Source organism: Gracilinanus agilis, chromosome 3, assembly GCF_016433145.1.
Source record: "Gracilinanus agilis isolate LMUSP501 chromosome 3, AgileGrace, whole genome shotgun sequence".
Taxonomy (NCBI): Eukaryota; Metazoa; Chordata; class Mammalia; order Didelphimorphia; family Didelphidae; genus Gracilinanus; species Gracilinanus agilis.
Genome location: NC_058132.1, coordinates 293,911,764 through 293,983,852, shown reverse-complemented (window position 1 = coordinate 293,983,852; position 72,089 = coordinate 293,911,764). Strand labels below are relative to the sequence as shown.

The window sequence follows — 72,089 nt, the reverse complement described above, 5'->3', positions numbered from 1 at the left end:
ACTTACCCAGAATGTATCACAACAATGAATTTTGTTATAACAACAATTCAGGCACTTTTATTTTACACCAATAGATGCTGTGTGGTTTGAATTTGGGCAGTCAGATAAAGCTTAAGGACCCCTTTACAAAATCAAAAATTTAAATGCATAAAATACATAAGAGTAAAAAGGAAACCTTTTATGTTGAAAGAATTCTCAAAATATTTGTAATGGTCCATAGACCACAAATTAAGAAATTCCTGGTTTAGAGAAAAGACTACTAGACCAGCTCCTTTCCTTAGCTCCATTAGACTATTAAATCATCTTTAAGAATACAACCTGCCTGAGAGTCTTCAAAGATCTAGTGGGCTTTAGTTGATTATATCCTGTGTCGGCTTAAGGAAGGGTTTATTTATATTTCTTTATCTTGTGATCAAATCCACAGTCGGAACAAAGTCGTTATCAAGTTCACTGGGCTTCAGCTGGGCAGAGTTAGCCTAATTCCTCTATCTCAGATTCTAGTTTGGCTGTTAACCCTGGGATACTGTAGTTATCTTGGGTTTGGAATAAGCAGATTCATCACATTCTCCTTTCACATCAACTGCTTGGGGGGGGGGGGGTTGACCTTTGGGTTCACTACCACATCTTGGTGTCCCATTTAGGATTCAACACCTTCAATTAAACCAGGCCCAAGAATATCCATAACAGTTCCTTCCTCACACAAGCCTTTGGTATATATTCTTTTTTGCTTGTGGATTCAAACTTGAAACTCAATATTTTTCTATGTTGTGCCTGTTCTCAAGCTGAAGGACAAAAGTTTCCATTAGAATACTGGAGGCTTTTCTCCTCTTCACTGTGAATACTGTTTGCTTCTACTGTATTTGAATGGGGTTCCCTCTGTATTATGGGACACAGCTCCATTTCTTGGGTTACATGTGTTGCTACTGTGTTATCTGCTACTGTGGATATTCTTGGGCCTGAATCAATTGAGGGTGTTGAATCCTAAAGGGACCCCACGATGTGGTAGTGAACCCAAAGATTAACCCCCCCAAGCAGCTGCTGTTAAAGGAGAATGTGATGAATCTGTTTATTCCAATCCCAAGATAACTACAGTATCCCAGGGTTAACAGCCAAGTTAGAATCTGCTAATAGAGGAATTCAGCTAACTCTGCCCAACTGAAGTGGTGAATTTGATATTGACTTTGTTCTGACTGCGAATTTGATCACAAGATGAAGGAATATAAATAAACCCTTTCTTAAACTGACACAGGATATAATCAACTAGATCTTTGAAGACTCTCAGGCAGGTTGTATTCTTAAAGATAATTTAATAATCTAATGGGTCTAGGGAAAGGAGTTGGGTAATGGCTGGGAGAGATTTAGAAATCCCTAAATATGAAGGTCATAGTAAAATTCAGTTTTTTAGAAATATTTAATATTAAGTGAAAGAATTCATTAGAAAATCTAATGCAGGCTCCCTTGTGGCTGCTCATTGGTATTTCATATTTTACTTTCCTTTTCTTCATCATTCAAGTTTTGCGATTTGGCTATACATCAGTTGAAAAGCTAAGTGTCTTGACTAATATCACTGAAGGCAACTGCGTTTTTCTATTTCTTCTCATAGATCATGGATAGGCCAAACTCTACCTTTTTTCTAAGATATCCTATAGAAGCAACAGTTGGCATGCATTACCTAATTAATAGTGATTTAAAAAGTTCGTAGGGAAGCAAGGGGCTACTTCATCTGGAAAGAAGTACATCCCACAGCTGTGCTATTGTTTCCATCAGAATAATTACATTCATCTTGGAGTTGTCATTCTGAATTCAAGTAACTTAACTAGGCAGGTGTTATTAGATAGTTTCAATTATCTACATTAAAAGGTAAAGAAACATTTCATTACCATTAGTGGAAAGCACATCCATGGCTAAAGAAAATTCAATAGACATAAAGTTTGTAAATGTAGGATAGAAGTATAATATTTGAGAGGATTTTTCTAAGACTATCAGCCCCAAATCCTCAGTAGATCCAATGATTACATAAAATAACCTGATAAACAAGATAAACTCTAAATTTTAAGTCAGATTGGTTAGATATTTCAGTTCTCCACTTGGTCACCTATTCTAATTACAAAGATCGCTAAAGCCAAACTATTGTAAGAAATAAGAAAAATTATACCAAAATTCATTGAGTATGCAGAAAATGGGGCATCGTATTGGCCAGTATTGATATCCCTATTACAAACCACCTGTTCAGTCTGTAAGAAAGTATTGGGCAAGGAGTCTTATGTTACATGACTAATAAAATGAAGAACTATACTTTTTTCCCCTGATCTTAACAACCTTTCAAACTTCCCCCAAATAGGAATTAGTACAAAATGTAAATCAATTTCATTGGTGTCCACAGTCTAAATAAAAACAAGGACCCAAAAGAGGTAACAATTCAGTGAACTGAAAGCAAAGGTTAATCCCTATCCTCCAACATATTCCATCAATTCCTCCTTTTGTGCCACCTGACATGCTTTGGTATCAGGGCTTGTACCCCCCCCCCCTTACTCATCCTAGAACCAAGGAAAATTAAAAGGCAGAAGTTTGCTCTAGTTGGGATAGCTGTGTAACAGTGCTTTGCACTACAACAGAATACAGCCAAAGAACTGAGAAACAAAGGGAAGTGAGATAGGACACATGTGGCTGTGTAGCACCTCACTAAGGCTTTGGGAAAGAAACCAGCATCCAGCTGGGGCCAGATCTGCTGCCCTAGAATTCACTTGAGGAAAAGACTGAAGCAGTGAAATAGTGAATTGACCACTATAACAGGAAGCTGAGGTAGCTTTGAGATCTTCCTCCAGGAAAATGATAACTAAAAGGGAAGAAGTTGGGAGGGGAGTGATAAAATATAAGGAAAACAATCTTCCCAACGTCTCAAGAAGTAGAAAATTCAGCTAAATAAAGATTTTGATGATAAGCTCGTAAGCTAATAGGGAAGATAATAATAACAGAAGGGAATATGGCTTGCAGATCAACTAAGCAAGTCAAGACACCTATGAATAAAATGTATTAGAGAAAGGAAAATGAAGGACCTTTTACTTCATCAGAAGGTCCTGTGAATCTCCAAGAAAACTTCAAACCACAATAGGATATTCCTGAAGAGTATAAAAAGAAAAATAAGAATTGTGATTGTAAAATTCAGGGCTTTCTCAACAAAAATAATTGGAAAAATAGAAAAACTTGAAACTATGGTGGCAAGACTCACCAAAGAAATGAGTGAATAACTGATTAGGATTGCAAATGCATTGAAGTTAAAGACAATCATGAAGAAAAGAAACAAAAGCAATGATATTAAAAGAAACATCATCTCCATACAATCAAAATATTGGTCTAAAAGGTAGAACATATAGAGGCAACTTCAGGATTATGACTCTTCCAAAAGAATACAAAAGATTAAAAAAATACCACAATGCAAGAAATAATACAAGAAAAGTGTCCAGAATTTCTGAACACAGAAGACAAAGTAAAAATTGAAGGGATTCTCAGATTGCTTTCAGAGTGGGAGAAATGGTTTCCAGAGTAAAAAATGGCATTAAAGAAGAAAGTGATGTAAGGCCACTAGTGAGGGACTAAAGTTTGTTGAATTTATGGGCAACAGTCACAAATGTACCCGGAAGACAAGGTCCTTCCACCAAATATACACATCAAGAGTTACTGAAATAATGAGTACCCTTTCTTCTTGCAGAAGAAATAGAAATAGAAAGCTACTAAAGTAACAGGTTTGACCATAAAGTTGTCTGAATTCCTAGGAATGATAGAGTAGCAGTGATCTCAGGTCCCTAATGGAGCAATCTTTGCTCTTGGCTTCTATGACACCCTTCTGTCTTAATACTTTTCTTTCTTTCCCACCCTCTCCTCCTGACTCCTTTGTTTTCTTCCTGCCCTAAGCTGCTTTTGTTGTTGTTATGTTGTTATCATTGCTACTGTTTGTCTCTGTTTTGTTGATGATCAGTGATTTAATCAGTATAGGGAACTCATGGTGTAGGTACTGCCTCCATTAATGAAGATCCACAAATTACCCATAATTTTGACTCTAAAATTTGCTTGGGATTTATAGGCCTTCCCCAAATTGATAGAGCTTCAATGTCTTTTATTTCCACTTTTTCAACTGACATTTCTGTATAGATGATATCTAAATCTCTATAGCCCTGGCCTTGATTCACCTCCAGAACTTTAGACTCATCTCCAACCACCTAAAGCCATCTGTACCTAGATGTCCAGCTGTCATCTCAAACTCAAGGGAACCAAAATCTGTTCCTCTTCCTAAATTCATTACTTCTGATATCAAAGATAATTCACCTATTTTCACAAACCTAGGTATTATCTTTGATTATGTTCTTTTTTTCTCATATCCATACTAAGTTCTATCATTTACACTTCCATAATAGTTTTCTCATTGAGCATCTCCTGTCTCTTTACATTGTTAGCATCCTAATTTACTCTACCACCAGCCAGCTGTACTATTTCAAGGACTAGCTTAATCATGGGTCTTCATACCTCCATTCTCTTTGCATGCATCCCCTCCTTCCCACCATGCATCTTTCACATCTTTAATGCCAGATTAATCTTCCTTTTTTCATAGCTCTTCCAGATGATTTCAGTATCAAAAGGAAAAATATCAAAGGCCTGGAAAGAAACTCAGATCCTACTATTAAATAAAAATAACAAATGTAAGATATTGCTATGTAACTACTCGTATTACTCTTTTGTAATTTTTGTTAGATTATTTACTTCATGGGGTCAGAGATTATAGGTTCTATAAACTTATTTCCCTCTAGCATCTAATACAGTGTTCTTCATGGTATAAAATAAATAAATTTTTGTTGAATTCAGTGAACTTTCTGGGAGCTATCCCTATTCCTGCTCCCACTCTGTTTCAAACCTACTCTTGATCCATGTTGATTCTTTGTGTTTTCTATCTTTCTTTTCATTCTAAGGCAGAAGAGCAATATGGGCTAGGCAATGGGGTTAAGTGACTTGCCCAAGACTTTCATCTTGCATTTTACTTAGCTAGTTCCTTCCTATAACCGTGCCCCATCTTCATTCCTGTTCTTTTTATTAAATCCTACCTACAGGTAATATCATCTGCTGGCATTCAATCAAGCTTCTTACTGCCACAATAGGCAACTTTTGAACATTCATGAATTATTTGATGATCATACAAATTCACTATTGCTTCACTCAGTATGAAATAGCTAGACAACTTTGAAAAGATCACTTTGCTTCTTTTCAGTTAAATTATTAGTAGAGAAAAAGTTCTCCAATAATAGCTGTAATGTTTACTCCAGAGAGTCCCCCCTCTACTTCCTATGGTTCCTAGAATAATTGAGATTCTCTGGCATCACTGTATCAAAGATGAAGAATTTATTCAAATAAATAGAAGTTAGGAGGAGAACCCTTCCTACTAGAAACCAACAGAAACCCCGGGGCCATGACTCATCTTTATAGAATTACCTTTGATCCAGATATAAATCTGATCAATTTATTCTGAATATATTCACATTTTGCCATATTCTAAGATAGCCCATTTCATTAAGTGAAATCAAAGGAAATAAAAAAAGAATTTCATCAACAGATATTAATGAAAAACCAATAGAAGATTTTTCTCTTTCAAATCTTCTTTTTTTCTCTTTCACATTACCAAAGGGTAATCAGTAGCAGCAAGAAATGCCACCATGTAGAACCCACAATATTGGGAAAGACAATGGCAATTACTGATACTGTAGGGATAGTTCCTGGCAAGAGCAAATCCAAAGCCATTATCTGGGGACTTCAGATCAGCAGCTGTTATCCCCTTGGATAAGGCAGTCTGAATCCCCTACAAGAGATTTATTCAGTCTACTCATAATTGTTTCATGATAACTAGCCTCCCAGCTTGCTCTCTTGTAGATAGGTAACCGCAGTATCCTACTGTGAGTGTGTACAATATTGGAAGGTGCATCATTCTGCTTTACTTCTCCAATTGGGATCCTTTCTTTCAGATATAAATGTCTGCATCTCACTTGGGGCTGACTACATTAGTTAATGGCTCCAGATAGATTCATATTATCAGTTAGCTTTTCAAAAGAGGCCAAGGAATAAAGAAAGAAAGAAAGAAAGAAAGAAAGAAAGAAAGAAAGAAAGAAAGAAAGAAAGAAAGAAAAACAAAGAGGGCTGTTTTCTGAATTCATGTCTGCCTCTCTCTTCTGGAAAGAATTAATAGATCCATTGAGTAATTCTGGCAGCCAATACAGGCAGGCATGAAAGCTATAAAAAGGCTGATGGTCAGTTGGCTGCTGTGTGAGACCGTCATTGGGTATATCAGAAAAAGTATCAGATAGGTTCTTTATAGAATCATGTACTATGTGACAGAGTGAAAGTGATAGCCATGATTGGCATACCAACTTAAAATGCAAGAAGGGTGGCCAAGATGTTGTAAATACCATCCCATAGTATTTTGACATCCATTCTCATTTATTTCCTGTCTTCTCTTTTGGAAAGTGAATGATTTATTGCTATTACCATAAAGACCTCCCAAGCAGATGCCACAATGCTGAGAAGAGCAGGAACATGCCATAATCACAGAGAGTAGCAGTTGGGAGTCATCCAGTGAATAAAAATGGTCTCTTTCCCACACATGTAAGTAGATCTGCCATGCTCCTCCCCAGACTTTAAAGTACGTGATGGGATAAGATTGTGAATTCTTACATTTCAGTTTATTATATTTGAAAAGAAGTCTAAAAAGGAGTAGAAACTTTCTAGTAGAGACTAATGCATCTCCAATACTTAGAATGATTTAAAGAATGAGAATATCTTAAACATAATTGCATTTAAAAGAATGGGATGTTTTAAAAATTTTGAACAAGAAAAGTGATACCACTGGTAATTCCATTCCTAGCATACACATCTCCCCACAAAAACATGGCTGTTTTATGAAGAAAAAATGGATCCTTTTCTAGAAAAAAGGAGTAATTTCCATTTAAAGTACATATGTGATCTCAACTATTTTTAGTGATACAAAATTTTTACAACCTTTGACTCAGTACCTCCTACTAAATACATCCTTTCAAAAGCATGAAGGGTTGAAGGTCTGTCTATATTATTCAAACCAGCAATTAGAACCAGATGTTACTGCACTTTATATTTAGACACTAAATTTCAATATCTAAAAAAGAAAGACTACACATGAAGGACAGAACGAATAATTTATAAATGCAATTATAGCATATTGTTTAGATTCTATCTCACTAATTTACCTGATTGCAAAGTAAAATTAAATGAATTCATATTTAAATTTAAAATTGGGCCAATGAGTAATGAAATGTCTTTTTTCCCCCTCGAACTGTGTATCAAGAAATGCGTTTACCAGATACACTATTGTTGTATATCTGGTACAACATTTTCTTACCAGTTTTATGCCATTTTCATAAAGACTTCACCTTGTTTATGAGGTAAATATAGATTGTAGAAAGTATGCAGTTCACCTGATAATAGGTAAGAAAACCTATATATACTACAACAAAAATAACATGAGAAAGCTGTCAGTTCGTTGTTCATGCAGTAGCATAATTTAATGGAGATCTTTATAGCAGGCCAAAATCAATTATTTCTCCTAAATTCTGCGATATACTTCACATAAGAGAATAATAGAAGAGAAATCAAGTATCTCAAAAGTCAGTACTTGAAAATATTTGCATGAATGCATGTGGAAATGTATAGGTGCAATTATAACATGCAAAGTAAAATATGCCCAAGAACTACTGAAATGATGGTCAGCTCTCATTATTGGAGCTAATACCGGAAAGAGCAATGTGGTGAATAAATTAAACTAGAAATAATTCTTAAAGATTCTAATTTTTACTGAAGAAAAGTATTGTGGTTTTTCCTTGTTTGGAAATTTTCTTCCTTTTTATGCTTTGTTTTGGTTGTTGTTTTGTTGATGCCTTTTGTTTTTATCACAGTTATACATCATAAGCCAAAATATACCCTCCTATAACAAAGTAACAAGTTTATTAGAACTACTTAATACAATTGTTCAACATCATATGCAACATTTCATGCCAGTAGTTATGCACCTTCCTATCAAAAGAAGATATTTTCAGAACCAAAAATGGTTATTAAAATTACTTGTGTTTGGTTTTATTTTTAGTAGTCTTTTCATTTACATTATTTTAGTTACTGTGCATAGTGCAATTCTGATTCTATTTCCTTTGCTCTACATAAATTCATATGAGTCTTCTCTTGTTTCTTTTTATCACTCATTTGTTTCTTATGAGGTAGTAAACTTCCCTTTGTGAAAAGGGAATTAACACTCCTTTTGTTTTTTTAACTTAATCAGGAACTTGGAATTCCCCTCCCTTTTAACTTAATCAGTCAGGAACTTGAAAACCCTTCATCATTGATAGCAAGGAAGTTCACAACCTCAGAGGCAGGAAATTAATCCTATAGGCACTGCCCCCTAGGGGGCAGTGCCATACAAATTAAGGAAACTATGATTGGTTCCTGAGGTGTGACATAGGAGAACTAGTGGGTGGAAAAAAGTGTTTATAAGGTGAGACCCAGCACAAAGGGGGGGGGTGGGTCTATGATTTGCACTCACTCTCTGGGATTCACTCTCTTGTACTGGCAGCCCTTGGATTCGGATTCCTGTGTTGGTGACTCGGCTTGAAAGGAGACACTCTGGGACACTCTTGCTCTGAAGGCTGAGATTCTCCCACTCTTCTAGCTGGACACCAGACCCCTGTGGGGGTGGGGGAGCTGAGCTGGATTTCAGCAGATCAGCACTTAGAGTAGGCTAGGAAACTCCTTACCTCTCTCCTACATTTCCCTCTCCTTACTATCTCAACTTTGATTAAACTAAATTGTTAAAGCTACTAACAGACTCATACTTTTAATTGTAATTATTACAATTGACGACCACCCTTTTTAACTATTACACATTTACATTTCATACAAAATTCATTCTCCCATGAATAAAAATCCATTTTCCCCATTATTTTACTACATCAAAAAAGCATTCTTATGCATATTTTATATTTTTTTACTTCCTTTGCCTTATTTTTCGGAATGGAATAGCACAGAAACATCTAACCTTGTAATCAAGAACATTTGAGTTTTGGTCTTGGCTCTGACAGATGTTGGCTACATGAGCATGGACAAGTCATTTAACTTCTTAATTGCCCAGGAAGGACACTAGATTTTAAAAGTTGCATCTTTCAATAATAGTAGGTGGGGAGGTGGGCAGTAATTATTTTCTATTCCCTAAATAGAAAATGTCAACTGCATAGTGATATGAAGGAAGGAAGGAAATAAGCATTTATTTGGTAAAATTTTAATATATGCCAAGAACTGTGCTGGGCACGAGTTATACAAACTATTAGCAAAAAGAAAAAACAAAAACTAGTTCCTATCCTCAAAGAGCTTATGTATTTATAAGTGAAAAGAACACACAAAAAAGTGAAAAGTGATAGGGGCAACATGGAAGTGGGGCCAGAGGAAGGTAACAGGTACAAAAGAATTATAGACAAGAGAAAGTCAGAAATGGGATTGAATGGAGAATGAAGAAAATATCTTGGGAATAGTATTCATTCAACCCACCAATCACCATTAATTAAAAACCTACTGCACAGAAGGATACACTCAACTAGTCAAAGAAAGAGATACTAAGATAATTTAGAGTTGGCCCCTGACCTGAGTCTTCAGTTTTGTATGGGTGATGTAATACATATAAATATATCATTTTATAATAACCATAATGCTAAATAAAACATATGAGTGTGAAGAAGGCACAAAATGTAAAAGGTTCCATGAAGGAATTAATAGCCAACTGGCATAATTGAAAAAAGACTTCTAGTTTTTGAGCTGAGTCTTGATCTGATGCAGAGGGAAGAAAACAGAGAAGGAAAACAAGGCCCTAAAAGATGAGAAAAAATATAGCAGGGGATGTTGGAGAAGAGAGATTAGGGAGAAGGCAAAGATACTCAAGAAATAGGAAAAATTATGATCATAGACACTGCTGAGCAATGGCAAGTAATCCAGTTTTACTGAGGAGTAGCTCATGTGGTAGGCAGGATTATAAAATGGAGCTAGACAGATGGAGAGGCATTGAGAAGTGGAAAGACTGTGAAAGCCTCGATGTTCAATACACAACATGAAACGACTAACAGGTTTTAAAAGAGGAGCGATCCGACCAAAGCCAAAACTGGCACAGGATTAAAAATCGCCAGCAAACATTCACACAGATATTTGAGAGCTTACTAAACTAGCCAAATAAATTTGTAAGCAGTATCTGGTGCTTTTTGTAGCAGCAAGAAACTGGGAACAAAATATGAACCTGTTGACTAGGGAATGGTTGAACAAATTGGGGTATATAAATATCACAGACTCTTACTGTGCTTTAAGAATTTGCAAATATGACAAATTCTGGAAACATAGGGAGATCTGATGCAGAGGAAAGAGAGCAGAACCAGGAGAACAAAATCACAATAATGTACATAACATGAGTCAATCAAACTCAAAATAATAGTAATGACCAATACCAAATCCAGAGATCAGGTTTTAAAAAAAATTTTTTTTAAACCCTTAACTTCTGTGTATTGGCTCCTAGGTAGAAGAGTGGTAAGGGTGGGCAATGGGGGTCAAATGACTTGCCCAGGGTCACACAGCAGCCAGATTTGAACCTAGGACCTCCCATCTCTAGGCCTGACTCTCAATCCACTGAGCTACCCAGCTGCCCCCAAGATCAGTTTTTGATGAACTCTGAATATATTGGATACGGTCAGTTTCTGAATTATTTGGCTTAACTTTTCTTTTAATTCTACAAGGAAATTAAAGGGAAGAGAATATAAAAAATTATAATATAAAAATATAGTCAGTAATTTTTTAAGTCAACTTGATAAGTTTTAGCATTGGTGGATCTGAGGTGAATATGATATGAAACCTTATATAGAGAGTTCAAAGGTCCTCAAAGATTTATAGTCCAACCCCTTCATTTTACAGATAAGGAAACAGAGACCCAAGAAGAATAAATGATTTGCCCAAGGTCACACAGGTAGTAAGCCTCAGAAACAAGAAATGAATCTAAGTCTTCTGACTCCATAGCTATTATTCCTTCCCTGTTCAAGATGTATTTACGTTATCTTTGTTAAATCAAACTTGAGATTTCATTGGTATAGGGAAATCTCAGGAAATTCCCTCCACCATTGCCTTCTCTGTAACATATAGTCTCAGAGAGTTACCTGGGGTACTAAAAGTGATTTTCCAAGGATCCAAAAGATAGATTGTATTAAAAAAAAAAAAGAACTTAAAAACTTCAGGTTTCCCAATATAAGACTTAACTATTACAAAATGGTTTTTATAAATTATCTGATTTGATCCTCATAATGAAACTGAAATATGGCAAATAGTATTATCCTCTATTTACAGATGAAGAAACTGAGTCTCAGCATTTTCAGGGACTTGCTTTATGGCATACAGTTTATTAAGCTGCAGAAGAAACACTTGAACACAGGGCTTCTGACTGCAAATCCAGCATATCTTGCTGCTTTGTTCCATGGTGGTCCAGGGTCTTTTTAAAGTTCAGACCATCAGTGCCACCTTCACTTTCCAGAGGCCAGGAGCCATTCCTTCTAAGTGACCTCTCCTACTGCTGAAGCCAATGCAGATGCTCCTCCTCTATCTCAGCACTTTTAATTATTGTGCTGATGATCCAAGTGGTTAATATATATTGCCCCAATGTTTTATCTGTGCATCAGGTGCTGGCATGCCTGCCAAAGTGATGATACAGAAGCAGTTTGGAGAATAATAGCTTAAATATCAGCCCTAGCAACCAACCGTTCATTTATATATTTTTAAAATTTTGCCTGCTTTTATTCCTCTTTGACCTTGCTCTCTTAATCAGCTCCTTTTATAGAAACAAAGCTAAGATACTTTTTGGACTCACCAGCAGGCTTTTTTTATTTGTTTGTTTAGCTGGGGCCCCCATCCTAATTGTTTAATAAGCAGCAACACCTGTGTGTTGACAATAACTGCAATCTAGAAAAGAGGAGTGTTTCACAAAGCTCCAGGAAATCTGGGTTCCCTTTTCTCCTCTTTGCTGCTTTAGCAAAAACCCAAGTGCATGACCAGAAAAGGGCAAATTTTGATCCTAAAGGAAAAAAAGATGGGGTGATTTGTTTTGCTTTTCAGGTCCTCCACAAAATTCTTTCTCCAGTGCCTCATCAGGGACTGGAGTTAACCATTCATTTTTGAAGGCTAAGCCAGGAGAGTTCAGCCTCTGGCAGGGAGCCTACCAAGCTGGAAAGGCTTGGAAGGCCAGATTGGTGGGAGACTATTTCTGTCTTTGGAGATCTCACCTAGCTAACTTTAGAGAATTTTTCACCAATAGTTCATATGATAGTGTGTGTATGTTTAAATACATAGATATGTAAATAGGTAGATTGATGGATAGACTGTGTGTGTGTGTGTGTGTGTGTGTGACACAGCAATTTATAAAGATGGTCTATTGATATGGAGATTTTGTGTTCAATTTAGACCCTTCAATGTTGAAATCACAGATTGGATTGGATTGGATTTTCTGGGATAGTAAGGGAAAAAACCTGAACACTGGCAATAATAGCCAAGTGCAGAAACAAAAAGAAATAACTAGGGAGGGCTGTGCTGGAGCCAGATCAAATTGTTATTTTTTTGGTGTGAGCCTTTATAGCACTAGATTCAACAAATACTAAAAACCAGAATGTGACTGACTGTTTTGGTGATTGCCTAAACTAAATAAAATGATGGGGAAAATGTTAATAATTCAGATTAAACTTTAAAGTAAGTCATGCATACATATTTTTTTCTAGACAATTGGTTGTTATAAACATTAACCCAAAAAAGGAGCAAGGGGGAGGAGGGGAGGAGCAACTAAGAAACACAGTGAAAGAGTGCCAGGCCTGGAGTCAGGAGGTTTCAAATCGTTCCTCCAACTCTTCCTAGCAGTGTGCCCCTGGACAAGTCATTTAACCCCAATTGCTTGCCCTTGCTACTCTTCTACCTTAGAATCAATATTCTACAGCAGCAGATAGAGTTTTAAAAAAAATTTAACAACATTCCCTCTATTCTGCACTCCACAACATAAATGCATGTACACATACATACACATTCATGATTGTGTGACTTTCTCTAATGGTGATCAGCATCTCTGGAATAGGATCAGAAATGACAGATAGTAACAGATTGGAAATTCATGAGCAATATAAGGACAATGGAGCAAGAGTGCGGGGAGTAGCAGAATGCCAGGTTAACTATAGGATTAACACTGAGAAGGCAGGAAAATTAGATCAAAAGAGGAGTGTTAGACTGGCAGAATAGTGGGGAAATAGGGGAGCTCAAGGTGAACACAAGGAATAGATTTTAGGAGTAAGGCAAAGAAGAGTGAAGATTATTTTACAGATTACAAAACTGAAACCCATAAAGGTTAAGTGAATTGAACAGGGTCACACACCTAGGAAGCATCTGAGGCAAGACTGGAAATAATCTTCCAGACTCAAGTCCAGGATGCTATGATATAGCAGTCAAAAAAAAAAAAAAAGTAACAAAGCGTGGACTACATTGAAAATATAGCTTCTAGAAATAAAGAGGTTAGATGACCCTACTGTACTCTATCCTGGGGTGACATGTTTAACTCAGGGAAGCACAGTTCAAGAAGGTTTTTAATAAGCTGGACAATGTCCAGAGGAGAGCAACAGAAATGAGGAGGATGTTGGGTTTCATTATAATATGAGGATCATTTAAAATAAGTGAGTATGTTTGGCCTGAAGAAGAGAAGATTCAAAGGTAACATAATAGCCATCTTCAAATATTTTAAATTATATCACAGGGAAAAGGAATTAGACTTGTCTCAGAGTCTTAGAAAAATGTATATAATAACTTTGGACCCCATAAAAACACTATTAGGTTTAATTCTTAAGATGATCAAGGAAAAAAAGGAAAGAAACCATATGTTCTAAAAATATTTATAGCAGTTCCTTTTTTTTAAACCCTTAACTTCTGTGTATTGGCTCCTAGGTGGAAGAGTGGTAAGGGCAGGCAATGGGGGTCAAGTGACTTGCCCAGGGTCACACAGCTGGGAAGTGTCTGCAGCCAGATTTGAACCTAGGACCTCACATCTCTAGGCCTGGCTCTCAATCCACTGAGCTACCCAGCTTCCCCCTAAGTTCCTTTTTAAAATGATGAAGTGGAAACTGAAGGGATGTCTATCATTTGGGGAATGGCTGAACAAGTCATGTTACATTATTGTAATAGAATACTATTGTGCCATAGCAAAATGATAACAAAAAAGCCTGGAAAGACTTGTATGAAGTGATGCAAAGTGAAGTGAGTAGCACCAAGAGAACATTATACACAGAAACAACAGTAATGTAGGATAATAAACTGTGAATGGCTTAACTATTATATTATCAACAAGGCAAGAAACCAGGACAATTCCAAGACACTCATGAACAACAAAAAAAAGAAAACAAAAGAAAAAGAAAAAAGAAATACATCACCAAAGAAGGAACAAAGAGTCTGAATTCAAATTAAAACATAACATTCTTTTCTTAATTTCCTCCATAAATTTTTCTCCAGTATAAGTGTCTCATGTGTTTTTCTCACTACATGACAAACATGGAATTATCTATTATTTGATAATATACGTTGTAATGGGGATAATTTGAGGAAAGGTGTGTGGTAAAGGAGATTTTGAAGGGAGGTTGTCAGGGACTTACTAGGAAAGTAATATGGGTTACAGATAGGCTGGAATAGGGAGATTCAGGATATAATATGGGGCTGAAGTCAGGGAGTATAGCACTGAAGGGAACAAAGAGCTTCAGGGAGAGGATGAATTAATCTAAACAGGCAAAGACAGCAGGGCTTATAGACTAGGACTTAGACTAAAGACAAACTGAGGGAAATAGACTGAACTGAAATTAACTACAGGCTTTAGTTAATTTCACAGGAAGGGACTTGTTTTGAAGTTACACCTTCCTTCAAGATGGATACCCTGGCTTCCCTTCAAGCCCAGAGTATGTTGGTTCTTTCCCTCTTCTTCCCTCTCTTACTAATTAACTGACAAAGTAACTAACAGGTCTGTTGAAACAAAAGGGTTTATTGTCTTCTCAGGTTGATTTGTCAGGAAAGTGGATTAAGGAAGCCCTAACAGTTGTTTACAGAAACCTCAGGTTGGGGAAGGGAGGCAGAGATGGGGTTTGAGCTGCCTTAACTCAGCTCTCAAGGTGATCTTTGAAATCTAAAGGGAATAAGATGATGACTAACTAACTTCTCTAAATAAAATACTGCCAAATTATAGTTAAACCCTCACGGATTTGAACTACTCTCTGATTCACTCTCCTTATTCAATCCACTGACATTTAAGGTAAGGGAAAGGAAGGTAGGAAATGAGGTAGGGTATGGAGATACAAAGGGTTTATCTAAACTAATAATTCTTAAATAAATATTCCAAAGCTAGGCTAAATTTCAATTCTTCAGATAGGCAAGGAAGCAGCTCAGCTGGTCTGACTCTCTCTCCATGAGATCCCCAAACCAACTGAAACTCTCCTTCAAGATTCTAAACTCCTAAATGATTTCAGAACTCAGCCAAAGCTTGAAAAAACTGTCATGACCCCCCTCTCTCTGCACTACAAATATACATACAACCTATATAATATTGCCTGACTACTTTTGTTTTGTTTTAAGATATTTTATCTTACCAATTACACATAATAATAATTTCCAGTATACATTTTCTGAAGTTATAAGATTCAAATTGTCTCCCTTCTTCCCTACCCTCCCCACTCCAAGAAATGGTAAACAATTTGATCTGGGTTATATATGTATTATAATGCAAAACATATTTCTATATTATTCATTGTTGTAAGAGAATGCTCACATAAAACCAAAAACAGAAAATAAAAACACAAATAAACTAACGTGTAAAATAGTATGATTTGATATGCATTTTAACTCCAAGAATTCTTTCTCTGAAAGTGGATAACATTCTTTGTCATAAGTCTTTTAGAGTTGTTGTATATCATTGTTTTGCTGAGAGTAGTTAAGTCTTTCACAGTTGATCATCACATATTATTGCTGTTACTGTGCACAATGTTCTCCTGGTTCTTTTTGTCTCACTTTGCATCAATTCATGTGGTCTTTTTAGTTCTTTCTGAAATCATCTTATTCATCATTTCTTAGAGCACAGCAGTGTTCCATCACCATCATATACCATAATTTGTTCAGCCATTCCCAAATTAATGGACATCCTCCCAATTTTCAATTCTTTGCCACCACAAAAAGAGCAGTTATAAATATTTTTGTAAAAGTAGGTCCTTTCACCTTTCCCTTTGGGATACAGACCTCGTAGTGGTATTACTCGATCAAAGGTTATTCACAGTTTTATAGCCTTTTGGACATAGTTCCAAATTGCACTCAAGAACAATTGGATAAGTTCATTAAGTCCACCAACAATTCATTAGTGTCCCAATTTTGCCATATCTCTTCCAACATTTATGACTTTCCTTTAGTGTCATATTGGCCAATCTGACAGGTGTGAAGTGGTACCTCAGAGTTGTTTTAATGTTCATTTCTCTAATCAAGAGTGATTTAGAAAATTTTTTCATGTTTATTGATAGCTTTGATTGCTTCATCTGAAAACTGCTTATTCATTTCCTTTGACCATTTGTCAGCTGGGAAATGGCATGTAGTCTTATAAATTTGACTTAGTTCTCCATATATCAGAGAAATGTATTACGAAAAATTTTCCGCAGTTTGTTGTTTCCCTTCTAATTTTGGTTACATTGGTTTTGTTCTGTACAAACTCTTTTTAATTTATATTACCCACCTTCTAGGGGAATAAGAAAAGAATGGGAATGAAAGAAAGAATATAGATTGCAAAATATCAGAAAATGAAATTTTTAAATTGTATTGATATGGAATCTGGACAAAATAAAAATTTATTATAATAAAAAATAAGAATTTAGATGACCATTAATCAGTGTTATAGTCCTATAAAATATATATTAAGCTAGTTATTCACTGAAATCCCAACTCTCAAATTCTATGATTCTTTGATTTTTCTAGTTTATGTTAAAAACCACTTGATCTTAATTTGAGTCCTGGTTTTCATCATTTACTAAATGAACGACCTTGGAAAAATTATTTCCCTTCTTTGAATTTTGATTTTCTCATCTATCAAATTGGGCATGGGGAAGGGGCATAAAGTCACAGAATTTTAAAGTTGAGAAAGATTTTGGAGAGTATCCAATCAAAGTCATAGCTATTGAAAATTCCCCCTACAACATCCCTGACAGTGCTGTCTGACTACACTTAAAAGACCTCCTATGGCATTCCATTCCATTTCTTGACATCTGGATTGTTAGCAAGCTTATTTTCTTCCTTGCATGATACCTAAATCTTGTTCTACAATACTTCCAACCAATGAGCAATAATTTCTGTCCTGCCAGCCTGACAAGTTTGCTAGCTTTAAATACAAATTTCCAGCAAAATGTACACTCCTTGAGGGCAAAAGCTGTTGTTCTTTTTTTCTTTATGTCCCCCCAGTCATCTAGCATAAGATTTTACATGCTAAGTGTATGGCAAATGCTTGTTGAATTGAATCTAATTAGAATGAGTTAAAGTATGAAAAGCACTTGGTGATAGTAAAGAATTACATATAAATATGACTTACTATGGTTTCTAACTTCTCTTTTCTGCATCTTCCCCACAATTACTGTCTGCTTCCTCTTTTCCTCTCAAAGGCACCCCTATTGCTCCCATCAGAAGGAACACTTTCTACAGGTCATTAACACCTTAGTGTGAATTAGTTTGATGCATCATCCTACCTTAAAACACTCAAAATAAGACCTCAGGGGGAAAACCTAGGGGAATGGATGATAGACTATGCTAATAATAAAATGTCAGAACTGTAGCAATCATTTAGAAGAGATATTAGGAGAAAACAAATCTTCCTAGGTCCCTTTAAATCACATCTCATACGTGACAGTGTACTTTGCCTGAGCACAGAGCAGGCCCTGGTAGAGAAATCATTTCAGTGGTGGTACATGGTTTAGATTTCACATAAAATGTGAATTACTATTCAGGAATTCTTTACTTGAGCTGTTGTTTACACCTTAATGCAGTAAATACCTTTTATCAACTGTTCAAAGAAAAAGAACTTTCAAGTAAGCAAAATTCTTTTTTTCCTGCAACATTTTGCAAGGCTACTTGAAATACAAAATGATGGCCTTGAGACACCGCTACATTTTTAGATGCCTTTGAAATCATCAAAAGAAAACTAAATTCTGTGCCACAAAGTTTGGAGGATACATGTATCTCACAGAGTTCTAGTTATGTGAAAATAGGCAATTTTCTATATGAAATAATGTCTATGGATCATATATGAACTAGAGCAGTGATAGTGAACCTTTTAGAGACAGAGTTCCCAAACTGCAACTTGTGAGCTCCCACCTTATCCCAGACAAGGGAGGGAGGAAGAATTCCCATTGGACTGCTGGACAGAGGAGCAGGTGAAGTGAGAAATGTCCTCAGGCGTGCATGGGGAGGTGGTAGTTCCCTCTGGCACTAGTGTCATAGGTTCACTAACACGGAACTAGAGCATCTCTTTCAACAGAAAAAGGCCAAGAGTCAAAATCTTCTCTATAGGACTAAACAAAATAGTTTCATTTCTTTAATTGTTTATTGTCCAATTAATTCATTGCTCTACCTTTGATAACATCAATCTGTAACTCCATTCAAGATTAGTAAGAAGGTTTTTCTGTTTGTTTGTTTTTTAAGTTAGCACCAGAACCAAGTGGTATGGCACTTTTATAACTAAAGGGGAAAAAAACTGAAGTGTTAAACACACAACTGATTACTTTCATTGCACTGAGTGAAGTGTTGTAAGTGTCCAGAGAGTGGAGATATAAAGAGCTTCAGTTTAATCATTTTTTTTTCCTCGTTGCAATTTACACATTGTACTTGAAGAGACATGCCTCTTTGCTTGTGAACTTTCAGCATATACTGTGAAAGGGGATGTACTGCTGACTTTACGTGAGAGCCAAGAAGTACTGGCATCAGACAATCAAAGAATCATGAATTTAACTTTTATAGGATTTGGAACAGGGTGGTGCAGTAGATAGAATGCTGCTGGGAGTTCAAATTTGGCCCTAGACATTTACTAGCTTTGTGTCTAACTCTAGACAAGTCAACTTAACCCTGTTGGCCTTAGTTCCTCATCTACCCAATGAGTTGGAGAAGGAAATGGCCAACCACTCCCAGGATCTTTGCCAAGAAAAACCCAAAGGGGATCAAAAGGAGTAAGACACAACTATAAACATCTGCACAACAATAACCACAAAATAAACATCATTCCTAAGACTCCTGATCAGATTTCTTAATGCAGTGGGCAAGAACTAACCTTAAGACTTTATTTCCCACAATGCATAGAGCTTAGGGATTACTAATTATGGGAGAAATTCTCTAGGTTTTCTAAAATATAATTCAATTGTAACTCCTTTACACATTTAGGAAATTCTCTTACTACTAATACTGAGTATATGGGTGAAAATAATTTTTAAATGCTAGATTCTCTTTATTTTGTTTCATATCTTAGTTAAATGCTTTTGCTTCTAGGTTTTGATTTCTCTGGCATAGTTCAGCAATAGAAGATGTGTTGGATGAACACAGGACTTCTGAATATTTGATTACCTCCACACAGCTACAATTGACTTATGGGCATCAAGAAATTCCATATTACTAAACGAAGAGTGTAAATAAAACCCTACATTAAAAAAGTAGGGTGGGAGAAGGGAGGGAGCAACAGGCTTATACTATACTTTGATTTAATACTGTATGTGAATTGTACAGGTCCTGGAGGTCTTGTCTTACAAACAGATTCTCTGTGCGCATAAATTGTTCCCTGGGAAGAAGGCAGGTCCCTCTGGACTATGCACTAACTTTCTTAGTTTAAGAGTAACAGTTTTCAACAACTGTGTCCCATGCCTGAAATTTTCTCTTTTTAAAAAATGTTTTACTTATTTATTTGCTACACTAAAGTACCCAGTCGACTCCATTCCTTCTTCTCCTCCACCCCCACCCCACATTACAGAAGGCAATTCTCAAATTCCTTTTCTTGATTTTATCCAAGTTGTGCCTAGTATTCATGGGGTCACTTTGTGTTACATTCTAGACCTTCTCTTCTCCTTCTATACTATTTCAAATTACAATCTCATCAGATACCAAGGATTTGATTATCATCCTTATGAAGATGATTTTCAGATCTTTTGATTCATCCCTAACATCTCTCCTAACATCCAGTCTCACTTTTTAAATTGACAGATGTCTTAAACTGGATGTCCCTGACACATCTCAAACTCAACAGGTCCAAAACTGAACTCATCTTTCCTCCCTTTTCTTTACTTTCAGATTAATGTGGATACCACCATTCTCCCAATCTCTAAGGTTCTCAACCTAGATATTATCCTCTACTCTCGAATCTCATAGCCTATATCCATTCAGTTGCCTAATTCTTCTTATTCTATCTTCAGAAAATCTTTAACAGATACCTCCTTCTCTCCTCTGACAGTGCCATATCCTGATGCAGGCCTTTCTTACCTCATACATATTCAAGTCTAATATCTTATGGTTGGTATCCCCATTTCAAGTCTCTCCTCACTCCAGTTAATCCTCCACTCAGCTGCCAAAGTGATCTTCCTAAAGCATAGATCTGATCATGTCACTCCACTATTAATAAACTCCAGAGACTCATTATTGCCTTCAGGACCAAATAAAAAAATCTTCTATTTAACTTTCTTTATTAAAAAAATAACTCTTACTTCCTGTCTTAGAATCAATACAATGTATTGAATCTAAGGCAGAAGGGTGGTAAGGACTAGGCAATGGGGATTAAGTGACTTGCCAAGGGTCACATAGCTAGGAAGTGTATGAGGTCAGATTTGAACCCAGGACTGCCTATCTCTGGGTCTGACTCTCAATCCACTGAACTATCTAGCTGTCTCCTTCTGTTTAACTTTTAAAGTCCATTTTAACCTACCTTTCCCTACTTTTCAAGTCTTCTTATATCTTCTTGCCTAATCATATTCTTTGCAATATGGTAACGATGACTTCTTGTTTCCTGCAAAAGGCACCCATCTCCTAAAACTGCATTTTCAGTGATTGTCTCCCATGCCTTAATTTCTCTCTCTTTTAAAAAAATTTTTACTTACTTGTTTGTTTATTATATTAAAATTTCCAATTAATTCCCACCCTTCTCCTACCCACCATTAGAGACGGCATGATTTCACAAAAAGATATATATAGATATAGATATATAAAACCATATCTTACTCATTTCTATTTATCACTTTTTTCTCTGGAAGTGGACACACACAAATGATTCTTCAAACAATATTTTTGTTGAGATATATAATGTTCTCTTGGTTCTGCTTATTTCATTCTTCATAATTTCATGTCTTTCCATATTTTTCCAAAATTAATCTGTTCATTTTTTTCATTTTATTATATACTTAGTTGCCATCAACAATAACAACAGAAATTTAAATAAACAAATGGAGAAAAAAAATCATATGCAAAACCACAAACTCCAAATTGTTTACCATTTATTTAAATATATGTGAATTATACATGTATAATATAAACATTCTCTGCTTTGAGTTCCCTTTGGATTTGTTTTATTTTGATACCTTTTTCTCTTGATTTTGAGGCTGTCTGTTCATCATTTCTTATAGCACTGTAGTATTTTGTCACATTTATATGCTACAAATTAACTCTCTTTAACTTTTCTTCCAGAATTACTTCAAGTTCCAACTTATGCTACTGTGTACTGGAAGACTTTTATGATCTCCTTTAATGATAGTGTTTTTCTGGTGATTATCTCCAGTTTATTCTGAACGTATCTTATTCATGGATGGTTTTTAGTATGTTATATTTGTTATTAAATTGTAAATTCCTTTGGACCATGAGCTGTTTTGTCTTTTTTTTTATTCCCAGGGGTTAGCACAGTATCTAGTACATAGTATATACGTTAAATAAATGTTTGCTGACTAAATGAAATTTGACAATTATTTATCTTAAGGGAAAATGTTTGTCATGTTCCCTTTGGGAACTATGTTTCCCAGAACCGTATGTGGAACTCAGAAACTCAGCAAGCCCAGTTAAAAGCTCTGGTGAGGAATTCTCATGAGAAAAGTAGTGAACAAATGGATTGAAAGAGAACCATAAGAAAGAGAAAAGAAAATGAGTTACTTCTAGCTCATGTCAGTGTTTATTCCCAAGATCTTTTTCATTTTGTTTGTTTGTTTGTTGCATGCTGATGCTAGTAGTAAGAGGTATTTCCTCCCAGGGTGTAACAATAATATGAATGAAGATTTTCATTTATTAATCAACATAAATATCTTATAATGAAGGTATAACTTGATCGCTAAAGAATAAATAAATAATTTACTTGGGAAACCTAAGAAAATAATTCATGAGTTTGTTAATTTCTCTTCTCTCCTTTGTTTATTAGCTGACTTGGAATGTTATACAATATATACAAACACGAGCATGAATTTTAAAAAAAGATTATACTGTTATGTCCATATGACATATAGAATATTTGGGAATTAAGGAATTTTGCCCTTTGGAAAAAGGCTAGTAAATTTCTATAACAACATCTAAACAATGCCAGTAATAGCACTTCAAGTAGAAATAGTATCAAAAGACATCATTCCTTCTAGGCCCCATGAAGAAATAAGTCACTTTACAGGGCTCCAAAGTTCACATACTAAACCATAGCTATTTCTAGGCATCAAAGATAGAGTATTAGTCTGATGAGAAAGTTTGTAGTGCACTATGACCTGAAGGTAGAAGTGGGAAAGCAGCATTGAAAGTAGAAATAAGTAGACACATAGCTTGAAGTTCCTAAAGACTCTGGAGGTAGTAGTTTAGAATGGGGGCAGGAGAAGAATGCTTACTATTTGGTTTAATTCCCTTGTCATTCAACTTGCTCTCTATTTGAAGTAAATTTCATGTGTTTTACTATTACTTTTTATTTATTTTTGATTTGTTCAGGGAAATGTCAATAGAAACAGGGTTGCATGAACTGTGGATTAAGAAAAAAAAATCATTGAACACCCAGTTAACTCAAATGGATTACTACCTCCTGGACCTCTTAGGGAACCTGGGTGCAATGTATGAGATATATTGCCTATTAAACAGAATATTTTATTCAAAAGGAAAAACTAAAAGAGAAAAAAGAAAAAAGGACATGAGTTATAGACATATCAGACTTAAATGACCTTCAAGTATAATGAATAGAACAAAGAGAAAGTTTTATATGATAACAATAATATTGTAAAGACAATAAACTCTGAAAAACTTAATAACTTTTCAACCCAATGACTAACCATGATTCCAAAGGATTCATGATGAAACATGTTATTCATTTCCAGATAGATAGATGCATCCATCACTTGATGGATGGACTCAGTGCAGATTGAAATATAATTTTTCTTTTTTTTTCAAACATGTAATGTGAGGATTTGCTTCATGTTACTATAAATATTTGTATTGGCCTTTTTTTCTTGACTTATCAATGGGTGGAATGGAAAATATACTTAATTATAAAAAAGAAAAAAGAGAGAGAAAGTCAGTACTCTGACCATCTGAGAATAGAGCCAAAGACATACTATCTATAGACCATTTCTCCTGGCTATATATGAGAGGATTATGTCAGATCCCGCTATTAAGTTGTAGAAACTAGATATCACAGAAGATGCCAAAGTTGTTGCCCTAAATTAATTAGTTTTCAGTTCTAGTATTAAGTCTTCATATTTAAAAGTTGGAATTCAGAAACATTCTACCTCAGTTTCCCACAAACCCTTTGGTAGGAATCAAAGCTTAATGGGAATGATGACTGTATTTGCTGGCCTTTACCTCACCTTTCTTATGTCATTTCGAGACTTCTTAATAGGCTAATCTGATGATCCAGCAATATTTGAGGTGAAAATAATTTTTTGTGTTTTGCTATGTTCATATAGGAAAATTCCAAGATCACATTCATGTTTCTGACATATCAATCAATAAAATATCTTATTATTGTCTGTGTGCCATGCATGCATATATAAAATGAAATAGTCTCTGAATACCAAATAATAGTGTTGAAATTCCATTGCCCACAATTTCTTTTCCATCTCCTAATATGGCTGAATTCCTTTATGCTTTATGTCAGTGGTTCTCACACTTTTTTGGCCTACTAGTCCCTTTCCAGAAAAAAATATTACTTAGTCCCCTGGAAATTAATTTTTTTAAAATTTTAATAGCAATTAATAGGAAAGATAAATGCACCTGTGGCTATCACCGCTCCTCTGAATCCCTGCAGTACTTGTGGTAGTGCTCACTTTGGGAATCACTGCTTTATGTTGACTTTTTTTGAATAATTGCCTATAACCTTCACTATTATCTTCATGGAATTTAGCCTTTATCCAAAGGTCAAATGTTTCTAAATCACAAATATTTTGCATGTCATATAGGCATAATAGTAAAACATTTTTTCTAAATTTATAAATGTATCCTTGAATATTTGTGTTTCTATATTTTTAAGTTCCAAGTCAGCTAAAAATCAAAGGAGAGAAGAGAAATTAGCAAACTCATGAATAATTTTCCTAGTAAATTGTTAATTTCTTTACCTAATGGGTTATATCTTCATTATAAGGTATTAATTATGTTTAGTAAATGAAATTCTTCATTCACATTCCTTGAAAATATATTCGAATTTTTTACTAGTCTTGAATTTCACATTAGCAAGGTAAAGGTCAATCAACGTTTTCATATAAAAATCTTTCTAATTAAGGCACCAAGTATTTGCTGAATGCCGTGGATATGCCAGTATCTTGTTTACCAATAATAAACATTTACAAATGCTGTCACTTGTGAGTAAAAATGTTACCATTCCAGAAGAAAGATTCATATGCTGTTGATTCCCTATTAAAGAATATTGAGATGATCCTATCTAGACATAACATGACTAATTGGAAGATCAAAGAATCATAGTATATAGAGCTAGAAATGATCTAATGTATCATTTACTACAAACTACTTGTTTTACAAACAAGAAAACTAAGGGAAGATATACTCTGCTTCAGTCAATTAGAACTACCACACTCTGATGCTTAATCTATATCAGTGGTTCCCAAACTTTTTTGGCCTACCGCCCCCTTTCTGGAAAAAATATTACTCAGTACCCCCTGTCACATACTATCACCGCCCCCTTACAATTATCCACCGCCCCCAAATGCACCTGTGGCCATCACCACTCCCCTGGATTGCTGCAGCACCCACCAGTGGGTGGTGGCACCCACTTTGGGTATCACTGATCTATATGAACCTGGCAAATTGTTTCGCTTCTATAGACTATAATTCCTTGACTTAAAAATGCTGTGATGGGGCGAGGAAGCGGGAGAAGAATACTAGATATTATGTAACTTCTAGGTCTTAATATATGATTCTATATGTTCTTTCCTTTTCTATGATCCAACCTTACCCTCTCTTATCTCTGGACATCATGTAGGCCATCTCCCATGCTTGAAATAATCTTTTTTCCACTTCTTTCATTGAAATGAAAAAAGTTTAGAATAGAGGTTACTTTTATTCTAAAGTTTAGAATAGAGGCTACCTTCTCTATTAGGTCTCCCCTAATCTTCAGCCAAAAATCTCTTGCTTTTAATTAATTAATTTAAAGCATTCCTTTGCACTCACATTTTATATTTTACAATATAGTTATTCTATAATACTTATTTTGAAAACAATGAATTTGTTCCAATGTAATTGATATACTAGGGAACAAATTTTGAGTCTGATTCTATGGAATGTCATCTAGCAGAAATGAGAATGCAGAAAAGTGTATGATTTCACATTTACTCACAAGTTATAGTTCTTCCCACTCCTATTTCCATGAGCAAACTTGGGGTCTTTTTCAAGATAAAAGCAGAGGACTATATATAAAAGGGAGTAGAGCAAAACTTAGCAAAAAAAAAAAAAAAGACTGGAAAAGGTAGGCTACAACAAGACCGTTGAGGACATTAATAGCCAGATTCTGGAGTTTATAATTTGACCAAGGAAGATCATTTGAGTGGTGATGTAGAGAAGATGCTGGAGAGGAGAAAAACTAGTAGAATAAAGAACAATTACTTTCTATGATAATCTAAGACATAAATGGATAGGTCCTGAAATAGGGTCTCAGATAGTCTAAGTTGTCAAAGATAAGTACACAAATGCAACTGAATAAAGGAGGGGGACATGACTAAAATACTCCTGCCATAAAAAGCTATTACTTTAGACTGATTTTTCATATGACAAATATGCCAATACATTATGGTCCTTTTTCTTCATTATACATGAAATAATGTATACAAAAATATTGTGAAATAATAAAGAGCACTCAACTGGAAACCAGAGGACCTGGATTTATAACACAGCTCTTCTACTTACTATATGTGTTACCTGGACAAGTAAGATGATATCTGTAGGCTTCCTTTCCTATCCTTGGATTTTTTTATCTCAGATTTTGTTCATTATTCCTTTCTAGTTCTTTATGTTAATTGCTTCAGTGAAATCATTTTGTTATAAGCCTAGTTTTGGAAGAGGATTGTTTGGAAAGCACTGTTTCAGAAGAGTGGTGGAGAAAGAAATACAAGTTACAAGTAGCTTAAGAAACAAGTTGATGGTGGGAAAGTATAGTCAATGAGTGTAGATATGTTCTTGGAATTTTAGCAATAGCAAGAAAAGTAGAGTTAGTGCTCTAAATAAACTAAGCATTGCCTTAATAATACTAAGGACAATAGAAGAACTCCTCCCTCCACCCACCCTCCCACACACTCTCACATTTACACACTCATACGAATACTCAGACTCACATTAAAAAAAATCATATATACTTTATATTCAGAGAAATAGCAATAATGCATGGATAGATTCATTGCTTGAAGTAGACTATGTAACATGAAGAGATGTGGGGAAAATTGCTAAATTATTCAACTCCTACTTTGCTTCTATTTTCTTTATTAAGAAGAATGATCTGATCCAGACAAATCAGATGGCATGATATTAAAAGAATCTGGAAATCTGACTTTATAATTATACCAGTAATTTGGGAGAAATCATTGAGAACTGTATAATAGTCAAAAAGACTTGGTAAATATTGACTAATTTTCAAAGAAAGGAAAAGATGAGATCAAGAAAATGCATATCAGTGAGTTTGATATAAATCTTTGGCATGTTCTAGAATGAACTATGAAATTGCTTTGTGGACACAGAAAAAAATGAACAATAAGAAACAAGATGGACTCACAAAAAATAAAGTAATGCAAATCTAACCCTGTTACCATTTTTAACAGGGCTGATAAATCAGAGGAATGATGTAGACATAATATCTAGATATTAGAAAGGCCTTTGTCTCCTCCACATCACTAATAACAAGAAAGATGCAAATCAAAATAATCCTGAGGTTTCATCTTGTATAGGCAAATTGGGAATGATTTTTTTTTATTTTTATTTTGAATATTTTCCCATAGTTACATGTTTCATGTTCTTTCCCCCTCTCCAAACCCCACCTAATTCCCCTTAGCCAATGCACAATTCCACTGGGTTTTACATGTATCGTTGATTAAGACCTAATTCCATATTATTGATAGTTGGACTAGAGTTATCATTTAGTGTCTACATCCCCAATAATATCCCCATCAGACCATATGTTCAAGCAGTTGTTTTTCTTCTGTGTTTCCCCTCCCACAGCTCTTCCTCTGAATGTGGCTAGTTTTCTTTCTCATAAGTCCCTCAGTCTTGCTCTGGATCCTTGCATTGCTACTAGTAGAGAAGTCTATTATGTCCACAGTGTATCAGTCTCTGTGTACAATGTTCTCCAGGATCTGCTCCTTTCACTCTGCATCAATTCCTAGAGGTTATTCCAGTTCACATGGAATTCTTCCAGTTCTTTATTCCTTTGAGCACAATAGTATTCCATCACCAAATGATACCACAATTTGTTCAGCCATTTCCCAATTGAAGGACATTCTCTCATTTTCCAAGCAAATTGGGTATAATGACAAAAAACAGGAATATCGATGTTGAAGGGATTCTGAAAAGATAAGCATACTAATAATGCCTTTTTGGTGGAGCTGTTGATTAGTATAAGCATTCTGGAAAGCATTTTGTAATTTTGCAAATAAAGTATCTAGAATGTCTGTGTCTTTAGACTCAGAGATTCTTCTATATGGCACATTCCCCAAGGAAGTCATTAACAAAAAGAACAATTCCATATACACCAAAATATTTATAGCAGCACTTTTTGTGGAAAATAAATAAGAAACAAAATGTATACCCAAGGATTGAGAAATAGATAAATGAACCATGGTGCATTTATGTAACAGAATATTTCTATGCTGGGAAAATTATGAACATGATGAATACAGAGAAACATGGAAGGACTTATATGAACTATTGCAAAGTGAAGGAAGCAAAACAAGAAAACAACAAACACAATAACTACAACAGTACAAATGGAAACAATTCCAACAAATACAATCTAAAAAGGAATGTTCACAAATTACCAAAAACAAGCTTGTCTCAGAAAAGAGATATTAAAAGACATAGCCCTCCCTCCTATTCCTTTGCCAAAGTGAGTAATACACAGATATGGGGGGAAATTTTCTGATATAAGGGATGCTTCTCTGTGTTGGAGAGAGTAAGGGATCCAGGAAGAAACCTAGGAAATATAAAAATAAGAAATAGATATAAATGTATGTATACCATTAACAAATTATGCCATGTTTTACTAAGCAAAAAGGGGTAGTTGAGTGTTAGATCTAATCTAATCTAGATCGAGAGTTATTTAAAAAGTAAGCAAGGGGCAGCTAGGTAGCTCAGTGGAGTGAGAGTCAGGCCTAGAGACAGGAGGTCCTAGGTTCAAACCCGGCCTCAGCCACTTCCCAGCTGTGTGAACCTGGGCAAGTCACTTGACCCCCATTGCCCACCCTTACCAATCTTCCACCTATGAGACAATACACCGAAGTACAAGGGTTAAAAAAAAAAAAAAGTAAGCAAACTCCAAGGAACCAAAAGAAGAATCACATTTTCAAAGGATTTCAGGAATTTATTATCTGGCATCTGCCAACTTTATAAGAAAACCAATGAAGGCATTGGCAGAATCTTTGAAATTTGTTGATCAATTAGTACCTTGAACCAAAAGGGGTCTTGGTTGGACCACATTCTGTCAAATATTTCCATGAACCTAAACAACATAATTTTTGTCATAATCAATAATCAGTCAAAGTGATTAATACCAAAGAATGTAATGATAACCCTTCTTCAATAATTTGTACCCTTAACCTTTAAGTTTAGTTTAAGACTATAGATTAGTATGTTCCATTTTACGCTTTAGGCTTCTCTCAAGAAGTCTTATTTTACTAATGTAACACATGATCTGTAGTTATATCCAATACGTACTAAATGTATTGAAATAGCTATCCCAGCTCCTACTCTTCTGGATGAGTCAGGAACTCAAAGAGTAGATGCTGCCCCTCCTGGGAGTTGTAGAGGTATCCTGAGGGGTACACTGAGTACTTTTTCTAGTGTTGTAACTCAAAGCTTCCACAGTGTGTTTCTCCCCAAGATTTTGAGATGAGAATCTATTTAGTCAGCCAGAGTTGAGAAGCTTTTAGAAAGGATGACTTTACTAAGGTAGTATAATAAAAACAAAGAATACAAAACATCCATCACCCCTTCCAAACGTTTGTTACTTACTTTTCCACAAAATACACAAAAAGCTTAGAGGCAAGTGGGAAAGTTTAAAATGCACATGTAGCTGTGAAGTAACTGACAGCTCCTGATTTCTTCATTTATTTTTCCCCTTTTTAGGAGGCTTAAAAAGCTTTTTTTTTTTTTTAAAGTAGTGTGAATTTCTATCCACTTTGCCCTTTCCGCCTAATGGAGATAACTGCCAACAGTTGTTCCCAAGAGACAATTCTAGGATGAAAGGGAAAGAGGATGTTTAAAATCTTCTAGAACTTAGAGAAAAATCACAAAATGTAAATTAAATGGTTTTGATTATATTAAACTAAAAAGTTTTTGTACAAACAAAAACAATGTAGTCAAAATCAGAAGGGAAACAACAAACTGGGAAAAAATCTTTATAAGGAAAAACTCTGACAGGGGTCTAATTACTCAAATATACAAGGAGTTAAAGCAATTGTATAAAAAATCAAGCCATTCCCCAATTGATAAATGGGCAAGAGACATGAATAGGCAATTTTCAGGTAAAGAAATCAAAAGTATCAATAAGCACATGAGAAAGTGTTCCAAATCTCTAATAATTAGAGAAATGCAAATCAAAACAACTCTGAGGTATCACCTCACACCTAGCAGATTGGCTAAAATGAAAGAAGGGGAGAGTAATGAATGTTGGAGGGGATGTGGCAAAATTGGGACATTAATGCATTGCTGGTGGAGCTGTGAACTGATCCAGCCATTCTGGCTGGCAATTTGGAACCATGCTCAAAGGGCTATAAAAGAATGCCTGCCCTTTGATCCAGCCATACCATTGCTGGGTGTGTACCCCAAAGAGATCATAGATAAACAGACTTGTACGAAAATATTCATAGCTGCGCTTTTTGTGGTGGCAACAAATTGGAAAAGGAGGGTATGTCCTTCAATTGGGGAATGGCTGAACAAACTGTGGTATATGCAGGTGATGGAATACTATTGTGCCAAAAGGAATAATAAACTGGAGTTCCAGGCGAACTGGAGAGACCTCCGGGAACTGATGCAGAGCGAAAGGAGCAGAGCCAGAAGAACATTGTACACAGAGACTGATATACTGTGGTAAAATTGAATGTAATGGACCTCTATACCAGCAGCAATACAATGACCCAGGACAATTCTGAGGGATTTATGGTAAAGATGCTACCCACATACAGAGGAAGGACTTCAGGAGAGGAAACATATAAGAAAAACAACTGCTTGAACGCAAGGGTCGGGGTGGACGTGATTGAGGGTGTGGACTCGAAACTACCACACCAATGCAACTACCAACAATTTGGAAATTGGTCTTGATCAAGGACACATGACAAAACTAGTGGAAATGCGCATCGGCCATGGGTGGAGGGGGGTGGGAGGGGGGGGGTGAAGGGGATAGGAGGAGCATGAATCAGGTAACCATGTTAAAAATGTATATTAATAAATGTTAAAAAAAAATAAAAAGAAATAAAAAGAAAAGAAAAGAAAAAGAAAATAAAGAATGAATAACAGCCAAAAAAAAAAATCTTCTAGAACTTTCAAAGCTTACAGGATCCTCTACCAGCCAGGGCAGGAGGAGAGGGGAAAAGGCCAAATTATTTCCCTCCCTCCCACTTTCAAGAAACTTCTCTAGAAGATTAGTCAGAATATTTTCCTTTTACTGGCATCTAGAATCTGAATTTCCTCCAAATGTGGAATAACTCAGGCTATGAATTGCTTTTCCATTTCATAGATGGCCCACAGGGTAAAACAAGTTCCCTCAGCCAATCTAAACACTTTCCCCATCATCTTCCTTTCACTAGGGGTTTCAGGTGATGATATTTGGCACTTAATCTAAAATATTAGATTGATTGGTTGACTGAGAGTAGTTCCCACCTCATTAAGGTATCTGGACATCTTATCACTTTTAAGGAAATTTGAATGACTTGAATGATTTACTTAACCTCATCTTTATGCAACTATTTCCTGTTGTTTGCCTCCTGAGATTTAATAACCTAAAAATTCTAAAACATGGAGGAAATATCTGAATATACTTTACTTACATAGAGAGCAATGCTTCTTTTTCACTATTGTAAAGAAAGCTAAGAAGAATATTCATTTTTCATAAAATACTAATGCATGACAAAAATGACCTATCACTGCTCTCAAAGACTTTACATTATAATAGGAAAGAAAATGTATACACACATTCGCACACATGAGAGAGGATGAATATATATTGATATATAATATAAGTAATATGATCATATAAGGGACTAACCTAAGGGAAGGGATGAGAAGGAAGGAAAGAAAGAAACATGTATTTATTAAGCACCTACCATGTGCTAGGTAATGTGCTAAGTGCTTTATAAATATTATCTATTTTGATCCTCAAAACAGCCCTGAAAGTCAGGTCCTAATAGGATCCCCATTTTACAACTGAGGGAAATGAGGCACACAAGGTGACTTACTCAGGGTCACACAGCTAGTAAGTATCTGAGGCTAGATTTGAGCTCACATATTCCTAACACAAAGCCTAATGCTCTATGAACTGTACCACCCAGTTTAAATCAGGAAAGATTTCATATAGAAATTAGAACTTAAGCTGAATCTTGAAGGAAATAAGAGTCACAAGGGACAGCCAGGATAAGGTTACAGAAGCCATGTAAGGAATAGAAATAAGACCAGTTTTGTGGGAATGTAATATACAGAAAAATGAGTAATGGGGCTGGAAAAATAGGTGGTAACAGGCTTTAATTCAAGAGTTTATATTTTATCTTAGTAGCAATATGGAACAAGTAGAGTTTTTTTGTATAAATGAGTGAAATAGTTATGTGCTTAAGGAATAAAGAATAATAAAAAAATCTTTAGTACTTATGGCACAGGACTATCATAAAGATGAGATGAATTCATGTTCATAACATATTTTCCAAATTTAATATGTATAATGTGTCAGGTACATTTATTAACATTCTTTTTCCATTGTCATGGTGGACCATCCCACTCAGAGTCCAAATGGAAAAAGGTTTCTACATAGATAATTAGTTTCTGTAGATGCTGCTATCGTTCTATCATTTCATCTATGTCTGACTCTTTTTGGCCCCATTTGGGAGTTTCTTGGCAAAGATATGGAAGTGGTTTGCAATTTCTTTCTCTAGTTCATTTTAAAGATAAGGAAACTTAGACAAATAGACTTAAGGGATTTGCTCACGGTCAAACAGCTAGGAAGGGACTGAGGCCTGATTTGAACTCCTGAAGATGAGTCTTCCTAACTCTGGGCTAGCACTCTATCCATTGTGCCACCTCTTTGCCCCTACTTGTTACCTACTAAATGCCCCTAGATACTCCTACTTGTGGATGAAATAGTGTTGATTGTACCAAATCTCAGGCTGTCCTCAATAAAATTCATAATTACTCAAAATAATTCAACCTAGTAATCCACATGGGAAAAAGCAAGTAGATAAAGAATACATATTGCTAACATTGACATGCAGTTGGATGGAAATCCACTGGGTACAGTATGTAGAGGTAAGGTTCATAACAAAGGCTGTAATGGTGTACCATATGTTGTGGTTCACATTCATGGTCATGATATTGGAATAAGTCTACAGACTGAAGTGATGCTCTATCCAAACAATTCACCATGTCTCAGTTAAAACTACTTCCTGAGGTTTAATAGTGCAGTTCCTCAGTACAAGAATCATAGACGGACAATAGTCTGGGCCCAGAATGGAAGAGGAGGAGAAAAGTGGGTTGGATTGTATGTGGAAAATTACATAGCACTTTTGATGATGACTAACTGTATCCTGATACAAAAGCCCATCTGGTGTCCAACACCAGTATTTCTCTCAGTGATAATATATAGCTACATATTGTGGAACATCATTATTTATAAGGAGTAAAAACTGCTAGTGACCAAAAAGGCAGAAGAAAAATATTCGAGGGTTATAAACAAACTACAGTATATTACAAACAAATATTTGCAAAAAAGACAGAGATTAAAAGACTTCATTAGGGACATATTTGCCTGAAAAATCAAGTGGGCCCAACAGTGAAGGATGGGAGGGAGGGAACAAAGAGTCTACTACTCTGTACCAAGCACTGTACTTAGTGCTTTTCAAATATTAGGTCATTTTATCCTTCAAAACAATCCTGGGAGGTAGGTGTTATTATCATTTTGCAGTTGAGGAAAGTGAGTCTTGCCCAGGAAGTGACTTGCCCTAGGGTCATACAACTAGTAAGCATCTCAGACTGGATTTAAACTTAAGTACTGTTGACTCAAAGCCTAGCATTCTTTATATAATAATATTCACCATGCCACCTAACTGCCCAATTCTAAATATTATCAGCTATCCTTGTATCAAGAACAACAATAATAATGACAACAAATCAAAAATAAAGGTCCCTAACTTTTTTGTGTCATGAATAATCCATTTAAGTGCACAAAATAAAATACACTGATGAAAGTGATTATATTAAAATAGTGATCTATCTTATTTTAAGTTCTCAGACCCCAGGTTAAGAGTCCTGATCCAGAGGGAAAACCTTCATTGTATTATCTAGATCTAGATCCTCTATGGAGTATTTATGGATGGACAGGGGCAAGAATCATGCAAATGGAAAAGATATAGATGGGTTGTAATCAGCTCCTGTGTGAACTCATATTCACATCATATTCATATAAATAAGATCACTTGTACATAAGTCACTCTGATGAAATAAAAGTTAATTCAGAATGTCTGACAAATCTATGTTGTCAGGCTTATGGTAAACATGTAGCACTTGAAAGCTTACAGTAAGTTATATTCTCAGTGCTTCATATGTAATTGGAATTTTGTGCCTACCAGAAGAACTTCAAAGTTAATGCAAAGGAATGATTGTCTATAAATTGATCCATCCAATAGGCTGCTCTTTCTGGAGATAGAGAGCATCCCAATAGTAGAAGTATTGGGGCATATGACCAACTGTCAGGAGTGCTATAGAAATGAGTCCTGTGGAAGGTCTATTTTAATTAATCTCAAATTTTTCTTAAGATTTGAAGAATTTCAGTAGTGAAAAGCTTGTCAGGGATAACACAATTGGGAAAAATTAGAGGATGTGAGAATTAACTCTTTTTAGTCCAACTTCAAGAAATGAATATTTAAAAAAGTATTTTGGTTCTCTTCTAGCTTAAAGAACTATGTATACATTCCATGGATCCTTAACCAACAAATAAGTCAGTAATCTGTTAATGGGGTTTATGGTCTACTATAAAGCAACATGCTCATTTTTATTTTTTTTCAACCTTGCATCTTAGAATCAATACTGTGTTTGGTTCTAAGACAGAAGAGTAGTAATATATGATAGGCAATGGAGGATAAATGAGTTCACCAGGGTTACACAACTAGACAGTGTCTGAGACCAGATTTGAACCTAGGACCTCCCATCTCTAGGCTTGATTGTCTATCCACTGAGCTACCTAGAACTCCAACATAACTCATTTTTTAACTGTATTTTTAAATTTTTATTTGTTTTTTCAGTTACATGTAGGTACAACTTTTGACAATTGTTTTCTGACATTTTAGGATTTAGATTTTCTCTTTCTCCCCTATGGCCCTGTTATGTCAGTACTTTCATACAATACATATTTCTATATTGCTCATGTTGTAATAGAAGACACATATCACATATATAATAAAAATTTCACAGAAGAAATAAAGTGGAAGATGGCATACTTTGATCTGCCTCAGACTCTAACAGTTCCTTCTTTGTGTGTGAAAAAGATTTTTTATCATATTTGAATTTGTCACAAGAATTTAGTTTTTCTTTCTTTCTTTTTTCTTTTTTTCTTTTTTGGTCAGAGGGGGAAGTGAAAAAGAAGGAAAATAAATGTTTAATTGAAAAAACAAAACAAAAATAAATGAACTGTATTCATGTCCCAACTCTTTGTTAATGTAGCCTTTCTTTGCTACTCAGTTGTGATGAAAGAGAGATAATTTACCACAAGAAAGGTTTTATAGAACCATAGAATCAAAGTTGAAAAAGGACCTCAGAGATCATTTCACCCAACCTGTAATTGGAGAAATGTTTATACTACAACATTCCCAAGAAGTAATCATCCAGGTGGCAACTATGTGACTCAGTGGACTGAGAAGCAGACTGAGACTGGAGCTCCTAGATTTAAGTCTGGCCTCAGACACTTCCTGGCTGTGTAAACATGGGCAAATCACTTTACTCCCATTGCTTAGCCCTCACCATTGTTCTGCCTTAGAACAAATACACGTATTGATTCTAAGACAGAAAGGAAGAGTTTAAGAAGAAAAAGTAATCATTCTCCTCTACTAAAAGACCTACAATGATAAGCAACCTTCTGTCAATTCAACACAGATTTTTTATGTTTTCTCTTGGGGAAATCCATTATACTTTTGGAGAACTCTAAATTTGGAGGTGTTTTTTTATTTTTACTTATGAAGCAGAAAGTTTCCACAGAAATCTTCTTCTTCATCATCTTGGGATAGAAATAGGTGATAGAAATAGGTCTCGACTTTTGAAGGATATACTAGTGAACATAAACTAAAAAAGCTTCAAGTGCAGCAAGGCTGATCAGGAAGATCTGAGTTCAAATCCTGCCTCACAGATGTATTAGTTGTGTGACCCCAGAAAGTCACTTGGTCTCTCTAATCTTCAGTTTCCTTATATATAAAATGAAGGAGTAGGGCTTTATGGCCTCTTAGGTCCCTAACAGTTTTAAACATATATTATTAATGCTGTGGCCACTGCTGCAACAACAACAACAAAAACTTAAGAAAAACACCAAGTGATACCTAAGTCTTGAGCAGCTGATTATCACTTCTGTGATGGTCAGAGATTGAAAAGGGAGCAAGTGATCCTAAGTATTGCTGATACAACTTTTTGAAACTTTAGCCTAGTTGTCAGCCTTCTAAATGTAAAATCCTTGTTCATTGATAAGTAATATGATGATGACAACATGCTACTGGAGCAACTACATTGTAGTAATATTTATATTCTTGCTACTTATGAAACAAGTTGACCAAAGTCTAAATGTAAAGATGGCTCCTTAGAGAAGCAAAAAAAGGAGTAGGCAGTGCATCCAAAGGCAACAAGAAATATAGTCTCAAAGAATAATTGAGCACTCATATTATAAACATTTGCAGATAATAACAGTTTATGTGCCATCATCTATTGTAGAAGATGAAAAGATAGTTATAAATAATTCATTAAACTGCTCCAAATTACTACAAAGGTGAGCATACTACAAAGAGAGAACATTGAAAACAATAAATAAAAAATTATAGATTGATTAAAAAATGAAAGGTCAAAGTTGTGTAAACTATTTAGAACAGTGATAGCAAAACTTTTAGAAACTGAGGGCCCAAACTGCACCCTCAGTCTGCATGTGAGCTGACCCTCTGCCCCAAACAGGGGAGGTAGAAAGCACTCCCATTGGACTTCTGGGCAGAGGGATGAGTGAAGTGAAAAATTACCTCGGGCTTAGTGGAGATGAGGAGGGGAGCAGCCCCCTCCTGTACACATGCCATAGGTTCACCAACACAGATCTAGACACTCCACAAATAAGGGTCCCGAGTACTTTATCCAGAAGAAAATAGGGAAATGCAGGCTATGACAAGTACCAAATAGTATTACATGCCAAATAATGAAATCAGTGATATTGCAATAGAAAGAAAACAATTAGTCACTTATGTGAGAAATATGTCTGAGGCAACTGTCTGGCAGGAATTGCACCATCAAATTGTTAGAGCCAAAATTTATAAGCAACTTCAAATTAGGGAAATAAAAATGAGAAATTTAATGACCTAATGAAATAAACTACTGATGAAAAATATGGGAAATAGTTAAAAGAAAAAATATTAAAACATATTATTACCATTTCTTCTGGAATTTTATCTGATGTAAATAAATCACCACAGTAATGGAAAAAACAAGAAAAAAAAAAACAAAAAAACAGACTACCATCCATCTAAGCCAAGTAATACTCAATATTTCCAAGTGAAACAATATGATAGTCAAGCAAAATATTATTTTAGAGTGCAAGCTTGTTTATGTAGATCCTAAGGAAGAAGAGAGAAGAATGTTAAGAGTAGTATATTAAGGGCATCTACAATCTAGAGATCAATTTTCAAAATATATAAAAAATTAAAGGATAGCAATTGCTTGGAAGAAATCAGTGATGTTATTACTAGCGGGAAAAAAGGCATTCAAATAAACCAATAATTATGGACCCATATGCCTACTCTTCCATCTCTAAAAAAATCTTCATGAGAATAAAACACACATGAATAAGTATTTCTTAATGAAAATAGGAAAAGGGAATAAGTTTTCTACAATAAAATATATGACAATTTTCATCTTGATAGTAGGATAATTTATTGAAAGATGCCAAAAATGTAAGATCTACTGACTTTGCTAAGATATCAGTCCAATTATATACAGAGGAAAAATGAAATGGACAAAGAATAGATATTTGAGCTGGTTCATTGGCACATTTGTTTTATACACAAAGCGGAAAATGAGCTGGGCATAGAACCAAAATGAAGGAAGATAGAAGTTTGGATAACATTTGAGAAACTGTGTGATACTTGTAGGGATGTCAATCTGCTCTTTGTTTTTGTTGTTGTTGTTGTTTTTTCAATCCGCTCTTTGAAAAAAGGGTCCATCTTTTTAATAAGAATAGTTCTCCCCTTTTACTTGACATGAATCCTAGAGTACTGATATGCAAAGAATTAAATTTGTAGATGATCAAAAAATGCAATGAAAAGACATATATTAGATATGAATAATACCAATGAAGAACTATACATCAAATGTTGTATAAAAAGACAGCATTAAAGAGATGTGTAAATTTTAAAAATAAATAGAATGTTCACATACTCAGAGAAATGTATAACTGAAAATAGTTTTAAGAGCTACTCTGGGAGTCATGAAATATCAAGATATATTTAAGAAGGCCCCCAGCATATTGAGAACCCTTTGCCATGGAGGATTCACAGAAAGATATGAACAAGAGTAGCACAGAATGAAATAGGTTTTATGGGCTATACCAGTGATGGCAGACCTATGGCGTGGGTGCCAAAGATAGCATGAAGAGCACTCTCTGTGGGCACATAGCCACCCTCCTTCCCTCCAGAGTTCATTACTAGAAAGGCAGAGGAATTCAGGTGGAGCTGCTCCCCTCCCCCTCTCCACAGTGCCTGATGATATTTTTTTACATCACTTGCCCCTCTGACAAGAAGCCAACTGGAAGCTCACAGTAGGTAAGGTGGGTGGCTCACAGGCAGCAGAGATGGAAGGGAGCAGAGTGCTTGGGCCACTCCCCTTCACCTCTCTACACTCACTGAGTACATTCTTCACTTCATCCACCCCTCTACCCAGCAGCCCAATGGGAGTGCTTTTTCTTTCCCCTGTGTGGGGCAAGGGGCGGGGGAGGGGGAGAGACACACAGGCACTCAGTCTGGGGTTTGGGGGGCCAAGCATGGCACTCCATCTCTAAAGGTTCATCATCACTGGGATTTACCATTAGAAAGTGTAATAAATGAAATTCTCTAGAGTCTGTATATATTAAATTTAAGTTAATTTATTAAATAGCTGCTCAAGAAAATCTAACTAGCCAATGGACTCTCTCAGAGTCCAAACAAATGTCACAGAAACTGAGTTGGCAGAAGGGAGGGGAGATCTCAAGAAACTAAGCAGCTAGACTCAATGAGAAAAGTGAGAGCACATCTAGAAGAGCAGGGCAAAAGAGTGAATAACTAAGTGGGTAGGCTATGTAAGCCATAAAAATAAAGGCTGATTTCTTCTATTGTATGTATATATATATATATATATATATATATATATATATATATATATATATATATATATATATATATCCTTCTGATGTCATTATCCTGTTCCTCCCCCTCAGCCCCCCCCCAGACATCATCTCAGATTGGAAAACAAGCATACAGGAAGTGCTCTCAAAGACCTCAACTCCCTCCCCCCTGACTACTTCATAACAGGATGAGTTGGGTCTCAGAAGGATGCCAACACACTTTTTTCCTCCTTCCTATGTGGCTGGACCACCATGGCAACTAGAACTGATTGAATTCATAATCTCTTAAGAGAGTTCTTATTTACAGATAAATAAGGAGCAGGTTTCCACCCTTTCTGTAACAAAAGCCAGACCAATGATATGCTTTTAAATTGTTACCTTTAAGAAAGGCAAAAGATTCTAGACAAAAGAAGAGAGTACCCAAACCAGTTTCATAGCCTGGAAGAGAGACTATTATGTAGTTTTAAAATCAGACTCTTCTTAGAGCTAAAGTGAAAAAATCAATTAAATATCACTATACAGTATTCATTTTCCATAAGAGTTTGCTCAGATCAAGGAGACCACAGATCCATCAACATATGAAAGTAAGCAGACAGATTAGAAAATAGGCTTAGCTAAACTTTCAAATTCCTCCCTTCCTATCCCTTTTGATAGAGGTAAGAGAAGCCAAAAATGCACCCGTGGACTAGGGCAGAACCTGGCTGCAATTCCCAAGAAACACTAGATCCAAAGCATAAGCACTGATTATAGCTGAGCAAGGACTGTTTCCCTGAAGCAATGTAGCCTGGAGAATCTTTCTGATTGGGGCATGGAAAACCAAACTGCTGGAAAAGAGGAGGATGCTAAGAAGAATGAAAAGAGCTGAATGGCAATAATCAGGACATAAACTGGAGAATCAACAAGAACCTTGACTATTGAAGCAAAGGTAGAGCTTTTTTCAAGGAAGCTAAGCAGCAAGCAATGCCACCCTGACCGTGTCAAGCTTTAGGAACTGGTAGGACATTCAAGCAAGGATTCAAATGTTAGGTTCTAAGGATTCCATTCCTACCCCACCAACATGACTTTTAAGAAACTTATCCACCCTTCATCTATTGGGGATGTGACCTGTTGGAAGGGTTTAAGACTCTGACTACTCTGGGGGCACAGTGGATAAGATTGTGTTTATGGAAAATGTACATAACTTTTATTTTATTTTAGAGTTCATTTCTGTCCAGGAAGAAAAAAAGTAACCATTCCTAAGCTTATTGATTGTGTTGATTTAGTAAGTAAGATGAAACAAATACCTTACACATGAATTAACTCCAGGGTTGCCAACTGTGTGGGCAAAATGAGCCATAGAAGTTATTAATTATCCCTACAGTATCCCTACATGGTCCATCATGTTAAGAGAGCAGAGGATTTAACAATTTAGTTTACATTTACATGGTGCTTAAATCTAATTCTTTTCAACAGTTTATTGATCCTAGTTCTGCCCTCTGGGGTCTAGCAGAATAAGTGAAATTTCTTTGACATTATAACCCTTCAAGTATTTGTGAAGAGATAGCAATTCTTCAAGTACTTAAGGAAAATTATTATGACCCAATCCTTCCCACCATGACTTTTTTCCCTTATCTAGTCTTCCCCAGTTCCTTCAAATTTTGGATAAGAAAAACTTTGAGCAATTATATTATTTTTCACCCCCTCCATATTCGATGGAATTAGCCTTCTGCTTCTATCTTCAAATCACTACAGGAAGTGTTTGTTAAATGGGAAATAAATAAACAAATCATGCTACATGAATGAAATGGAATTATGATGAATATAAAGAGTTCAAAGAAACTTGAAGAAATTCATGTGATCTGGTATAGAGTAAAATAACAGAATTCTGAAAATAATATCAACAAAGACAGCAATATAAATGGAAATAATAATGGAATAAAATTGAATTCTGTTATAATAACCAAAGTTGATTCTAGGGAAAAAATAGAAAAAATGTACTTCTATCCTTTCACAGGAGAAATGAAAGCCTGTGGGTGAGCAATTTTACATGTATTGCCATATGTCATATATTGGTTGATTTTTATTATCCTTCTTAAACTTTTGTTAAAAGGGAGGGATCACTGAATAAGAAAGTAGTAGTGGCATATTTTGAAATAAATGACATAGTGCTCGTTTCGACAGCACATATACTGAAATTGGAACGAATCAGAGAAGATTAGCATGGCCCCTGCCCAAGGATGACTCGCAAATTTGTGAAGCGTTCCATATTTTCAGGGAGGGTAGGAGCATGAATCATGTAACCATGTTAACTTTTCTAAAAAAAAAATATTATTAAACAGTCAAAAAAAACCAAGATACAAATAAATTAATTAATTAATAAAAAATTAAATAAATGACATAAAACCAAAAGATTTAATACTAAAAAAAATGTAAATAACTTTCTTGGATCCTCTAAATATACCTAGTAATTCATTTTAGAAACCCTTATAGAGGATTCCAAATTAGTCATAACTTACCAGTTCATCTCCAAGTTGAATTTGATTTCCTAATAAGTTACAGCAGCCATACACTATCTCCCTTCACCATAGCTCAAAAATATTCATAGTATTCAAGAAGGGAAAATGGGCTGTACCTCAGTCATTAACTTGAATTGTTAGCATCTCAAATCATAAGTGGATACTCAACACATACATGTGTATACACACACATACATACACATGCAACATCAGCCATAAAACTTCATAGAAATAAAATAATAAATCTTTATTGATACCTTCTGTATATAGTTTACAATCTGGAATATCATTCTAAGTCACTCTTGGTGCAACTGCAATCAAATTTGCCACATATATACACTTGTCCTGGAGAGACATCTATTAGAGTACAAAGCTACAAAACTCTCAGTGTTAAAAACCATGCTGACTCCGATCAGCTTTCCCCTCTAGAGACTCCAAAACAATTGAAGCAAGACTTCTTTTCAATTACATATTGGTAGCAATGAGCTAATAAACTGAAGGAAAGGATAAATGTTTTATCTTCTTAAAATTTAAGCGTTATGGGTGTGGGTGGATGGATGGGTGTGTTTAAGCATGAGATACACAAGAGAGAAATACACATATACTACAACCTGTCCAATATTTCAATGAACTCTTTGGCACCATGTGTGATGATTTGGACTCAATCCTGATTACAGTACCTAAAAGCATAGGCAGTAGATCCTGAGTCTGAAACTAGGGGACGATTAGTTGCTTCCATTAGTGGGAGTTTTATGGGTTCAGTAAATGAAGAGGATCTGGTTGAGTGGTTAGTGGGAAATGGGGAATTTGGTATCATAAAATCAGAACTTCTTGCTTATTCGGAACTTTCTCAGGAATCCAGAGGCCAATCTCCTTCCAATCCCAAAGAAATACTACTCTGCTAAAACCTCATGAACCATTTGCTCCCTGCCAGTCTGTGACCAAAAGACCATGCAAGCATTCCTTCTGTGGTGCTGATACTCTTTATCAACCTTCATCTTCAACCAAACAGGCTCCAGTTCCAGGGGACTTTTCTTCCTTGGTATATAACTTAAGGTTTATTTCATGTCCAAGGAAATGATTAGTGATCTTTGGCTTCTTTTCCTATTGATCTTTCCTGTCAAGGCATGCTTTTAATTCTCATGCTGCCATTTAGAATGGAATAGTTGGAACCACAAATAAATCTCATTAGGAAACATTATTTAGGTTAGTTCCCTTTCTCTGTATAGGTGGAATCCATTTTAACCTCAAAGTAGAGTAAAGGTGTGTTGGGATTTTAGATACTAAAAGATATGTGACACTTGATGATATAATAGAAAATAGCATACTATCCAAAAAGGCATGTTCTTGAAAAGATGCATTTATGTTATTTCTTAACTAAATCGTTATGTTCTATGGAATTACATGTTAATTGAAGATGTACTTTATCTTCTTTTTTGACTGTACTTCAAATGTCAGGGACTCTAAAAGTGTATAATTAAATAAACATTTATTGTTATATAGCTACTCTGTGTACTGTTGAATGCTAGGCATTGTCAGAGATACAAAAGTTAGATGACAAAATCACTGTCCTCAAAGATGGCACAGTATTCTATTGGATAAGATACAAAGTAGATAGCTAAGCATAGAACATTTTAAAATGCATTAAGGAGTTGCAAAACAAGGTGTAATATTAGTTAGGCAGGGAGAAAGGAGATTATTACTCATTGTGGGAAGAGTGGTAAAGGGATCAAAGGTTAAAGTAGAAGATGGCATACAAAGTGGACATCAAAATGTAAGCAGGAATTTAAAAAGTGAAGAACCAGGGAGCAGCCACATGGCTCAGTAGATTGAGAGCCAGGCCTAAAATTAGGAGGTCTTAGGTTCAAATCTGACCTCAGCTGTGTGACCCTGCACAAGTCCCTTAACCCCCATTGCCTAGTCCTTACCTCTCTTCTGCCTTGGAACCAATACACAGTGTTGATTCCAAGATGGAAGGTAAGCATTAAAAAAAATATTTAAGTGAAGAAGTAAAAGGAAAATATTCAACAAATAGTAATATTATGAGAGTATTCCAAAAAAGATACTAGGTTGACAAGTTTGGCTGGAACACATAAGTGGATAGGTAGAGTGCAGAAGACCTTAACTGTCAGGGAGAAGAATTTGAATTATTTAATTATTAGGCGATAGGAATCTACTGAACATTTTTTAACAGAGTAATGACATGAGGAAAAACATAAATAAGAAAAAAAAATATTTTGAATGTTGCAGGATTGCAGAGAAGAATGTAGGCTTTTTTGTAGTTCAGAAGAATAGTGTCAACTTTCTTTAAAAGCACAGAATGATTCATCAAATGTACACCAGCATCTTTCACTTTGCTTGAGTTCAAGTAAAAGTCACAGTTGCCAATCAATCATGCTATAACAATTCCACCTCACAATCAGATTGGGAATAATCAGGTGGGAATATTCCTATTCTAAAGGAAACATATTGGAAGGGATCCTACCTTAAGTGTGCTGAGATTGTCACCTCAACTTTTCCTAGATAAAGATCATCTAAAACAGTTCAGAATCACACTCCTAGGTAACTTGTGGCTTTTTTTCTTTTGTGGGGAGTTACAGGCTTAAGGACTTATCAGACAATGATACCTTAATTCAAAACTCAGTTGCAGTCCCAAGAGCTTTTACTTCCAATGGCAAGTTTCACTAGCCACAGCTCTAGGGCTGAATACAATGAAACTTACTGTCATAGAGTAAACAATATTAAAAGTTTACTTGGGCTCACATACATATGAGTTTTCATTTAGTTTCTTCTTTTCTTAATTAAAAATTTATCCTGGCATAAAAATCAGTCACTAAAAAGCATTTCTGTATTATAAGAAAACATTTTTATTCTCGGTAATCCAATTTCATGTTTAGAAATTCCTTAACCCAAGAAATCTCTTTTAGCAGGGCTAATGACCTTAATCACAGAGATTGAAAACTTGTAGATACAAGAATTCTGCATGGTTTTTCCTTTTAGCTTTTCCAACTAGTTATTACCAATTTTTTTTTTTGTTTTCTCTTTTCCCAGTATTTTTTCCAGTCCTTCCTGAGTCACAACTCAATGATGGAACTAATACGATTTCCCCCATACTATTACAATTCATCTATCTGGGAATTCTTAGGTCTCCGACTTCACCTCCCATTACCCTTAAAAAGTTTCTAGTTTAGTAGTGGAGAAACAAAGCAGTTCTAAAAAATTAATCAAACAAATCACAAAACAAGTAGAAATTTACAAAATTAACCTTAACTCAGAACTTATTTTAGCATTTTAAAGTATTCAAACTTTTTATCCTCAAACCTACTATTTAAAGGAGATTACTTTTCTCTTTCTGCCTTAACTCCTCACTGCTCCTACTTACTTAGAATTTACATATAACATTTACCCCAATGGACTTTAATTAAGAGTTACTTAACTCTCAAATGGACTTTGATTAAAGTACCTTATCAATCTGTTTCTTTCATATTCTAATCAAGTACTTCTCACCTACTTCTACTTGATTTCACCATCATAATTCAAATAAACTTTACCTCACTAATTATTTTTACTTTTGAACTGTATCCAATTAAATACTTTCAAGATTTCAACATCAGGGCATCAAAAGAGCTTAAGTGATTTCACAGAAAAAAACAGTGTTATCTATTACATTTCTAAGTGAACAGTTCCAAACAATTTAAATCTTTCCTTCACTATTTAAAGCTACAACATATAGTCAATGACCTAAAAGAATCTGGATTTTAAAAAGAATATATCATCTGAACACTAGATCCAATAGAGAGCCTTATCAAATTCATATCAGGCATTAATTTTATCCATAGTACAATTTGATAATATAAAATAACTTTTCATAACATCACATAATTAATGAAATTCCTGATATATAAATTTTATACCAATCACATTGAAAACTTCATATAGAATTTTCCAGTATGTGACTTTTATATTAAAAAAATAAAATAACAAGGCAAATACACAATGTACATTGTATCCCAGGTTCTGTGTTAAATAATTCACAATTGCCAGTGTCAATCACATATTAAGTTTTAATCTATCCCAATTAGCCCACTTTTTAGGAGTACATAATTAAATTTAGTTCAGAACTTATTTTCAGAAAGAACTAAATGCTTTTAGGGCAGTCCTAACTCACTGTAGTTTCTACTTTATATTACCTTCAAATCAAAAGGTAATTTTCAATACCATTGTTCCCAATAATATTAACATATGAAATTCCACATTTCCTAAAGGTAAAATTTCCATCATTCTCCTTTCAATAATATTTATTCCAATAGCATTTCAAACTGATAGATCTTCAATCTTTAGTTTAGTCATTCCCTTCCTTATTATATTAGCATATAACTATTAACTTTTGATTTTGCCAGTTGCACTATTCAGTATGAAATGGAAACACCAAAAATTCTTTAAGATGCCTTTTTTAGCAAATATAAAAATTCTTTAAAGAGCAAGTAAGTTCTGAAAATTTCTCAATGGGAGTATGGGAGAGAATTTTCCTAAGTAAACAGCATATACAATTTCAGTAGCATACTTAAGCAAACTTCTCTGTTTTTAGGGGAGGAGACAAAAAAATTCTTAAGAATTTAAATATATAAGCCATATAATTTGCAGTAAAATTTCTTATTAATACAGGAAAAATTCTTACTTAGCTTCAAAATTTGGATGCATCCAAGTAAGTGTCCTAATATAACATTTATTTTTAGTTTTAATCCCAAATTTATAGTTTTCTTAAATATTTCTGCTTACTCAGAAAAATAACCTTGCTTTTTTGACTATTAAAACAATAAATCTAGCATTTTCATGGACAGTCTATATTTCTCCTTTCTAAAAGAAATATCAACTCAAAACTCACTACATGATACCTCCAGTTTTACAAAAATCACTTAAAGAATGATTTAGGGATTTACATTTTACACATAAGTTCTTTTTAACCCTTTATCTCTCTCTTACTCTCTTGTCCTCCAAACATTCTCAGCATTCAGGAAGGCAAGAAAGGAGCAAAAGAAGTTCTAAAAACACATCATAAAATACACAGGTGCTTTCGTTCTAAAATCCTAGCTCCTGCACACAGATTTACAAAGAAATACATGAAACAATTAACATTCTTCCAAGTCCTACTTGCTTCATTTACTGTCTCTTCAAAAAAGTTTCACTGGCTGTTTCCACAAGCTAAAATAAATTCACACACAGATGCAGCAGAGAGACATAGACAGATACATAGAACAGATACAAAACTTCTTTTTTGGGGGGGGAGGAATCAAATTTTAAAAATATTCATTTCAGGAACTAAATGTAGAATTAAATTTTAAAACTGGCTATGTTTTAAACAATTTCATCTTAATCAGAGATTCCCCCTTTTGTGGCCAATAATGACGAGGATTGTTTTTATTATCCATCATTAAAACTATTAAGACATAAAAAGAATCCTCATGTTGAAAAATAACAAAACATTTTCTTACCTTTTGACATTTCTGAATGATGACCTTTCCAAAGGTTCATAAACCAATGCATTTGTCTTGCCACATGTTCCTTTGATAACTTCTCTTGCTAACCAAGTTCTCCTTTACCAAAGGGAATAATTCAAAGCAATAAACCAGTAGAGCTCTCCCAAGAAGAGATGGACAAATATTTTTCTCCAATGATAACACCAAGAATTCATTCCCTCAAAAGAAAAAAAATGGGAGCTTTGGGAATCAAAATTGGAGAAGGGACAGATCACTCATGGCTATCTGGAGAGATCCAGACAGAATTGAAGTGAAAAGGGGCCTCTTAAGGTAATATATTTCAGCTGGATCCTAAAAGGCAGGAGAGATATCCTTTTTCTAATCCCACTGCTGCCACCATTATTGTCAGCCTTAAAACCAAACAAGCATACACCTCTATATCAAAGATGTTCATTTCCATTGAGAATTCAAAAACACACAAATGGGGACTGGGGGTTGAATAGATTCAAGCCCCTCAACTCTCAGAAGACAGGAGAAGGGTATAGGTTTATAAAGTGCTTTGAGATAAAGGGGAGGGGTGCTTTCTATGATTGGGCAACATGGAGAAACTTCTGCCCAGCACAAGAAATATACTGTCAATCTTTTGGATTGTACTAGGAAGTAACTTCAATAAAATAGAAGAAAGCATGAGCATTGTTCAGGGTATACTGACCTTTTTCAGCCAGAATATTGCAAAGTTATTTCCAGGCATACATCACCATTCCATAATCCTGTTGTTCCAAAGTAATTATAAACATCACAAAAGCCATTAGAAACCTGTTAACCTTTGACATTTCACAATGGTAATTAGGACTTTATATTAAGATAATAGAGATAGGGATGGTGTGCTTAATTGTACTCAAGGAAATTGTTTTTACTTCCCTAAAAGAAAAAGAAATCTAATAAAACAAATATGACATTTATAATTCTATCTATCTGCTTCCCAATTTGAAGTAAAAAATAAATAAACATTTTCAACATAATTTCTCCCTTGAGTTTATTGCTTTATGTCTAAGTCACCATTGCACTTCCTTTTTGAAATAGTTGTAAATAATGTGTCCCTCTAGTGGGGTCTTGCTGACTAGTAATAGATCACTAGTCCTTCTCTATGGCAACCAAAATTCCAAAAGAGGATACCCAAAGCTTGGATCTTCAAACAGAAGGTGATTCAGGGTACTTCTATCCAAAGCTGTGATGGTAAGGACACAGGAAAAACCTAATGCCTCCCCAAACATCTTTTTCCTTACGTTTTCAGATAAGTACTAAAGAGGATGAGAATTACTGATCCTCTGATTAATCTGGGATATTGATTAATAACTATGGTAATTGTATTTTATAGATTATGTAGCAAATTGAATGAAATGTATTTAGCCTTCTAAATACAATCAATACATTTCTAAATAATTCTTCCTCAGGAAGTCACAGTTATAGAAGAAAACTATGGCCCATGCAGGTGGCATTACAGAGACATATAATAAATTAGAAAAGATATCCAATGGAAATGCTGCAAGTGCCACCAAAAACAAACAAACCAACAACCGACAAAGAAAAATCTTTTCTGTTCCCCAACTGTCTCTTTCAGATACATTTTCCTATACTTAAATATATCAGTGTATCAGTGATCTCAGTGCCATATTCAAATCCTCCATCAATGCAGATTATAACTCCTTCACATCTTCTTGTCTTGTTTGATACTTCATTTCTTTTCTAAAAACCATGCAGAACATCTAGGATATAGGAAGACACTACCACTACAACTACCAATGGTGCCTTTTCCCTCTTTCTTTACTGTCATCCCCTCCTTCAGATAAGGTTACCAGGACCTATGTAGGCTGTTTTGACTGATCGTATTTCTTAGATCATACTACCCTAGGAGTTACTAACTATATTCCTTTCAGAGAAAGAGAGAACCACTAGGAATTATTATCTATCTGCCTCTGACTCCTAATATCCTTCAGAAGGCATCACCATCTGGACAATAGATCTTCAGCAACATCATCTGACCTACAGACATGGCCTAAGGACTTTAGAAGAAAGGTAAGGGCTAGACAATTAGAGTTACATGACATGCCCTGAGGTACACAAAGAGGAAGTGTGAATCCAGGACCTCTAATCTTTAGGCTTGGCTCTATATCCAATGAGTCACCTAGCTGCCCATGAATTTTTTTAAACCCTTACCTTCAATACTTTGTATTGGCTCCAAGGCAGAAGAGTGGTAAGAGCTAGACAATGGGGGTTAAATGACTTGTCCAGGGTCACACAGCTGGGATGTATCTGAACCTAGGACCTCCCATCTCTAGGCTTGGCTCTCAATCCACTGAGCTACCCAGCTGCCCCCCCCCCGAATCTTTAATGTCATATCTATCTTAACTAGAATGTGAACTCCTGAGGACAGGGAATGTCTCACATTTTTCTATTTTTATTCTCAGTATTTAGTACAATGCATTACACGTAACAAATATGTAATAAATGATGTTTTCATGCTTTCATAAATTTTCTTCAAGAATTCAATCCAATGCAATAGAGCCTTTCCTTATTTATTCATTCCTTCTTTTGTTTATTTATTTGTTAATGCTATTTCATGGATACTACTATGGCAAATTGCCAATTCACCTGTTTTTCCACATTTGACTCACTTTCCTGCTTGACTTACCATAAGGATAATTTTCCCATTTCCTATTCATATAAGATACCTTCTCATCCACTTCTCAATTGAAAGTTACCACTGCTATTATGATCAGAAAGCACTATAGTTTCCATTTGACCCTATGATACCTCTTCTAGGCACATGACTGAAAAAAAAGATTAAAATCTAATAAAAGAACCATAGATACAAAAAAATATATTTTTGTTAAGCAAAGAAGTTGGAAAATTGGTTGTCCAGAAATTGGTATATAAATACAATATGTGAAGATAATACAATATGACTAAGCCAAAAAATAAATTTTGAAAAACATGAATTTAGAGAAATCTGAGATTTCTATGAAGTGAAATGAGCAAGAGCCAGTAGAACAATTTGCCCCTTGACCACAATGTTGTAAAGAAACATAATTTTTAAATATTTCAGAACTCTGCTGAGTGAAATAACAAGTTATAAGTTTTGACAACTTATGACTAAGCAGGCTTCCTGTCTCTTAGTAGACAGTTAACAAAATAAAGATACAGAAAGAAAAATGCATTTACAGATACATCCTATGTGTAGGTTTGTTTTGCTTGACTAATTGGTTATAAAGCTTTTTGTTCTGACAAGATCAAAGTAGATGATTAGCAATGGGAGTGATACAACAAAAAAGGGGAAAAAAGAAAAGATATTAATGAATATCATATTCATTAAGGAAGATATCATAAGGAAGTTCTCTAGGAGTCTTTTGATGTTATCATATTGAATTTAATATGTATTTAGTTTCTTTTAAAAATCAAAATATATATGATTCATAACTTCATGTGTAATACTTTTTTCTGTTCATTCATAATTGAATTGTTCATGATTTATTTCACAATTAAAAAGAAGAAATTTAAATGAAATAAATGAAAAATTAAATTAATACATTCTTAATTCAAATCTTGAATGGGAAATTGAAAAAGGAAGCTATTGATCCTATCACCATTTCTTATGTGAGCTACTACAAAAAGAGGCAAAAGGGCCCCAAAATTTCCTCAGCCTGGAAATGTTTAATCCTATTTTTCTTAATTATTAAAACCCTTACCTTCCGTCTTGGAGTCAATACTGTATATTGGCTCCAAGGCAGAAGAGTGGTAAGGGCTAGGCAATGGGGGGTCAAGTGACTTGCCCAGAGTCACATAGCTGGGAAGTGTCTGAGGCCAGATTTGAACCTAGGACCTCCCGTCTCTAGGTCCGGCTCTCAATCCACTGAGCTATCCAGCTGTCCCCTTAATCCTTTTGATAAGTCAAGAAATAAAATAGCCAAAAGAAATAATGCTTTTGAATGCAAGATCATTTGTAAAACATCATGAAAGAAGATAACACAAGAATGGTATATTTGAGAAAGAGAACCGAATTTGGAGCCAAAGATCCTTGGTCAAAAATCAAGTCTTGAAATTTTGAGTAAGCATGTCTTCTCTGGAACTCTTTCCTCACAAATAAAATGAGGGAGTATAGTTCTAAAGCCATGAAATTGGCACAAGCCAATGCACAGGTTTGCAACAGAATCAGAATTCTGCACTATTTCTCTCTCCCTCTTCCAAGGAAAACCAAAAGGCAAACATTGGCTCTGACTAGAACAAAAATCAGACATAACTGAAAAAGTGAGTGAACTGCAGCAGGATTCCAGCCACAATATTGGGAGTGTGTGGGGTTCTAATAAGTTTCAAAAAAGAACCCTTTATCCATCTGGAGCCAGTTGTCTTCCAAGAGAAGTAAATAAGGCAAGAGACTGAGGCCAGAGAAATTTGAATGGCTCAGTTTGGTGGGAGATTGAAGTGACTTTGAGGTCCAACCCTTAAGGAAACCACAGTTGAAGGAATTAAAAAAAAAAAGGTATAATATGAAGGGGAAAGATGGAAATTGTAAAGAGCTTAGAAGAAAAAAAAACTCAGTTGAAGATGTTGAGCATAAGCTAATGAACCAAAAGGGAAGACACTAGTAATTAGTGTTTATTCTAAAAAGATATTAGGAATATGATCTCCAGATCAAGTAAAAGAATTGCTCTATATATGAATAAATATTATAATACAAAGGAAAAAATCAACACCTGATTAGGCAAAGGACCCTATGGATTCCCAAGAAAAAACATGGAACAACATTAGGATTAATGCTTTAAGAGAGAAATAAGATTTGTAAAAAAAAAAAAAAATTAATGGCCAGCACAGAGGAACTAATTGGCAGAAGGGGGTGGGGGAAGTGTGGCAAATCTCATGAGAAAAAGAACAAACATATAAAAAACCAAATACCCAGTACTTTTGAACACAGGAAACAAAGTTCCAATCAAAAAAATCTACATATCATCTCAGAAAAGAAAAAATTTAAAGAAAAGTCCTATGCTTCAAACTCTAAGATATATATTATTTAATTTAACAGGTCCACTAACAAATTCCACAAATGATTAGGAGAAAGACCTCCAAATAAGAAGGAAATTTGAATAATATTGTACTCATAAGAAAGCACAGAAGAGAATAATATGTTGCAAACAGCAAAGGAGTTCCAGCACAAAGTAACCTATCCTACAAATCTGAGTTTAATGGTTAATGAAAAAATATGGAAGTTCAATTTTTAAAAATGTTCAAAGCATTCCTAGAAGAAAAAAAAACAGAAATGAAAAAATTATTTACTTTTCAAACACTCCAGAAAACAAACAAAAAAAATACAAGAAGGGTGAATAAATTCAATAACCAAAAACCTCAACAAAAAAATTGCATTATATTACACTATCATTAAGAAATTTTCACCTACAGGAAAATAAGTGATTAATGGTACAGTGAATAAAGAGCCGAGCTTGCAGTTCAAAAGATCTGAGTTCAAAACCAGCCTCAAAAACACATACTAGCTACATAATCCTAGGCAAGTCACTTAAACACCATTTGCCTTAGTTTCCTCAACTGAAAAATGGAAATAATAATAGCATCTACCTCCCCAGGTAGTTGAAACAAATGAGGTAATATTTGTGAGGGGGGGAAAAAAACCCTCAGCCCCAGCACATCTGTTGTTCAGTCATTCAATTGTGTTCAACTCCTTAAAACTCCATAGAATATAGCCCACTAATACTATTCATGATATTTTCTTGGCAAAGATACTGGAGTGTCACATAGTAATCATTGTATAAATTATTCCCTTTCCTTCACTCTCCCCCACAAATTTACAAAATAGGAGATAGAGGTGAATGTGATATAACCTGATCAAACCAAAGTCAACAATGAAAGGGAAAGAATTCCTGGAGTCTCAGGAAGAAGAAAGCCAATAGGAAAATGGAAGGAAGAGACAAAGAGAGGGATAGAATCAGGAAAAAAAAGAGAGGGAAATCTAAATCTATGAAACTGTGATAATGAACTATCAACATTAAGTGTTTACCATGCACAAGGCAACACAACAAAATGCTAGAGACAAAAAGAAAAGTCAAAAAATGTTCTTTACCCTCAAGGAGCTCACATTCTAATGAGGGAAGTGACATTTAAACAATTAGGTTCATACAAGATATATACAGGGTTAAAGAGTACTACTGATTCATAAAGTAATGAACACAGTTGCTCAGAAAATGTGCTATCAGGAAGCTTGATGAGAGACCAAGCTAACTAAGACAGATCTTCCCCAAAGCATTCATGAATGAAACAGGAAAGAGAACAATTGAAAAGTTTGACCAGCAGAGTTTTTTTGGCAATCTGTTCTCATCAAGAAAGAGAAAAGGGCAGCTGGGTAGCTTAGTGGAGTGAGAGTCAGGCCTAGAGACAGGAGGTCCTAGGTTCAAACCCGGCCTCAGCCACTTCCCAGCTGTGTGACCCTGGGCAAGTCACTTGACCCCCATTGCCCACCCTTACCACTCTTCCACCTATGAGACAATACACCGAAGTACAAGGGTTAAAAAAAAAAAAAAGAAAGAAAGAAAGAGAAAAGATTCATTGCATTTGAACTTCAACCTTTCCGAACATGACATATATAAAGAAGAAAATAATTGTTAAACCTATCAAAATGCATATAGGAGGGGGCAGGTAGGTGATTCTGTGGATAGAGTCAGGCCTAGAGAGATGAAGTCCTGGTTTCAAATCTGCCCTGAGACCCTTCCTAGCAGTGTGACCATAGGATAATTACTTAATCCCAGTTGCCTAGCCCTTACTACTCTTCTGCCTTGAACCAAAACCTAATATTTATTCTAAGACAGAAAGTAAGAGTTTATTAAAATAAAATGAAATAAAAATGCATACAGAAGGCATCTGTTAAATATAAAGAAGGAAACTATAAGTAATTAAGTGAATATAGAATAGTATACCTGTAAGATCTATGGAAAAGGAAAGAATTTAAGACCAAGCAAGAAAGAGAGAATATTACAAAAATGTAAAATGAATAATTTTGATTACATTAAATTAAAAAAGTTTTTACAAACAAAATTAGAAGGGAAGCAACAAATTGGGAAAAAATCTTTATAACAAAAAACTTGGACCTAAAGTCTAATTTCTCAAACTTATGAGTAAGTAAATCAGTTGTACAAAAAAATCAAGCCATTCCCCAATTGTAAATGGGCCAGGGACATGAAAAGACATTTTTCAGATAAAGAAATCAAAACAATCAATAAGCACATGAAAAAGTGTTCTAAATATCTCATAATTAGAGAAGTGTCATCAAAACAACTCTGAGGTACCACTTCAAACCTAGCAGATTAGCTAAAATGACAGCAAAGGAAAGTAATAAATTTTGGAGGGAATGTGGCAAAATTGGGACTCTAATGCATAGCTGGTAGAGTTGTGAATTGATCCTACCATTCTGGAAGGCAATTTGGAATTATGCCCAAAGGGCTTTAGAAGACTACCTGTCCTGTGATCCAGCCATATCACTGCTGGGTTGGTACCCCAAAGAGATAATAAGTAAAAATACTTGTACAAAAATATTCATAATCATGCTCTTTGTGGTGGCAAAAAATTGGAAAATGAGAGTGTGTCCATTGATTTGGAGAATGACTGAACAAGTTGTGATATCTGATAGTGATGGAATACTATTGTGCTGAAAGGAATAATGAACTTGAGGATTTCTATGTGAACTGGAAAGACCTCCAGGAATTCATGCAGAGAAAAAGGAGCAGAACCAGGAGAACATTGTACACAGAGACTGATACATTAAGGCACTATTAAATGTAATGGACTTTTCTACTGGCAGCAATGCAATCATCCAGGACAATTCTGAGCAACTTATGAGAAAGAACAGCACCCACATCCAGAGAAAGAACTGTAGGAGAAGAAATGCAGAAGAAAAACATGTGATCAATCACATGGTTTGATGGGGATATGATTGGGGATGTTGACTTTAAATGATCACTCTATTACAAATATTAATAATATGGAAATAGATTTTGAACAATGATACATGTAAAATCCAGTAGAATTACTCATTGGATCCAGGAGGGAGAAGGGAAAGAACATGAACCATGTAACCATGGGAAAATAGTCTAACTCAATTAATTAAATAATTAATTTTTAAAAAAAGAAGACATCTGCATTGGCAACAATGGTTATGAAAGCATCAGCTCTTTCGAGATATCTCAAAGAGAAAAGATTAAAAAACAGAAAAGTTAATGATAAAAACAATAATATTAAACTTAACATTTATATAGTACTTTAAGGTTTGCAAAGCACTTTGCAAATATTACCTCATCTATTGCTGCTATATAGGTATTGGAGCATAAGTACTATCATAATACCCATTTACAAATGAAGAAACTGAAATAAACGAAGCTAAATGATTTGCCAATGACAATATAGCTAGTAAATACCTGAGGTGAGATTTGAACTCAGGCTTTCTTGATTCCAAGACAAGCTATTAACAAAAATATACAACCAAAAATATTAGCAAGGACTATTTTACCTGCCTTCTTACTCTTCTCTCTTTTTCCCTGTAAAACTGTGAAAGTGGTCTGAGAGTATCCTTGATGAAAATAGAAGAGAAGTCTGAAGGCAGAATTTTTCCATAATAGGTCACATTATCAGTCACATGATTCACTAAGAGATTTATTTGAAGAACATGTAATTCCAATGCATGATTTCCTAGATATCAAAAATAAAATGATTCAGTAGAGCAGAAAATGTAGCCTTTAAAATCTCTCTTCCAACGAGAGGTCTTCCAAGCATATAGTTGTATAGAGATAGGTTAATAAATCAAGGTGATACAGAGGAAAGAAAGTTCAAGACCTAGGTTCAAATCCTAACTTTGCTACTTATCACTGATATAACCTTAATCAAGTCACCTAATCTTCTAGGGACCATGTATAAAGTTATTGCATCAGGCTAAAATGATTTCGAAGTTTTCCCCAACTGTAAATCTATTAATTTTGATAAACAGTCTGTTGGTTATTTGTTTTAAGTAAGGAAACAAACATTTTCCCATCCCTCTTAAGTGAAACCCCCTACCTACTGCCCTTCTCTGTGTCCCTCTCTCTGTGTCCCTCTCTCTGTGTCCCTCCCTCTCTCTCTCTCTCTCTCTCTCACACACACACACACACACACACACACACACACACACACACACACACACACACAGTCTATAACCATAAGTTGAGTATTAGAACTAAAAATTTTCTAGGTAAGAATATTTTTTTAAATCTTACTCATTCTTTTCTCTCATTAATCACTGTACCTGTGGGCAGGTGGCACAAAGTGCTTGAAGTACTATAATAGATGCTCTGGTTTCATGATTAACTGATACCAAACTGAAGTGTTACCCTTCATAAATGTAATCAAGTAAAGATTAGAGTTTTGATTAGCCATTGAACAGGTCTAGAAACATAATCAGATACTTGCCTAGTTTGTCAACCTCTGATTTAGAGGCTTTATTCTAGCTGAATGGTCTTAATCTGCTCACAAATAAGATCTCTGATTTAGGTAGACGATGGGGGTAGGGGGTGGGAGGAGGGAATGGTTTTGCTAGGAAATGTTTCTTCTGTCTCTTATGCAAAGAGATGGCTTGCAAACATCCAAAAGGTCTGTAGGAATTTTAAGTGGGAAAAGATTACTTTTACAGTTAGAATATTATGTGAAACTACATTTTAAAAAATATAAAATCAGTAGTAGATACAGAACACTGTAATATGTCTAATCCAAATATAGCAACAATAATCCAGGAATGTAGGTGATATTATTGTCCCCATTTTATGGTTGAGGAAACTGAGTAAGCAATTAAGTGACAGCTTTTGTGTGAAGCCACTCTCTGTCCACTGCTCCTTCTAGCTGCCACATAGGTTTAAGACAAGGTCTCAGAAGGAACTTAGAGGCCATCTAGTCATAGGATCAAAGACTTAGAACCAGAAAGGAATTTAGAAGCCATGGAGTTCAACCCCTTCATTTTATTCTGATTGCTTATTTTTCCAGGCTACTTCTTGACTTTGAAATTTGTTAGCATTGGGTTTTGTGATGGGATGTCTGGTCTGAGGTTACATTGTTTATGTCCTTCTTCTACTTTCACAACTCAATCTGGGAGCCTGTAAGTTTTTGGTGTTCCCAAGTCTATTCACTGGTCTCCTGATCTCCACTCTACAGATTCCTAACCAGGTTCAAGTCTCTTGTCTTGTGTGTAGTTGAATTTTCTTAGACTGTTGCTGGACCCCACTGAGACTTCAACTCTTTCATTTTTTCAAATGAATAAACTAAGCCCCAAAGAAACTAAATGACTTATCGAAGGTAATTCATGTGGCGTAAAAGATAAGATTTTAACTTAGGTCTTCTGATTGTAGGTCTAGTACTTTTTACAAATAGATCTGAGTTCAAATCCAACCTCAGACCCGTGGCAAGTTACTTAACCTCTTTTGCCTTAATCCAAATAGAGAAGGAAATGGCAAATTACTCTAATATCATTGCCAAGAAAATCCCATAAAAATGGGTCATGAAGAGTCAGACATGTCTTGTAGCTAAAATCTTATTCGTGAAATGGGACCCAGAATCTGATGCAATGTGAAGTGGGAAAATCATCATCCTTGGTATTAGGGAGTGAACTAAAAGTATTTTCCCCACACCAAGTGGAATCTACTTTAAGAAACACCACACTACAAGCATTCACCTCCCAAAGACTATCACGATACCAAGCAATCTTGTTGGCTAATGAAAATATAACTTTTCACCGGTGCAGAAACTTAAATCCTGCAACTCTGATCCCAGATTTACCTCTGGGGGGAAAAAGTCTATACATCTGTGAAGATGCACTTAACATCGTGCATAAAACAAGGCCAGATTTAGACGACAAGCCCATGAAAAACCCCAATATGACATTATTCACAGATGGATCATCATATATAATAGACAATCAGAGATATATCGGAGCAGCTGTAGTGACAGCCTCTAAGACCCTTTGGTACTCATCATTACTATCTACTATGAATGCTCAAGGAGCAGAATTAGTTGGTTTGATACATGCTCTGAAGCTTGCCGAAAATTGCAAAGCTAACATTTTTACCGATTCTTGTTACGCTTTTACAGTCATGCATCATTCCAGTGAAATCTGGAAAAATCGAGGCTTCATTACTTCCAATAGCAAACAGATAGTGTATGGGAATTTAATCAATCAATTGTTGGACACAATCCAATTACCAGCCCAAGTGTCAGTCATTCATTGCAAGGCTCATACTAAGATCCAAGGGCCAGTGGAATCAGGGAAAAAACGTGCAGCTATCACAGCCAAATACGCAGCGAAGTATGGATCACTTACAATTCTGAACTTATCTTTGGTGGAGGAAGATGACCTCAAAAATGCATACTCCCCAAAGGAAGTGAAGAATTGGAAGAAACATCACGGTGCATACTTAGCTAACAGAGTTTGGCTGGGGGCAAATGGAAAACCTATGTTTCCTAGATCCCTGTATTTCACCTTTTGCAATGCACTACACCAAAAAGGGCATTATGGAAGTCTGGGCATGGCAGATTCCTTAAATAGGTATTGGAATGCAAGGGGCATATATGAAGTTGCTATGAGAGTTTCACAGAGGTGCAGAATTTGTATGCAATATAAACAGACAATTACAAAAGTCCACAGTCTGGGAGGCAAACCACTAGACTATACGCCATTCGAATGCCTACAAATTGATTACATCACTATGCCAAGGAGTCAAGGTTACAGATATGCTTTAGTGATAGTGGATAGATTAACTAAGTGGCCAGAAGCTTTTCTAGCAAAACGTAACACAGCAGCATTTGTTGTGAAAGTCTTACTGAGAGAATTAATACCCAGATTCTCTATCCCACTTCACATTGTATCAGATTCTGGGTCCCATTTCATGAATAAGATTTTAGCTACAGTTTATGAAACCTTAGGAGTCAAACAACATCTTCGCTCAATATATAGACCCCAGTCAAGCTGGAAAATTGAACGAGTGAATAGATTTTTGAAGACTCTTGTAGCCAAAATCTGTGCAGAATCCCACATGAAATGGCCTGATGCATTATCATTGGCACTGTTCCATCTAAGATGCCAACCCAACAGCATTACACACTTATCCCCATTCAAAATGCTGTATGGCCATCCACCTTTCCATGGCAAGTCACCTCAAAGCATTCACAAATTATCACACCTGAGTATGGAATGCAAACTCTATAAATATATTAAATTGTTCAAGCAACGATTGAATCAACTCCATAAATTAGGCTTGATACATCAAAGAGTACCCTTTGATTTTAGTCTACACAACTTCCAAACTGGAGATTATGTTTATATCAGAAGCTTCACTAGGAAGTCTGTTAGAACCCAAATGCCTTGGACCATTTCAAATAATTTTAACTACTCCTAGTGCAGTCAAAATTAAAGGAAGGGATCCTTGGTTCCATGTCACTCATGTCAAGCAAGCAAAAGACATGTCCCAACAACCACCACAAGACCCAGTTATTATACAGCACAAAGATAAATTAGCACCAACCAATCAATCAAATAAATCCTTAGAAAGTCCACAGCCTATACATGAGACCATAGAACCAGAGCAGCAATTAGAACAACAATCAGAGCATGAATCAGAACCACAATTAGACCAAGAACCTGTGAACAATCAGATATTACACCAAATTTTACACCTAAATGATTATCCCAATCCCAAGTACAACTTAGAAGAATCATCCGTAAATCATTATGACAACGAAAAAAAATCAACGGCAGAAGAAGACACAACATTTGATTTGCAATCAATCCAAGACCTAGACACTGACATTGATGAATAAATGAAAACACAAAAGACTATCACAAACTCTTGTTACCTGTAATCATCTTTATTAAACAACAACAACAACAAAAAGAAGAAAAGATTAATCATGTTTTATAGACATTTGCACTTTGTTTTTGACACAAGTCAACACAACAGAAACATCAGTTCCAGTGCAAGTTGACAAGCGCATAGATAACATCAAATGACACAAGTGAGGTGTTGCTGACTTTGCAGATCATCACAAGGACAGCAAACCTGAGGACTACAAAAAAAATCTGTGATCGAATACACAATCGGTGTATGGGACAACAAACCACACTGTGAAGAGGAGCATCGGAACAGCATTGGACACATGCATTTGAAAAACATAACTTACACCCAACAGTATTCTCACTGCATCCAACACTTTAGATTCCATCCACACAGTACATACACTTTGCAAAAGAATTCCGGTGGAGTAAGTATGTAACTCTACATTACACGGAAAGGTCACATGAGACAACACATAGAACATTTTCTGACTTCACATCTACATGTGAAACATAAACTTACACTTAAGAGAGAAGTTTGTCCGCCTTAGCACAGAATTTTCATCTTACTTTGGTTCATATACCTTCTACTCAAATCACCTAACATTCCTTGTAAATAATGTAAATATATAAATGTTTGCCTACTAATCCTTAGCAATAAGTTTTACTAACACACAGGGACAGTTAGTTAGCTTGATAAGTTAAAACAGGGAAAGAATTTTCTAAACTTTCTTTGTAAATACTATACATAGCTTAAGTCTATAGTTTAACCAAAAGACTTACAAAGAATATTAGTCTTATTTATTCTTACTAACATTTCTAACATAGGCATAAGTGTACTAACATACCCATATACTAACTTTAGGAAGATGAATTAGAATTTAGAAATTTAGATTGCAAAAATTTTCTTAATTGATACTTTTGTTGCTAGTTCATGAAATTAGATAAGTACATAGATAGAATTTATTACTTTGTTTTAGTTAGCAAATGTTAACTTTAAGACTTTGTGAATGTTTGCATTTAATCTGCTTTTCCTTTCTGTTAAAAATTTTTGAAAAACCGAAACCCCATTAATTTCTTATGCCTTTCCCACAACCCATCTTAGTTTTAACTTAGACTAGTCTTAGCAGAGTTTAGGAGTAAACAAGCCTTTTTATTATTTTACAGAACTTAAATAGGGATAAGAGCATAGTTATAATTTAGCTTAGAATAGGAGTAGTAACCCCTTAGATCTTAGCAACCAGAAAATGTTGCAAGGTGTAAATTTTCAAAAAAAAAAACATATGAGCAGATCTGTAATGCAAGGTGGCTAACAGAAACTTTTTGCTTCTGTAATTTCTAATGGTCACAAAAAGTCAGTTAAATATCTGAGAATCTTCAGAAGTCAGTTAGAACTTAAAGCTATAAATAGAGGCAAAGTTCCAACTGATGAGGCTTTTGCCTTCTGGCTTTCGCTGTGGCTGGAGGCTTTTGCTTTGGCCTTTCGACTTGGCTTTGCTTTGGCCTTGGCCTGTGCTTATTTTGTCTTGGGAAATTTGGACCTATCTCATTTCTCTGGACCTCTCCCTGATCTCCCATCTCCATCCCTCCCCTTCCCTGATTTTCCTTTGGGTCCTGGGTGGAAGGGAGGGCTTGGTGATTAGACATTGTGGGTTTAGTTTCTATAAGCTAGTAGAGTATCCTCAAATAAGTTAACCCTAGTTTTAATGATGTGATAGAGATTTTACTTAAAAGGCAGTCAAATCTTCCTGACTGGGAAAGCCGGACTCTCTCTGTCTAAACCTCTCCACAACCCATCCCCCACCTAGCAGCAGTTAGAAAAAGCTGAACTCCTCACCCCTTCTAACTGACCCTGGTATTAATAAATCCCCTTGTTACCTATTCGAATCCTTTGGTGAATCATTGTGTTGAAAATTAAGACAAGGGCTCAAGGGGAAGAAATCATTTTTCTTTTATTTCTTGAAAGAACTGGGGGCATCCATCTTGGCAGAAAGCACCTACCTCAAGACTTCCTCCAGCCATCAGTTTGACTGGCAGGGAGGAGCCCTCTTCACTCCTCCTTCAAGAGACTTTGAAAGTAGGGAGAGAAACCCTCCAGGCAAAACCTAAATATTATTACTGGCCCTAGTTTCCTCCCTGTATTCTCTGTCTCAAGCCTCTGAGAATAAACCTGTTTGAGCTGCCTTCTCCTACATACCCCATTTCCTTTATCTCCTAGATACCTTCCCTTACCGTCTTTCCTCCTCCAATAACCTTATAATCTCCTAATATCCCCTTTTATCCTTCCTCACACCCAAATTGCATTTTGTTGACCGTACTCAGATTATTTACTATTTTTGATAACAGTCTGAACATCAATTCTACTTATGTGACCCAGAACAAGTAGATTTACTTCTTAGAGCATTACATTCCTCATGAGACTGATATTATTTGTGCCACCTATCTCATTAGCTTGTTGTGACAAAATCCCTATGAAGAGATGAGTTATTTAGCTTATTTGACAAACTGTTGTTCATTTTGATTGAACTTGAAATGAAACCTGTAAAGTAGACTTGTAACCAAAACTATCATATAGATTTGATTATCTTTGATCATAGAATCAAAAGACTGAGGTCTGGAAGAAACATCAAAGGTCCTATGGTCCCACCCCCTCATGCTACAGATGAGAAAATTCAAACCCAATTGATTAAAGATAGAAAAATCTTCAAAATCTGTGGGCAGCACCTTGGCAAATATCCATCTCTCCAAATCATCTAAATCAAGGTTATCATTGCATTATCCTTGGGCAGGGTGTGAGGCCCAGCTATGAATCTCCAAAGGATCTACTCTTTTATTCAATAAAAATCATGATAAAATGGATATTACGTGCATTCTTGAAGGAGAAAAGAATTCATAAAATCTGTACCCTGAGAGGTTAATGTAGAAAATTATAGGATCATCTCAGATGTTTTCCTTAGCTATTGAGCAGTTTACTAGATATTTAAATGTTCACATAACCAAGATCTTTTTTTTTTTTAATGCCTGGTAACTGACTGCTTCCTTGATTTGCTAACCAACTACATGAACATGGCTGAGTCTCAGAATCCTAGATTTAGAGCTGATTACATGTTGCTTATTAAAACCTGCTGATTTTATAAATTTTGAAACTGAAGAAGAGAGAATAAGCTCATGAATAATAAGGACACACATGTAGTAAGTAGTGAAGGAGCTCTTCTGGTTCATGACCAGGACTTGAATAAGCTCTGGACCTTGGTGAGATTCCACATGGGGATTGTAAAGATTGAATCTTCCTGAACTTCTCTTAAGGAACTTCCTTTTAATCTCTGTGGCTGAAGCTTTTTCTTCATTTGCCTTCAAGGCCCTTTGGGCCTCTGACTTTCCAGGCCTTGGGATCAAGGTTGGTTCATATATTAATCTGATCAATATCTTTCTGTTTCACAGAATCATTTTAAGCTAAGTTTTTGGCTGCTAGATAAATTCTGTTTGTGATTTTATTGTAACTCCTTAATAGCGAACAAGCTTATTCTGATTGGAAAAAAAGGTTTTTTTTTAACTAACTGCTTGTAATTTGTCATTTGCTTATATTGTATTTCCTGATTTCTTTAAGTTTTAGAAAAAAAATTTTAAAGTTTATCTCTATTAATCTAATTCTTTAATAAGATTCTTTATCTGTACCATTTATCTACAATTTTACAGAACAACATATCATTGCAAAATGTCCATGAACATCTTAAACACATTTTTTAAGACCATAAGTCTTATGTATACTGATTTTGTCATCTCAGCTATAGGTTCAGACATGCCTTAACAATTTTTATTCTATCTTGACAATTGTATACAGCCTTGAAGACTATGATGCCTTAAGAATTTAAATTGTAATTTTATAAGAGGCCTTAAAATTTGACTTTAGGATTTTATAGTAACTTCTGAATGGATGATAGGTTTATATATATTATAAAGAATGTTGTCTTAAAAGGTGGAGAAAACAAATGGAAGTTTCCTATCAAACTTTTTTAATATTATACAGGAAGCCAAAAAGAACTCCTATATGCTTGATATTTTAACTCTTTAATTTACTTTCTCATCAGAAGGATCTAGAATTTCTGGTAATATTTTAGACCCAAGAAGTTTTTATCAGAATTTCTAGGCTCTGCCCTACAATTGGGATGGAGGTAGTAATAGATTTTGTTAAAAATATCTCAGCCAAGGTTGAATGATTTACTATACCTGTTGAATTGTGACAAGTATACATTTTTAAACATCACAGCAAGTGGCTATATAGAAAACTCATATGAGTTTGTTTGCTATTGTCTTTAAATCTGTTATTGGAAATTTTGGTACTTTATTTCAATTGCATCATGAATCTGCTATTTTGTAAAAGTCATTTACATTCACAGGAGTTCATGGAAAAGCTTAACAAGAAATGGATCTCATTTTTGGGTGAAAAACTTTTCACTAATTCTAAGCTATATGTGTTTTGATTTTTTTTAAACCCTTAACTTCTTTGTATTGGCTTCTTGGTGGAAGAGTGGTAAGGGTGGGGAATGAGGGACAATTGACTTGCCCAGGGTCACACAGCTGGGAAGTATCTGAGGCCGGATTTGAACCTAGGACCTCCCGTCTCTAGGCCTGACTCTCAATCCACTGAGCTGCCCAGCTGCCCCATGTATTTTGATTTTTAAAACATTCTTTTATTATTTTTTCCCTTCTACGTGCAATATGGTATTTGAGTTTTTTATTTTTTCCCTTTTTCTCATTTTTTGTACTTAAAGTACATATAATCAATATTAATCCCTTTTGATTTTACAGTAACATAAGTTTAATATAAATATATAATTGCTATAATATTAATATATGCCTCAAAGCCTTAGACTATGGTAACCTGACAATTATTGGTAAATATTATGGGACTGTGATGAATGATTCTGTGTGATTCCAGGAGAAGGGAACAAAAGAGCCACAAGGTCATGGAGACTTACCAATGCCAATGGAATTGATGAGAAACTGCACAGTGCGTAGCAGCACAAGGTCAAAAAAGACCATATCAATCCAGGTAGGATTGAGGAACTTCTATGCCAATACTGAAGGACTTGAATTTAGCAATTCTGGTTCAGGGTTGCAGCTTTTCTGACATATATTAGAGGCCAGACTTCCTTGAGTTTCATCGTAGTCAAGTACAAAAGGTTGGCCATTATTCTGGCTCACCCTATCCCTGAGAAGTGCAGGCAAATCAAAACAGAGGAAGACACTCCCTTGTACATGAATTTGGTCCTTTTATTTCTCTTATAAGTGTGACAACTTTCTATAGCCCTGACTATTGAATTTGGGAATTTCACAATTAAGACTTTGACATTTTACATTTCATTCACAAGTTATTTTTCTCTTTTATTTGGATTTTTTTATCTTTATTTCTTTTGCAAGTTGATTCACACAACCCCAATACTCAGCCATGTAGCCTTAGCTGATCTGGGTTTTGGCCTTAATCCTCTTCAGGGGTGTGTGTATGTTTTATAATCAGAATATCTGTATTATAATCTATAGTGTAAAATTTAAATTCTTTTGAGAGTAATTTCAGGGGGGGGAATGTGTTATTCTCCTCAAAAGGGAATGTATGTTTTATAATCTATAATGTAAAGTTTAAATTCTTTTGAGAATAATTTCAAGATAAGAAATTTGCCATCTCTCCAGAATCCAGACAATGAACATGTTTGGAGAAGGCACCATGAAGATGCCTGAAGAACCTAAACTGCAGCACGAAGATTCAAAATGAACTTTGGGGTGCAGTTGATTGAACTATGGGGAGTTGAATCCATTTATTTTGAATGTACACTCTTATGCCGAAGGGGACTGCCCCCAATTGGCTTTTTGTCAATGTGTGTAGCAATCATAGGATAATAGCTTTTTGTCCTCTTCTCTTTTTATCCTCAAATTTCTGTAATTTATAAGTTAGTTATGTTTACAAGAGCCTTTGGAAAGACCAGTCTCCCTCTGCTTTCAGGGAGGAATGTGATATTGGAAATTTGGGGGTCCTTGAACTAATTTTGAGGTCCCTGATCTAAACTTCCTATGGACATTTGGGGCTCCTTGAAACTACATTTCCCAAGAGCCAACTGGCTTCCTCTCTTGCATAATCACGTGGGCAGGAAGCATAATCATATATATAGAAGGATAAATAGTGATAGACTGGATTGGTACTGGCTCTTTTGGTGATCTGGAGCAGAGCCAGGATGGGAGGAAGAGGTAACAGGGCCTGTGGCACATGGCTTTATTTTTCTAATGATTGTTAATAAATCTTTAAAAACCACAATATTTTTAAATCTTTTATATCCATTTTATTTCTTACAGTAGATATAGAAATTTGAACTTGTATCCTCTAACCCCCAAATATAGAATACTTTTTACCACACTAAATTCAATGAGCTATGTCAAATCCTATTGGTATCTTAAATTAATAGATAGTATATGGGAAAGTGTTTTTATTATATTTCATTCATATTTCACCTGTGTTTGGAATGTCACTCTCCTAAAGAAAAATAAAATACTGAGATGTTAATTACATCTCACATACTAACAGTTCATTTAAGATATCACTGAAAGGCCATCTTATATTTTCAGAAGGATTATTTTCTTAGATATAAATCAAAATGGCCATTCTACTAGGAGTTCTATAAATAAGACACTCCATCTCCAGCTCTGGGCATTTTTCTTCTATCTGCATAGTCTCCTTCTTCTAAAATTAAGAATTGTTGGGAAAGGTTTCCTGTAGAAGAAGGTAAGCTTTTAACTTGAACTTAAAGGAAGTCAGAGAAACCAGGAGATAGAAAGGAAGAGGAAAAGCTTTCTAGACATCGAGAATAATCAATGAAAATTCCCAAAACTTAGAGACAGAATGTCTTATTTGAGAATAAGAAGAATAAGAAGGTCCATATCACTGGATTTTAGAGAGCTTGGAAAAGGGCAAGGTGTAAGAAAACTGAAATGGGAGAGGAAGGTTTTGAAGGGCTTTGAACACCAAAGAATTTTATATTTGATCCTGGAATCATAGGAAGCAACTGACATTTGTTGAATAGTGAGCTGAAGTTGTTAGAGTTCTTTAGGAAAATCACTTTGGTGGATAAACTGGAGTGGAGAGAGACTTTTGGAAGGTAGAAATAAACAACAAGCTGCTAAGATAGTCTAGAAGTTAAGAAGTTAGGGCTTGAACCAGTGGTAATATCAGAAGAGAGAAAGGAGATATGTTTGAGAGATGTTCCAAAGGTAACATATACATGCCTTGGCAGAAGATGGGATATGGAAGGTGAGAGAGAAGAGTTGAAGATGGCGCCAACATTGGTAGCTTGAGGGACATGAAAGATAATGGTGCTTCTATGTAATAGAGAAATTTGGAAAAGGGTAAGGTTTGAAGGAAAAGTTGATGATTTCAGTTTTTTAACATTAGAATGTTAAATTTAAGGTGTCTATAGGATATTCAGTAATAGATGTCTAATAGGCAATTAGAAATGTGGTACCCTTGAGCATCATTTGGGGTTGGGGAGCATCATTTCAATAATATCTGTTCTAGCCACCATTATGCATTATCCCCATTATAATTTGCCAGTTCCAATTAGAATTTGTGTCTTCTTTTCTTTGGTATAGAGCCTTATAAGCCTTGGAAAGTTGAGAAAAGTAAAGGCTAAGTGATGGAAATCCAGTACTATATTGTTTGACGACCACTGCTTTATAGTACAGTTTAATATCTGGTACATTGGTCACCTTCCTTCACATTTTTTTACATTATTTCCCTTGATATTCTTGATCTTTTGTTCTTCCAAATGAACTTGTTATAGTTTTTTCTAATTCTTTAAAAAAGTTTCTTGGTAGTTCGATAGTTATGGCAATAAATAAGTAAATTAATTTGGGTAGAATGGTCATTTTTATTATATTAGCTCATCCTACCCATGAGCAGTCAATGTTTTTCCAATTGTTTAGATCTAGTTTTAATTGTTTGGAAAGTGTTTTGTAGTTGTGTTTGCATAATTCCTGTGTTTGTTTTGGTAGATTGATTCCTAAGTATTTTATATTGTCTAGGGTGATATTAAATCATATTTCACTTTCTAACTCTTTGCTACTGTGATGTGTTGGAAATACGATTTATGTGCATTTATTTTGTATCCTGTCACTTTGCTAAAGTTGTTGAATATTTCCACTAGCTTTTTAATTGATTCTCTAGGATTTTTTAAGTTAGACCATCAGATCATCTGCAAAGAGTGATAGTTTGGTCTCCTCATTGCCTATTTTAATACCTGGAATTTCTTTTTCTTCTCTAATTGCTACTGCTAGTGTTTCTAGTACAATGTTAAATAATAGAGGTGATAATGGGCATCCTTGTTTCACTCCTGATCTTATAGGGAAGGCTTGTTGATGGTTTTAGATATATACTGTTTATTATTTTTAGGAAAGGTCCTTTTATTCCTATACTTTCTAGTGTTTCCAATAAGAATGGGTGTTGTATTTTGTCAAAGGCTTTTTCAGCATCTATTGAGATAATCATGTAATTTTTGTTTCTAAGATTGTTGATATGGTCAATTATGTGGATGGTTTTCCTAATGTTAAACCATTCTTGCATTCCTGGTATAAATCCCACTTGATCATGATGGATAACCCTCATGATAACTTGCTTGAGTCTTTTTGCTAGTATTCTACTTAAGATTTTTGCATCTATGTTCATTAGGGAGATTGGTCTATAGTTTTCTTTCTCTCTCTCTCTCTCTCTCTTTTTTTTTTTTTGGTCTGCCTGGCTTTAGAATCAGTACCATATTAGTGTCAGAAAAGGATCTTGGTAGGACTCCTTCTTTGCTTATTATATCAAATAATTTGTATAGTATTGGGATTAGTTGTTCTTTGAATGTTTGATAGAATTCACTTGTGAATCCATCAGGTCCTGGTGATTTTTTCTTAGGGAGTTCTTTGAAGGCTTGTTCAATTTCTTTTTCTGATATTGGATTATTTAAGTACTCTATTTCTTCTGCTGACAATCTAGGTGATTTATATTTTTGTAAATATTCATCCATCTCACCTAGATTGCTATATTTATTGCCATATAATTGGGCAAAATAGTTTTTAATGATTGCCTTAATTTCCTCTCATTAGAGGTGAGGTCTCCCTTTTCATCTTTGACACTATTAATTTGATTTTCTTCTTTCCTTTGTTTTTAATTAGATTTACCAGTGCTTTGTCTATTTTATCTATTTTTTCAAAGTACCAGCTTCTAGTCTTATTTATTAATTCAATAGTTCTTTTACTTTAGATTTTATTAATTTTGCCTTTGATTTTTAGTATTTCTAATTAATTTTCATATGCAGATTTTTAATTTATTCAATTTCTAGCTTTTTAAGTTGCATGCCCAATGTATTGATCTCTGCCCTCCCTAATTTGTTAATATATGCAGTCAATGACATAAATTTCCTGCTTAGTATTGCTTTGGCTGCATTCCCATAGGTTTTAGTAAGAAGTCTCATTGTTGTCATTCTCTTCAATTAAATTATTGTTTCTATGATTCATTCTTTAATTAATTTTGGAGAATCATGTCATTTAATTTCCAATTAGTTTTTGGTTTGCCTCTCCATGTATCCTTGCTAATAACTATTTTTATTGCATTATGATCTGATAAGGCTACATTTTTATTTTTGCTTTTTTGCATTTGTTTGCCATGTTTCTATGCCCTAGTACATGGTCAATCTTTGTGAATGTTCCATGTGCTGCTGAAAAGAACGTGTATTCCTTTTTGTCCCTATTTACTTTTCTCCATATATCTATTAACTCTAATTTTTCTAGGATTTCATTTACCTCTTTTATCTCCGTCTTATTTATTTTTTGGTTTGATTTATCTAGATGTGATAGGGGAAGATTCAGGTCTCCTACATGTATAGTCTTATTATCTATTTCCTCCTTGAGCTCTGCCAGTTTCTCCTTTAGAAATTTAGATGCTTTACCATTTGATGCATACATGTTGAGTACTGATATTTCTTCATTGTTTATACTGCCTTTTATCGGCATGTAATTACCTTCCCTATCTCTTTTATTTTATTTCATTTTTTAGAAAAATTTTCCATGGTTGCATGATTCATGTTTTTACTTTCCCCTTCACGCCCCCCCCATAGCCAATGTGCATTTCCACTGGTTTTAACATGTGTCATCGCTCAGGACTTATTTCCATATTATTGATAGTTGCATTGGTATTATCCTTTCAAGTCTACATCCCAAATCATTTCTGTATCAACCCATTTGTTCTAAGCAGTTGTTTTTCTTCTGTGTTCGACTCCTGCCATTCTTCCTCTGAATGTGGGTAGCATTCTTATTCCATAAATCTCTCAGAATAGTCCTGGGTCATTGCATTGCTGCTAGTACAGAAGTGCATTACATATGATTTTATCACAGTGTATCAGTCTCTGTGTACAATGTTCTTTTAGCTCTGCTCCTTTAAATCTGCATCAATTCCTGGAGGTCTTTCCAGTTCACATGGAATTTCTCCAGTTTATTATTCCTTTGAGCACAATAGTATTCCATCACCAGCATATACCACAATTTGTTCAGCCATTCCCCAACTGAAGGGCATACTCTCGTTTTCCAGGTTTTTGCCACCACAAAAAGCATGGTTATAAATATTTTTGTACAAGTCTTTTTATCTATGAGCTCTTTGGGGTACAAACCCATCAATGGTATGGCTGGATCAAAGGGCAGGTAGTCTTTTAGAGCTCTTTGGGCATAGTTCCAAATTGCCATCCAGAATGGTTGGATCAGTTCACAACTCTTCCCTATCTCTTTTTTTTTTAATTTTTTTTAAACCCTTAACTTCTGTGTATTGACTTATAGGTGGAAGAGTGGTAAGGGTAGGCAATGGGGGTCAAGTGACTTGCCCAGGGTCACACAGCTGGGAAGTGTCTGAGGCCGGATTTGAACCTAGGACCTCCCGTCTCTAGGCCTGGCTCTCAATCCACTGAGTTACCCAGCTGCCCCCTTCCCTATCTCTTTTTAATTAGATCTATTTTTACTTTGGCTTCGTCTGAAATCATGATTGCAACTCCTGCCTTCTTTTTCTCAATTTTTAAGAGTTACCAATATCTTCTTTTCTTATAGGGATAAAAGTCAATTGAACTTAATGGGTCCCTTAAAGAAAAAGTTTGGTTTTGTTTTTTTCCCTGCTCTCTTAATTACCTTATGGTGATTCTCTTGAGTTCTGTGTTTGGGCAGCAAACTCTCTGTTTAAGTCCGGTTTTTTCTTTATGAATGCTTGGAAATCTTCAATTTTGTTGAATGACTATACTTTCCCCTGCAAGAATAGAGTCAGTTTTGCTGGATAGTTAATTCTTGGTTGTAGACCCAGTTCTCTTGCTTTCCAGACCATTATATTCCATGCCTTCTGGTCCTTCCAGGTAGATGCAGCCAGATCCTGTGTTCTCCTAACTGTGACTCCCTGGTATCTGAATGACTTCTTCTTAGAAACTTGTAATATGTTTTCCTTGGTCTGATAGTTTTTGAATTTGGCTATAATATTCCTGGATGTTGTCAGTTGTGGATTAAATGTAGGAGGTGATTTGTGGATTCTTTCAATTTTCACTTTTCCCTCT

The 72,089-nt window shown here is 35.2% G+C and overlaps 1 non-coding gene across 1 annotated transcript; it reads left to right on the top strand.

Annotated features, from left to right (window-relative positions):
- Positions 1–41,754: 41,754 nt before the first annotated feature.
- LOC123243326 lies at positions 41,755–41,861 on the top strand. Its single transcript, XR_006505874.1, has one exon. It is a non-coding gene; the product is annotated as a U6 spliceosomal RNA (small nuclear RNA).
- The last annotated feature ends 30,228 nt before the right edge of the window (positions 41,862–72,089 follow it).